The following is a 72,089-nucleotide window of genomic DNA, read 5'->3' as shown; positions in this document are numbered from 1 at the left end:
GGTGAATCTAATGAAAATGTTGCCGAAAGGGTTTAGCATCTGGGTAAGTCTTGATCTCATGAACAACAATCGCGGGATCAATTCCTGGCATTTCCTCATAGGACCAGGCAAACACGTCACAGAATTCTTGAAATAGGGCCTTATATAGTTGAATTTCATCATCTATACACGAGGCACCTATATGAATGTTCTCAACAATTTCGGGCTTAACCGAAATGTCAATAGGAATAGTTCGAGAGATGTTTCCCAAATTTAACTCTGAATCAGGATGTTTCATTGGATCCTGAGGTTCCTTGACATATTCAGTCGTAAAAATTGATGAGAAATCATTTTCAAAATGATCATTCTCGGGTAAAAACGAAGATCTATGATGGAGATATTCCCATGGTAAATCATCTACACATATGATTTCACGAATTTGCTCATCAGAGTGAAAAAGTTCAGAAAACGTGATTAAATCCGAGGTTGATGTGAAAAGTGATTCCTCACGGACCACATTCATGAAGTCAATTTCGGTTGAAGATGGGTCGGTAAACGATTGCACGACCTCATACGCAATTTCATATGGACTCAAAGGCATGACATCACCAAATGAGTCTATCTCAGATTCAGAAGGAATGATCCAAGGATCATCATAAACAATGGTGTCTGATGTAATCATATGAATTGTTGCAAATGAAGACGATGCGTTGATCGAAGGAAAAGGAAAAGTTCCTAGTAAACCGGCATCTTTAACTAGTCCTACTCCAACATCCTTATATGGGATAGTCATTTTACCGACATGCTGAATACTTTTAGAAGAGGCTGGGTTGGATGAAAAGTAAGCCAGCTGGTCTATTGTTACGATCTTTCCATTATGTGGAAACTTTACTACTCGAAAGACCGATGAAACGACCACTGTCATAGCATAAGACCAACTTCGACCCAAGAGAAGGTTGTAATCTAGAGGGGCATTAACCACCTCCACATCTAGACTAACGTTTTTTCCTTCAACCCCTATAGGCAGATCCTGTAGAATGCCAAAAGGATGAAACCCACGGCCATCAAAGGCCTTTAGAATCGTCGGGGATTGATTTAGTGAAGGAGAACCAAGTGATCTCCAACACTGTATCGACATAATACATGTTGAGGCTCCCTCATCAATTACAGTTTGATGAATAGGCCTGTTTTTGACTATCACTGGAATCTGGAAAGCCATTTGATGAGGAAAATGTGGTGTACTATTTTCTAGATAGAAAATTATTAGGTTCGAGTCCTGAACGTCAATAGATTCTATAGCCGACAAAAGTAATTTACGTTGTGCTGGACATGATTGCAGCACTTCCAAAGCCGACATTGCTGAGGGTGAAACAGCTAAATCCTCAACAATGTTATAGTTCTGAGCCACTCTCGCATGTGGATTGAAAGCTGACTTTCGAAGTATACCCTTGGCAGGCGGTTTGATTACCAAGTCTGGATTAGGTTTCTCGATCTGTAGTGGATCAGAACTGGGAGCTGAGGTTGATGGATTAGAATGAGAAGATTTTGCTTCTTTACCATCAACAAGACTTTTACTACCACAATCTTGCGATCGAGTCGCAATCCTAACATGGGACATCATCAGTATGGGTTCTTCATTGGCACTCGAGGACGAACCTATCATCTTACTGTCTTGAGCTGGAAAAGGATCCTTCAAAACAGCAGGAGTTTGGGAACCTTTGACAGTCTTCGTAACCTCTGCACGATGAGGGGAGTCTCTTGTAAAATGTTCATCGTCACAAATGAGACAAGGATAACGCGGTTTGTGATTTTCATCATTGGATTCCGATTTTTCAGGTTTCTCCTTTGGATTTTTGTCTGTTTTATTCTTCTTCTTTCCTTTCTTCTTCCCACTGGATTTTGATTTGGCTGTAGATGACTCTACAACGTGAATATCGGCGGAAATATCTACAGAAGAATCTCTTGTTGGGGAATCAGGCAAGGTTATGATAGGAGAAGAATTCTTGGAAGACTTCTTCTTACTTTTAGTGTTAACCATACCAATCATACCATCGGCAGCATGAGATCCCGAAGGAGCTGCAACAATTTGATTTTTCTTGGGAAGATCGGGGATTTCTCGTGTAACGTACCTGACTGAGTATAGACCAAGTTAAGGTATTGTGCTTGAGCAATTACTTGCTCCTCAGTAACAACTCCGGCTTTAGCTACATCATCAGTGATCTTTGGCAACAAAGATTTTACAAACCACTCGGCCAAGATCTGATCCGGAATAAAAACCTTCACTAAACGTCGTCGACGTCTCCACTCATGAATATGATCTGAAATGTAAGTGGATGTCGATTGTTTTAACGAAGTTAACAATTCCGTGCCATTGTCATATCGGACTGGCAACTGAAAATGAGTTAAAAACGAGGTGGCTAACTGACTATAATTATAAAAAGTGCCTCGCGGTAACTCAATGTACCACTTCGCCACGAGACCAATTAGAGTGCACTGGAAAAGTCTAAGAAGGATTGAATCATCTGAAATGGAGTTAGACGCACACCAGAGGTGGTAAGTCATCACATGGTTCGACGGGTCCTCTCCTGATTTACCTTCGAACTTAGGAATGTCACTGGGCAACTTATTCGGCATTAGCGGCCAAAACGGAAGATAATTAATGGGATCGGTCGTTAGGCGCGACAAGTCAGGTAAGTCCAAAGTTGCGATAAACGGTAACTGACGATCAGGGTCCCTAAAACTCTAGGTCATCAGACCAGCCCTAGGGGGAGGATATCCAGGATAACTAGGAATAGGAATTGCGTTTGGGATATTGTATCCTCCCGGAAAACCAGGATTAACCAGACCGTACTGGGGTTGTTGAGGTTGTTGATAAGTGTACCTAGGGTACGGTTGATACTGATAGACTGGCTGCTGCACAGTAGGACCGAATTAGTATTGTCCCTGGTAAGGTTGATAAGTAAATTGTGGTTGACTTGTGACAACTGTACTTGAACCAGGTTGTTCTACAGGCATCTGAACTGAAGTTTGAATCGTGGATCCAGACGGTGGTAAAGATGTCTGAGGAGTAGATACAGGAATAGTAGAAACCGGAGCTGTCGATACTCCAGAAGTAGGTGGGGTAGATTGAACAGATGTTGCGGCAGTTGTAGCAGTCGTTTGAGGCGGAGTACGAGGTGTACTAGGCCCAGACTGAGAAACTACCGAAGGTACAGAACTTTGAATGTTAGACTGGACTGGTTGCTGGGGTGTACCAGAAACTAAGGGTTGTCCAGTTTGAGATGACAACTGTATATTTCGCTGCAACACCTGTTGAGTTTTCGATGGATCCCAGACTATATTCATTCTGGGGTACTGACCCATAACAGGTTGAGAATATTGAGGACCATAACCGGGTTGAGGGTAGGATTGATAATTTAAAGGTACATTTCCCGTTCCTTGAACATACGTTTGACCGAAGGGTGGTTGGAAATCTTGGTTTGAGTACTGACCTTGGGGTTGATACCCTTGAGGCACGCACTGATACTGGGGTTGACCTTGAGGTATAAATTGATACTGGGGTTGACCTTGGGGTACATATTGAGTCTGGGGTTGACCTTGAGGAACGTACTATCCCGTAGGTATGAATTGTCCTTGAGGTTGCCCCCCAAATGCAAATTGTGTACCTTGAGGTTTCCCCCCAGGCGATAATTGAGGCTGCCCCCCAAGCAGTAACTGGCCACCTTGAGGTTGAGGATTGGGAATAGAAACTGACATCATGAGAATGTCTTCTACGCTCAACGGCTTAGTACCATTGCTTCCAGTTAATAACCCTTGCTCAATGCGTTGAGGAGATGCTCCCGAAAAAGTACCAGAAAGTGACTGATACCCAGAGGGAACAGAAGGACCACCGTACAAAAAGGATTCGGGCGATTAAGTAAACATGGACGACTGATTTGACATATTTAATGGAGGATAATAACCTCTAGGTGTTGGGTGATAAGGAGCGCGAGGTGGTGAAAAGCTTAACCCTGGGTTGTTTAAGAAATTATTCAAAGAAAGATACCAAGTACTGCTCCTAGGTGGACTACAAAAAATTGATTCACACTCCCTTAACTCAATAACAGGTTGATTTTCAGGGATAGGGATGCCTACTTCTTCTTCGGGAGTAGCGAGTTCTTCAATAGCAATAAGTCCAGAAGGAAGATCTTGGGTGATTACTCTTTCTACCCTAGGTGAAGCAGGACCACTAGAAGCTGGAGAAACAAACCCCGATGTCGGAGTAGCAGCAAATTCACTTTCAGGCTCAGATATTTCAGGTTCCTCAACTATATCACTAGTAGAAGAAAAGCTACCAGTAACTTCGGAAACAGACACTGACTGTGGATTATAATCTTCCACTAACATTTGAAAATCAGGATGTACTATCAAAGAAGATTCTCCTTCTTCAGGTGACCCAACTCTACTATCTCTAGGAGTTACGAGGACTTTCAAGCCTTCAAGCTGGCTCGGGACTTCGTCAGGAGGTTTGCCCCGAAGTCTACGGGACTTCCTCAGTAATTCAGCCACGTTTAAAAACTCAGGAGGTTGGCCCTGAAGTCTACGGGACTTCCTTGGTAATTAGCCACGGTTAAAAACTTTTAACTACTTCACACGCAAACAAAGTAAAATCTCAATGAAAACCACCTAAAGTCTCTAAAGAACCAAACAAATTTGAATCACACGCCTAAAGAATATAGGAGATCAAACACACACAAACAGTAACTTTCCGTACTAAAAACACTAGTTGGTGATGAAATCCAACGTCGCAGAGTTCAATACAGAAATGGCAGTTGGAACAGTTACCCCGACAACCTACTTAATGAATAGACTGGCACAAGTTCCTCCACTTAACCGTCTCGAGTGAAGAGAACCCCCCAGAAAATCCAAGTGAGTCTAGCCGACGTCTGCTCCAGGTACAGTGGGATCTTCCCACCACTGTCACCTTAGGAAGAATCCTAAAGAATATGGCCACTAAGGTTACCAACTGAAACAAATATACCTGGGGGAACAGTCTATGATCCGATACGCACGCAAGGGCAGAGTAGCATGCTCAATCCCCTTGAAGGCTCCTTGACATAATCCAAGGTTTACCAACAAGTGACCCCCAGGCTCCTCGACAATGGTTAATCTGAGGTTTACCGTTTTTAATACGTGAATATCTGGCGTCGTTCCCAATGAGGAAGGATTGATTCCCACATTGGTTCGGACACGATCTCGTGCTTCTCCTTTAAGAGGAGCTTTCCCAGAGCATAAATGCAACAATTGGATTTCTTCCCTACCACAAGATACAGCTACTTTTTGTTTTTACTGTCTTGGAGAGTTAATTACTCTCCTACTCCAAGACACTAGCCTAAGCTAAGTTGGTGTATCAGAGCCCTAGAAATAAAAATGTTACTAGATGAATTTTACTTTAAGCGTTATTTTTATTGGTTTTTGTTTAAGTCAAAAGGTGCAGAGATGAAACTCGTGGTATGAAGACTCGATTCAAAATCACTAAAAATGCACCTAAGATGATTTGAACAATCTTTTTCTCTTCAATGAACTTCTAAACTAAGAAAGAGTTTGAGAATGCAAACACTTTGTAAACACAAATCCTTCTTAAGAAACAAATTAAAACAAGAGCTTTTGTCCTTTCCAATTCACTCAAAACGAGACAACTAGTTGTTTCACAAAAATTTCCCTTTTTCGTTTCAAAGCACTCAACCACTACAAAAAACAAACCTTTTTCAAAAGAGATTTTTTATATTTTTTTATAAAACACTCAAAACTATGGAAATGACTAACTTTGAGATCTATAAATTATAAAAACCTATTTGAAGTCAAAACCTACTAGATGTCTTTTTTAAGGATGTTTTACTTAGCTAGATGTAAGCTAAGGACCAATTTATGCAGAATCACAAATCAGTCAAGAACAACCAATTTTGTTTTCTTTTTGAAAATGAAAATCCAAACTTTTAAACACAAGCTTTTCGAAGTTTTGTAAAGAGAAAACAAGCGGATTCCTCAACAAGGGGAGATTTCATAAATGGTCAGACTCATAAGAAGGCTGGTAGACACTAAGGTGATCTGAAGTCCCTACAGCTTCTAAACTCAGAGCCACTACACAACCAAAATGAAAAACAAACCCAACAAGCAAAACTCCTAGGAATTTCACCTAAAACCCTAACACTAATGAAATCAACCTAAGGAAAGCTTCTGACAGGTTATATGCAGGTCTGGGCAGCGGATAACAATTTCTAAACAAAAACTAAGCTGACTAACAGAGGAAATCTTATGTTTTTCAAAATTTTGACAGGGTCCGCAGGCCCACAGTTGACACAGGTGCGGTCCCGCTCTGTGCTAAAAGCAAAGGTGCGGATAGGTACGCACTGTGTCAAAGGGTTATTGTGTGGTCCTCTCCCAAATCTATGAAAAGCAAAAAATAACCCTGGATCTACAAACTCTACCCAATTTTACACACAACAAGCAAAAAACAGAAACAAAAACACAGTTTCTCAGGTCAAAGTAAAAAAAAGGAAAACAATCAAGTCCCCAGAGGAGTCGCCATTTTTTCACACGGAATAAGTCGATCTTGCGAACAAGATAGACCTTCCTAGAATCTAAAGAAGACCTAATGACAAGCAAACTAACCAGACACTATCTTTCTCTAAATATGCTTTTATAAACAATGGCAAACAAGTGTTTTTAGGGCCTACCTTAGGTCCAACGCAAGTTTGTGGATGCCCTCACTCCTTCGATCCAAATGAGCTCCTTTGTCGCGAATCTGCAAACACAAACAAGGCAAACAAATTAAATAGCACCTGAAAAGCCAATATCATAAAACATATTTAACATGAAAGTCAAGGAGTCCATGAAACAAATAACATGAGATACTTGTTGAGAAAAATGAGTTTGATTGTATTAATTCAAAAGAAGAAGAACTTTACAACCTGTGCCTTGACGCTGTACAAGCTCCTCCCAGGGTCCAGCAAGAAGTCTCTTCTACTTTGACAAGTTTCACTCACTCCCCAATGGAGCCAAAAAAGGTATGTGATCTCTCCTCTTAAGCTCAACTAGGAAGTCTTGATTTCACCAGCATTTACCCTCAAAAATGTTCAGCTTCTAACCTCTCCAGCAACCAACCCAATGCCTGAATTTATAGTGCAATGGAGGGAGGTTACTAGGTCCTCCTTCAAAGGGATAAAGCCCTCCTTCAAAGGGATAGCTCCTCTCATCAAGGGATTATCTCTTTCTCTTTTGGGATGCATGAACCACCTCAGAGCGAACAATCCATGTCAAAATTCCTTCTAGAATCCTCTAGAATTAACCCAAAGTGAGTTTTTTAAGATAAAACTTGTGCCTTTTGACTTTCACAGGGGTCTGCACCCACAACTTTAGGGACAGAGTGGATAGGTCTGCAGTTTTTGTAAACAGAAGGTGCAGGACCGCAAGTGACAGTGAGAGAAAGTGCGGAACCAGAGTTTCATTGATTTTTAATGTCTTTCTCTCATTTTCAAAGCTTGACTTGAAGAGCTGAGGTCTGAGACTTGCTTGGGAGGATAGTACAAGTGATGATAGACCCATACTGACTGCAAATAATCATGGTGACAATATTTTTGTGTAACAACCATGTTATTTATTTGGTCTTGTATGTGGATGATATGTTTCTGTTTGGAAATGACAAAGAAATTATCCAGGATTTGAAGATCCAATTTTCCTCCAAATTCGACATGAGAGATCTTGCTGCTGCAAACTATATTTTGGGCATGGAAATTAAAAGAGATTGGGCAAAGAGGAAGCTTTGGTTAAACCAGAGGAAGTATGTCGATATAATACTGCAGAGGTTTAATATACAGGATAGTAAACCGGTGAAGGTTCCTATTCCTGTAGGTGTGAGGTTATCTGCTGAACAGTGTCCGAAGACACAAGAAGAGGAAGAGGACATGTCCCGTGTTCCATATGCAAGTGCAGTCAGTAGCCTGATGTATGCAATGGTCTGTACTAGACCAGACATTGCACATGCAGTGGGAGTATTGAACAGGTTTATGTCAAAACCAGGAAGGGAGCATTGGACAACAGTGAAGTGGGTTTTCAAGTATTTTTGTGGCACTAGTGATTATGGTTTGTGCTACCAAGGAAGACCAGGATTGGACAAAGTGTTGGATATTCATGGCTTTGTTGGTGCAGACTGGGCTGGAGATCTAGATCAGAGAAGATCTACAAGTGGGTATCTATTTAACCTATTTGGAGGTGCAGTTAGTTGGATGAGTAAGAAACAATCTGTAGTGGCACTATCAACTACAGAGGTAGAATACATGGCAGCCACTCATGCAAGCAAGGAAGCAGTTTGGTTGCAGAGATTGTGTTCAAGTATGGGGTTAGTACAGGAAGATATAAGGATAGACTGTGGCAGCCAAAGTGCAATTTTCTTGGTAAAGAACCCCACATATCATTCAAAGATAAAGCACATTTATGTTCAATATCACTTTGTGAGGGATATGATAGAAGACAAAAAGGTGTTGCTGGTAAAGGTGGACACTTTGAAGAATACTGCAGATGCATTGACAAAATCTATGAGCTCTGAGAAGTTCTCTTGGTGTAGAGAAACAATTGGCGTTGCAAGGATGGATAAATGACTAAGCTCGCTTGTGGCCCCCTATGGAAAGAAAACAACAAGTGGGAGAATGTTGGGTTGTGTTATATTCTTTCCATGACTAGCCCACGTATTTAACCGGCGGTCAAAGGGGGGGACGTCACAGTGGGTTTGAGGGGTACCCGTAACCCCACTTTATGGGGTCTGGGGCAGTGCCCTGGAAAATTTTGGTTTTGGACCCTATGTTAGGCTGGGCGGACCCACCTATGGTTTTGTGCATGATTTTAGCACATGTTTTTTGGACGCAATGGTTTTTGGTCCATGGTATTGGACACGATGGTTTTCGATCCATGGTATTGGATGCTTCAGCATGTATAAATATGTATTATAACATTGAAAGGAACATAATGAAAAATCAAGCTGGTAGTCTCGGTTTTGGGATCCAGGGGAAATCTTTGTGTATATGTGTTATGCTCTCACATTGTTTATTTTCTATGTTTTAGAATTCGTATGAAGGTAATTTCAGTATGGGGTTAAAACATACACTTTTGCTATTAGTTCTGGAAGTATTGGTTGTAATATTTTTACCATTATGGTGGCTAGAATTTTATAAATTACATTGCATAGGGCTATTGGTCTGAAGCCATGAGGTTCATCAGCCTTTTCTACCTTTGGTATTAATGCTAGAAAAGTTGCATTCCATGCTGGGTGCATTCTTTTATTACATCTTGATTCTTCCACTGCATTTACAATGTCTTGTTCATAAAGCTCCATGTTGCTTGGAAGAACTCTGCTGTAAATCCATCCGGGCCTGGGGCTTTATTCTTGGCCATTGTCTTCACTGTATCCTCTACCTCTTTCTCAGTGATTACCCTTAGGAGGGCCATGTTTTTCTCCCTGTTTACCTTTTTAGGAATGTATTGACTTATTTTTTCTATCTCCTCTTCTCTATTGCTTTGCGTCTCCGTCAATATGCCTTTGAAGTGTTGTATCAGTAGTTTTTCCATTTCCTCTTTCTGAGTTACCCTGTTGCCTTAGGTATTTTTAGGGAGAAAATTTTGTTCTACCGCCTGTGTTTCTACATGGCTCTGTGGAAGAATTTTGTGTTCCTTTCCCCCTCTTTCAGCCATTGTACTCTTGACTTTTGTCTCCATAGAATTTCCTCCTGTTTTCTTCTTTCCTCCAATCTGGTTAGCACCCCTCCTGCTTCTTGTGCTAGCTCCTCTGTTCTCCCTTCTTCTCTTATTTTTTGTTGTATCCTTTTCATGTCTGTTTGCAACTTTTCTTGGTCCTTTTGAATGTTACCAAATTCTTCTATGTTCCAGTTCTTAATTTTGCCTTTTAACTCCTTTAATCTTAATTGGAGTGTGTGCATCTTGTTCTTTCCTTTTATTTCCTCTTCACTGCTCTACCACCAGTTTTCCATTTTTTCTATGAGGGTTGGGTCTCGCAACCAAAAGGCTTCAAACCTAAACGGTTTGTTCTGGTTTTGATTATTCATGGCAATTTTGAGTTTTATCGGCCAGTGGTCTGATCCTTGGCATGGTAGGATAGTTGCTTCATAGGATATATCTTTCCCAAGAAAGTGTTCCATTGCTAGGAACCTATCCAATCTGGAGGCTATCTGCCTGCTGCCTCCTCTTCTGTTATTCCAGGTATATTTTCCATTAATGGTGTTTATATCAATCATTTTTAGGGCTGCCTGGGTTTCCCTGAATCTTTCCATGTCTTCATCCTCCCGTTGCAGTCTTCCCTTCTTTTCCTCAATAGAAGTGATCATATTGAAATCTCCCACTATCACCCAAAGTTTTTCTATGTGCAAGTTTCCCAACCATTACAGATGTGTTAGGAAGGCCTCTCTTTCCACTCATATATGAGGCCCATAAACAGCCGATACTAAGAACCACTCTCTATGTCCTATCATTCTGAATCTCCCTAAGAGGATCCTCTTCATTCCTATCCAATGGTCTACAATAACTTCTGCAGGGTTCCAAAATATTGCAATACCCCCTTGCACTCCCTTTTTCATTAAGCATCATGCATTCATAAGTGGTCTTGATTTTTTTAAGAATCTCCTCCATTTTCCCCCGCATTATTTTTGTTTCTTGAAGCAACATGATTTGGGGTTTTTCTCTTTTAATCCTTTTTTCCAGGTACCTTTTCTTACCCTTGCTGTTAAGCCCCCTAAAATTCCATGATGTAATTATCATTGAGAAGGTGGGGTGGTTTGGAAAGACCGTTGAGAGAGGTACTACTCTTCTCATATTAACTAGCATTTCTCCCATTACTTGTATTGACTCCTGGAGATTCTTTCTTCCTCTTTTTTTCCCTCCTCTTCCTTTACTTTGTTGTTCTTGGCTGTTGTCAGGTTGTATTCCTAACTGCTCATTCATGCCTGTGGTTCCTTGCTCCTATTTTTCTTTATATTTTTGGAAGATTTCCTTGTATAATTTTTTATCCTCTTCTGGGATAAACCTCTCATCCAGATTCCTCCACTTGTCCAGTAGTTTCCTCAAAATTTTTTCTTCTGTTGTTGGGTCTTCCCATTTACTGATATCTATTTTCATTACTTCAATATCCTGTTTATCCTCCTTTTATTTTCTTCCCTTTTCCCCTGTTTCTCTTTGGGATTTCTGTTTAGTGCTGTTTGTTTCTTGATTTATTTTTCCTTCCTGTTCTTTTTCCTCTTGGTAGTCCATGAATCGGGTTTCTTCATCTTCTTCTTCTACCTACAGGATTTCAAACCTATTCACCTCATTTGCTTTAGCTAGCTATTCTTTTCTTCCTTCCTTAGGGGTTTCCTTTGCAGGTCTTTTCCTGGTTTTGATCTCTTGAAACCCTTCATTATCTTCTGTGTTTTTCCTCTGTTTCTTAGTCTTTCTTTCTTCCTCCTCAGCATTTAAGGGGCATTCCTTGTAGAGGTGCCCATATTCGTGGCATTTTTTGCATCTAAATGGTATGTGTTTGTAATCCAAATCATGCTGCCACACCTCTTCATGGTATTCTAGTTCTACTGCTCCTAGTATGGGTTTCGCAATGTTCATGTATATGCATATTCTTGCATAGGAGGTATATATTCCTTTCTTAGTTGATTCCGCTATTTTAACAAAGCTACCTATGGTGTTCCTTATTCCTTCTAGGATCTCTGGGTCCCAAGAATCCATGGGTAGTCCAAATAGTCTGACCCATACGGGCGCTGCTAGGAATTTCTCTTTATTTGGGTTGTAGCATTCCTCCCAATACCTCATAAATAAACCTGCATTATTATGGAAATATGGGCCATTTTCAAATACTTTTTCTTTGTCTTGCAGGTTTGAGAAGATTACCATAAAGAATCCGTGTGTGCCTAGCTTCAGCTCTATGTGGCCGCGTGGCTGCCATTTCTGTTGGATCCATCTTGTCAGGTCTTTCTCAGACAGCCAGACACCAATAAACTTGCATATTAATGCATGGTCTTTCATGTAACTTCTGTAATGCTCGAGTTTGTTCATAGGGATAACAAATCTCGGTCTTTCTGTTGCACATGGTAGGCATTTTCCTTTGCTCCCTGCCTGCCATCTTGCTCCAAGGACTGGTCCTGGTGTCCTTTTCTCATCCTCCAGTTTGCTATTACTTGTTCCCTCGCCCACCGTTGCATCTCTGTAGGAGGGGATCTCTCCCCTCCTGGCTTCCTCTATCATTTCTGTGCCTCCTGTCCACTTCGTTTTCTGTGCCTGTCTGCTTGTTTTCGAGGTTTTTCGCGCTGCCTACCTCATGGTCGCGAGGTCATTAGGGTTGCAGAGATCCAAGAATCCCTGATCGCTTTCAACTCATAATTATAATGTATGTTATAATTATACTATAATAACAATATAATATTAATATAATATATGTTACATTAATAAAACAATCCATATGAATAAAACAAGTTAAGTGAGGCGTGAGGGAGTAGTGGAGTTATAAGTGGAGGTGAGTTATGGATGGATAAGGAGTGAGTGGAGAGTGAGGTGGAGGGATAAGGGGTGAGGTGGAGGGTGAGCGTGACATAAGCTTGGGAGTTATAAGGAGTGAACAAACAAAAACTTTATATTAAAATTTTTAGCCTCTCGCATAATTTCAAAATCGTACATTGCAAATTTTCAAATGAATGCGCAATTAAATTTGTGATATGCGATATATCACATCGTACTTTTCATTTCGGCATTTTTAAATTGTTTTTTTAATGTCGAGATTGGTTGGAAGGGAGGATCTGATGAGAAGTTGGGCCCATGTAGAATTAACAATTCTACAAATTGAACTACAGCCACTTTGCAATTTTGAGATTTTGGGTTTGGCAATTTGTTTTAAAATAATAAGTTGGAGTAAATTAACAAGATCCTGAAACACATTTTTTAACTTATTTATAATTTGGTTAGTTCATTTTGTAGGACCATTAATGAAAAATGAAAAGTTCGTAAATATTAACTAAGAGTTAATATTTACAATGAATGACTATTGAACTTAATTAGTTACAAAAAATTGAAATATTGTACATTTATCTACAATTTTAGTCCAGGCAAGAAAATGATCAAACTTCAAAGTAGTGTCATTTACAAACTGGTTGACCAAATGAGGCGAAGCAAGTATCGATGGAAAGCTTGTGAAAATACGAATTCAATGAAATAATCAAAATAGAATTTCAATGAAACTTAAAAAAAAGGCAATTTTAAGGATACTTACCTTAATGAAAATCATAAAAGGTGTTTTGCCAAAAGTTAATAGAAAGGGTCCCCATTATTTGAAATAATGGGGGGTGTTGGGTTTTCCCTACAATAGTACCCCCAAATGGGAACTCAATAACCCATGAGCACTGGTATGAGGACATTCATAGAAGGCCACATCATCTTCATTATAATAATCGTTATGGCAGAAGAAGGGAAAGAGAGCATATACCATAGGAGTTTAGAAAGGTAGAGCCTCCTACTTTTTATGGTGAAATAAGGAAAGTAGAGGATGTTGAAACTTGACTATTGGGAATGAATAATTTCTTCTGAATCTGTGATTATTCTGAAATCATGAACGAAAAGGTAGCTACTTTTAGATTAAAATGAAAGGTTGATATGTGATGGGAAGATATGAAAAATGAAAAGGGCATAGAGGAAGAATAATTGTTGTTGGGCATGGAATCCCCCCAAGACATGTTTTGGGGCTTAAAGCCCAAGTTTTGACCAAGTCCATTGTAAAGGCTCCGCAATTTGTGGTCGCGGAGTGCAAAGTCATAACAGGGTCACAGGGTTGTCCGCCCTTGTTTTTGTAATGTAATGTCACCTTGATAGACCTACCCATGGTCTGCGGACCATGGCATTGTATAAATAGAGTGAGGCTCTAAGTGTAGAAGATAGCGAAGGAATGAATAGACCAGAAGCATGATGAGTCTAAGAGATTGAGTCGAAGTGTAAACTATGTCTTAGGTCGTAGAGTAGGAGAAGGCTCTGTAGCTGAGTGCATAGAGGCCTAGTAGTCCGCAGCTGAGTGCACAGACCCCTGTAGCTAAGTGCGCAGGGCAGGTCGAGTCTGTAATTGTTGGAAAAATCAATAAAGAGAAGTTTTATCATATTTCAATGTATCGTTTCCTATTTTATGTATTCTTGGGTATGAATTACAAGTTTACTGTGTATTTGATGCACGAAATCATATGAATGTGCTGTATAAGCAAATATAACCTAAGGCATCCATTTACGTGAAGATAACTAACCGGGGTAGGAAGATAAGTAAGATCTCAGGTGTGACTTAGGGACATAGTGCAGAGCGCTTCTCCAGCAACGTGGAAGCCCCATAGCCCCTGGTTAGGGCTGCGCAAAGGCAAGTATATCAGGGCACAAGGGACAGGGAAGTGTGCGAAGGGATCAAAAGATGGACCAAATCAACCTCTGAGACATCTCAAGGGTGCGGAAACTTGGTTCCATCACCCCCCCATACTACTTCGGATGAGACGTCAGTCCGCGCTCCGCAGACTGTTGCCGAAAGGTCTAGTAGTATAGGAATTTGTTTGGCTAATTAACTCCAAACCTGGGTCAGGCTCCAACAAGCCAACAATTGGTTCTGTTGCCAGGACCGAGATCTGAATAGAGATGTCTGATGTCATATCACTGGAATCCAACTAAGAAATGAATTGAGGATTGGTTGGATAGGAAGATTCACGAGTTCATGGTGCAAGAGAATAGGAATCCATGACTATCAAAGGAAGAGTGGTTAGACTGCTACTTATACACAAAGATCCATGAAATTTTCTTTGCATCCTTCCCTAGTGAGCTATACGAGTGGATCGCAAAGCTAGCAAATAGCCAAGGAAGGTGCAAGCTCAACAGATCTATTGTGTGGACTCCAGAGTTGGTGTGCATATTGGAAGCATTAGAGGATAAGCTCGTGCACAGTGCTGATCACTGGCTTGATCGAATTATAGGAGGATTCATCACTGAGTTCGCGGTAGATACTTCAATCAGCTATAGTGAAAAAGAGCGACGATTCCTTAAAGGACAACGAGGTAAGCAAGTTAAGTCTTTGAACACTTGGATTAAAATGATACTGTGTGAAAAGTGGGTTATGTGAATAAATTGATGTTTGGGGCTACGCAAAGTGGGAGAATCTATAGAAACAAAGGTAGTGCGGAACTAGAAACTAGCCCCTTGATTTCACCCCCACGAGGGAATGAGGAAGAGCTCGCGAAGGTCTCACCAAGAAGTGTGATCAATTTAATAAGACAGAGGATTCCGTGCATACCACCCCCATCCACACCATCGTCAGCTTCACTGTCTTCACCCCCATCTTCGCCCATACCACCTCTGCCACCATCGCCAGTCAATATGGTGAGCGCGATAAAGTTGCCAATGTTCAAGGGAGTAGGGAATGAAGATCCAGACCAATTTTGGTTCGTGATAAAAGTTGTATCGGAAGTGCAAGGAGTTATGGATGACAATATAAAGAAAGAGACATTGGTCAGTGCTCTGTAGGATCGCGCGCTGACCTGGTACATTAAGCATTCCAACAAAAATCTAAATGCAGGGATCGTGGATATCCAAACTGCACTAAACAAAGAATTTAGCACGCCAAAGTTAGAGGCACAGTCAATCATTGGGTTCAAGGAAATCACAATGCTACAAGGCGAGACTCCTTGGGAGTTGGATCAGAGACTGAAGTAAACAATTCACGAAGCTAACATGATGTTGAAGGATGGGTAACACCCCGACTGGTTTGTAGCATCGTTAACGCCGCATCTAAGGAACGCGCTGTCATAACAGAGGCTAAAAACTCAGGCCGAGGCCTTGGAGGTCGTGATGAGACTACACGAGACCCCGATGTAGGATCCCAACCTGGGAGTTCAACAGATTCACGTGCAGTTGAAAAACTTGTGTCTTGAGATGCAAAGTCTGAAGCAAGACAGGACAACTTGCCCAGAAGTGCACGACAAGGTATGGTGCATAAAGTGCAAGGGTCAGGGACACGACAAGGACCACTGCCCGGTGTTCATGAATTACCTCGTGGGAGGAGGACAAATTCCATTGAGACCGAAGGCACAAGCAGGACCGAGCATGGCACCTGCATTATGGTGCACGATTTTTCAGATAGGAGGAAAGCATGCTACAGATAACTGCCATTTATTACAAAAGTACACGTAGAATTCACAGCAGTTGTTCTGTAATTTCTGTAGATCAGTGGGACATGATGAGCGCACCTGTAGAAGTTATGAGATGATGATGGAATGGACTCCTACCTACAAAGTTCAGGTCGAAACATGGTGCCTTGACCAGAACACAGGGATGGCATGAACCAGATTTTAGGGGCGTGGACAAGGCTGAGGTGGAGGGACTTGGAAGAGGTCTCAAACATCTGATATGTTACAATTGCAGAGGTCCAGGACATTATGCCCGCGATTGTACAAATACAACGTGGCCATCATGATTGTATTGTACATTGTTTGATCACGAGATGGAGGATTGTCCCACACTAATAGCGAAACTGCGTGATAAAGGAGCGCTCCAACATCCCCCAACTCAAAACCTACAAATGATGAGGTAAGAGTCACGCTAGGAAGGCCCTAATGTGAATATTGTGCTCCTAAGTGGAATTACAACAGGGGATGACAAAGGCAAGCAGTCTGAAGAAAGTACTTGGGTTTGCAAGGCTCCAACAAAGGAACCAGGGTTTGATTTGGAGTGCACTAAGGGAATCTTCATGGAAACCAGGAAGAGCTTTGCTAATGCCTCCACTTCAGGAAGTAAAGACAGACCGGAGCCGAGAATGGACCCATCGATGCTCACAATGTTCCTGGAAACATGCATGAAGCTGTTGCGCTTCAACAAGGCTGTAAAGGGGCTGTAGGAACCCATAAATCGATGCGTTGGGACCGTGCTAGGTGAATCGTGAGTAGGCCAGAAGCTCGGAAAGCACACAATGAGGACGGGAAGGGAGATGAGATTGACTGCGCAGATTGGAGAATATGAGATGGACCAAGTGATTTCGGATCTAGGATCAGACGTGAACATTCTGCCGAAGCAGACATGGGAGTGCATGGGAAGGCCTACGCTGCAATGGTTTCCTATCCAACTACGAATGGTGAACCAACAAAAGATCCTACCTATGGGGAGATTGGAGGGAATCACAGTGGATATCGAAGGAGAAAGCGTGCTAGCAGACTTCAAAGTAATAGAGATTGTTGACGACAACAATCCCTACCCTGCGCTATTAGAAATAGATTGGGCCACACACATGAATGGGGTAATAAATTTGAAGAAGCACAAGATGATTTTTGAGAAAAATTCTCTGCGCGTAGTTGTACCTTTGGACCCTACAGAAGGATCGCGCTACATGGAACCAATGCGCAACTACGACAGCGATGATGATTTGGACTGCATCTACAAGATAACTGTATGAGAACAAGACTGGGTGAATCCAACCGCGGATAGATGAATCTCATGGGAGCACGAAAGCTCCTACACCTCGAATTCTTACGAGGAAATAGAACGATGGCAGAACCAGTTACATGAGGTAGCCACGCTGAACTGTAACATGATGACAATGTCGCTGCACTGTGTATCAATGGAGGTAAGGGATCTTCCTACGTATGATGGGTTAAGTGATGTGGATGACTTCTTGAACAGATTTGAAAGAGAAGTGCCGTAACAGCAACATTTGGAAGATTTGAAATGGGTACTGTGCACTACGCCCGCGAGGTGGTGGGGTACGCACCAAAGAAGCCTTGAGGACTGGCACGAATTCGGGAGGATGATGCGCATGTGGTTTGGGAAACCTCAAATGTGATTAATAGACAAGATTGTTGGACGAAACGGTCTACGCACCCACCTGTCCAGATGGATACAGACATATGCTACGAAATATGTGCATATGCACATAGTCTTCGCGTTAGGAGACACAGTCAGTAAGCATGTGCGGGCAAGGAAATGGCATGAAAGACCCTTCCAGTTGGAACCACGGGGTATGGAAAGACCAAGTGCACAGAAGGTTATCCACATAGAAGCCTTTAATGAAGTATGCGAAGCACTGAATAAGATACATAATGTGTAGCGGACTGATTGAGACCTGCCTGTACTAGAAGTTCTATGGGCTTATAGGACCACGTGCAAGAAACTAACGGCGCAGGTGCCTCGGAGGCTGGAGTATGGAGTGAATGTTGTAATCCCCATAGAGCATAAAATGCCTAGTCAACGCATGGCAACACCGACAGATATGACGGTTCGGGGAGCCTTGGAAGAAGGGATCGCATAGCTGAGCGAAGCAGAAGGCTTGGGACTTGAGGAAGAAATCTGACAGCGTAATTTTAGGCTCCAAGAACTTGGGAAAGAAAGAGTGCGATTAAGGGAGAAAAGTGCTCTGGTGGAAGTAGAAGCCAAGAGGCTAGAGGACAGGATCAAGAATGATTTTCTCGATAAAGAGACCAGGGTGATAAAGCAGGGTGCGCACGATCACATTGACAAATATGGGGACTATCACCGCAAATTGATCCACTTGATGCCTTGGCTTGGACCACATATTACTAAATGGATCAACCATGGTGGCACACTATAGATGATAAGATGTGCGACAAAGCCAATAACGATAAAAAGTGGGTATGTTCTAGGAAAAGTGATGGATGACCAAATGAAACCCTATATAGGTGGCACGGCCACCTCACTAACCATAGGAGGTATAGTCTTAGTGCTCGAGTCAATTGAAAGGAGGCGTGGGACTATAAATTAATCTGCCCTAGAGCTGCGCGATGTTGGAGCTATGTGCAGGAGCAAAGTGTCACAAGGTCGGCGACCGCGTAAGGGGGATTGCGTCGCCATGCGGGTTGGCTGGAAAGTGACTGTTGGAGTCACGTTTCATGATGTGATGCTCAACTTGAGACCAAATGGAGAGGTCGGCAGGAATTTAAGACATGATTTATGGGCAAGATTTGGGAAAATCTACAGCTAAGGGAGCATTAATGAAGCAGATTTGGGGGGAATGGTCGAATTCAAATTCAAAAGACGCTATAAATTACAAAGGGCTGCCCAGAAAACAACACTTGGTCATTTGCAAATTGAGTTGTTGTATGCCCCACGTAATCTGAGCTGAAATCTGTTTGCCTTGTGCAGAGCATTGATTGAGCCCCTGATTATGTGATTGAAAGATTCCTGGACTAGCAAGATGGTAGCGTCACAAGAAGTTAGGGAAATTGTAGAGATGATCGTTGAAGAAGTCGCGCAGGCCCTAACTATGGGGGATGCCCCTAGAGGCACCACGATTGTGGCGAATATCCTTAAATCATCGTGCATGCCGAGGCCGAAGAAAGACAAACAATGGATGATTCATGTGCATATGTCCCCGCGAAACCCACTGTGCACCAGGTTAATGATGGAGGAGAAAGGGAAAGTTGTTAACTTGGAAACCAATGAGGAAAAGGACGACCAAGAGGACCTTATCATTGAAGAAGATGAGGATGAAGGCATGGAGGAAGAAATTGAGCCTACGCACCCTCCAACAAAGCTGCCCGCTTATATTCCCCCATGTAAGGGGAAGGTAAAAGTGCCCAAGGATCTCAACGAGAGCAAGAGCTCTCTCCAGAATCTGCTCCTCCCAGATGACATCATCTTTGAGGGCACGCACCTGGGACGGGTGCCTAGCTTGAAATTTGAGGATTGGGATCTCGCTGACCACGAGAAGTTCCCTCATCTAGAAACCATGTAGCTCATGAAGCCCAAGCAACACCAAAGGGGCGGGGGTTATCAAATTTGAGCCACGAAAGTGGTTACGCGGAGTGGAAAAGGCAGGGTTACTAAACCTGCTCTGGGTGCCACATTTCCACCGTACCTCGAGAACAATATTCATCATCAAGCAGTTGCTCTGCCTGGTGCATGGTGGGTGTTTGTGGCTGGAGGAGCCCATCCCCATCATGGACCACTTAATCCACCGCATTACCTGACTCCCATGCAAAGGAGAGGACCCCGCAGACATCTCGGAGGGGAAGAGAAGTGACTTGGACATCGTAGAGGCCATGAAGAAGAAGTACAAGTTGGAGAAGAAGAAAAGGGGCTATGCCATATCCAGCATCAACAACAAAGCAGTTAAAGTGGTGACCAAAATACTGGCGAGTAAAGTTATGCGCAAGTGCCGCGCAGACGAGGTACCCACGTCGGTGGTGGCACTTGTTGAGTAGTGCACGGAGGGGCTCCAATTTAACTAGTCTGAGTTCCTCTGCATGGAGTTCGTGGAAAATTGTCGTGAGGCTCAGGAACAAGGCAAAACATTCCACTATGCATGGCTTCTACTGTCCATAGTTCTCATGGCAAGGGAATTGCCGGAGGACTGTCAGTTCCCCATAATTGATAGGAATCTACTGGAGGCCGCGAAGTATGCTTCGCTCTGGGCCATGAAGGATGCAACCTGAATTTGTGACCATAAGATATTCTGGGTGTTCATGGAAATGAACATAAAAATGGGGATCAACCACAAGCTGTGGTTATCACCCACTGTCTACAACAGTCTGCAAAGATTTGTAGAAGTTAAAGTGGACCTCCACAACATCTATATTAGAGCGCGCAAGGACCCGACTAAGAAATGGAGAGAGCTACCCTTTGTAGCCACAGATGACGTAATATTTGATGTACTGGAAACATGGCCACCAGAGTGGCGTGCCCCAGACATCGTGACAATGGAGAAGTCTGCAGTGCAGAAGAAGAAAGAAGAGGCCAAACTACGCATGGTGCAGTTGGCAGAGAAGAGAAGGCAAGAAACAGCAGCAGAAAAATCACAGGAGGCACGGGACACTGCACAGACAGCAGTAGAATAGAAAAAGGCTACAGCAGCATAGGAGGTAGCCGAGAAGGCGCGCGAGGGCCATAAGTCGCCTTCACATGGGTAGGAAACAAAGGAAGAGGAGGGTGGCATGGACCCAAAAACCACGTCAACACAACTAAAGTGCCAGCACCTGAGCGAGCGGACGGGGCTGCGCAAGAAGGTCAAGGCATCAAAGTTGTCTATTGGCCTGATCACCCTTACTGAGGGTGATCTGCACGACATTAGCAAGATGGTAAGCGATGTCACCTCCAAGGCCCTCCAAAACTTTGTGGAAGAGAACCAGAGTGTGTTGGGGGGCCTCAGAGCGTAGCTGCAGGAGTTGTAGGTGTGCACTCCTCAGGCTAGTACCCTTTCGACCAGACTCGCAGTAGGAACAACTGCAGCAGAGCAGATGCTACGCACTCAGACAAAAAATACAAGAGTGCTATCGTAAGGGGTACTGGTGATCAACATGGCTACACTCCCACAAGAGACGCTATACGTTCTGCAGGATGGGATTGCTACAGAACTGCGGGCTAAGGAGAGCCGCATGCTATAAGTACTAAGCGAGAAAAAGATAAACATGGAGCGATTGAGCTTGCAGCATGACGAAGTGGTGTCGCAAATCAGGTAGCTGGTACAGGTACTCGAAGAAGCATGTCAAAAAATGGTCCCTGAGCTGGCCATCCTAGCAGACACACTAGCAGAGGCACGCATCCACAGGCTAGCATCAGGGGTACGTGAGGCGTGAGAAGAAATACTAAGGTTCATCTGGAGCTGAACCTTCAGATAGAAGAGCTACGGTTGAAGGTGTAGCTATCCACCCCTCCAGAAGTAGGAGAACAGCACGCCAGTGCTATTGCATCAAGGCTGGAAGAGATCGACAGTGCAGTAAGAGATTGCATGAGAATGTTGGAGGAGTCATTTGAGGTCCTCAGGAATCTACAGGAGGACCCCAACATACAATGCTTAGAGACAGAGGCATGTGAGCTCCAACAACAGTACGATAACATCAAAGGGACCGTGCAGACAGTGGCCATCACTTAGAGGCTCGTGCAAATGCAACAAGCCAAAGTGCTAAAAGAACAGGTGGGCGCAACACAGCATAAAGAATCAGTCCTGAAGGCACACATTCAACCTTGGATCAATGAGGCCTTCACCATCATAGCAACAATTGAAGGCAAGCTCACATAGTTCTAGGGAAGTAGTTCCAAAACCATGATCTCAAAACAGCGGGTACAAGAGATCCAGCAGGCAACTGCTCAGTGCGTTTCTGACCTTGCAGCAGTTCAAATAGAGTTGGAGGGACTCCACGTGAAGATCTCTGCACTGACAAAGTGACTCGAGGGTGAGTCACGATGTTTGTGTTGGGGGCCTGTTGGGCATGGAATCTCTCCAAGGCATGTTTTGGGGCTTAAAGCCCAAGTTTTTACCAATTCCATTGTAAAGGCTCCACGATTTGTGGCCACGAAGCACGAAGTCATAATAGAGTCACAGGGTTGTTCGCCCTTGTTTTTGTAATGTAATGTCGCCTTGATAGACCTACCCATGGTCCGTGGACCATGGGATTGTATAAATAGAGCGAGGTTCTAAGTGTAGAAGATAGCGAAGGAATGAATAGAATAGAATCATGATGAGTCTAAGAGATTGAGTCGAAGTGTAGAGTGTGTCTTGGGTCATAGAGTAGGAGAAGGCTCTGCAGCTAAGTGCACAGACCCCTGCAGCCGAGTGCGCACGGCAGGTCAAGTCTGTAACCATTGGAAACATCAATAAAGAGAAGTTTTATCATATTTCTATGTATATTTTCCTGTTTTATGTATTATTGGGTATGAATTACAAGTTTACTATGTATTTGTTGCACGAACTCATATGAATGTGTTGTATAAATAAATATAACATAAGGCATCCATTTACGTGAAGATAACTAACTGGGGTAGGAAGATAAGTAATATCTCAGGTGTGACTTAGGGACATAGTGCAGAGCGCTGCTCCAGTAGTGTGGAAGCCCCACAACCCCTGGTTAGGGCTGCGCGAAGGCAAGTATATCAGGGTGCGAGGGACAAAGAAGTGCGCGAAGTAACCTACACGAAGGGATTAACAGTTGGACCAAATCAACCTCTCAAACATCTCAAGGGTGTACAAACCTGGTTCCAGCACCCCCCCATACTACTTTGGGTGAGACCTCAGTCTATGCTCCATGGACTGTGCCAAAGGGCCAATAGTATAGGGATTTGTTTGGCTAATTAACTCTGAACTTGGGTCATGCCCTAACAAACTAACAATTGTCTTAGAAGGAATTTAAGCATTTCAGGAGAAAATATTTATCTAAGAGATACTTTGATAACAAGGCTAAGGAGTTCTATGAGCTCATATTGGGACAAATGATAGATGATGAGTACACCACCAAATTCCTATAATTTCTAAGGTGTGTTCCCTACCTTAAGGAAGAGAAAGAAAAGTTCACAGGTATGCCATCAGACCACCACATCCTTTCAAGGATAGAATTGAGTTTGATGAGCCCAAGTCACTAAAGGATGAAATCTATAAATTGAAGCACTGCTATGAGCAGTCTAGGTGCAGGTGTGAATATAAATTAGATTGGAAATTCAAATAAAATGTCGAGTTTAAAGGGAAAATGAAAGAGGAAATCAAGGGAGCTAGTGCAACCATGTTAACCAATAAAACCAACATAAGTTCAACATTGCCAGAAGAGGTCATTATACTCAAGATGAGTCCAAAATTTATGAGAAAGGTCCATATAAGTGCTAGAATTGTGGAGGAAATCACCTAAGGAAATATTTCCCATAGCACAAGTAAGTTGACCCAAGACTATGTAATGTGCAAGAGTTACAGATTGTTTAGGATGTGGCTGAAAATGTGCCTATAATTTATGCAGCAGTGAATAATCACCAATATGATCTAGGAAGCGATTATAGAGATGGAAGGTATGCTACATGACCAAAAAATTTCAATTTTGATTGACCCTGGTTTAAATTTTAACTACATTAGCCTCTCTATTGTTGAGAAATGCACACTAAATAAGGAAGCACATGATGGTTCTTGGATAGTTCAACTAGTCATAGGGACAAAAAGAAGTGTGGAGTATTGGGTGAAGTCTTGCCCAATCAAATTAAATGGGATTCCAACACTGGAAAACCTCAATTTCCTTCCATTAGGAGATATAATATATTGTTGAGCATGGATTGGTTATATGTTCATCGAACGAAGGTAGATGCTTTGAGAACACCATCAAATTCCTGGATGAAGTTGGAAAGCATAGGATATTGCATGAAAATTAAAAACCGACATCAATGAGATTAATTTCATCCATGCAAGCAAAGAGAAGTCACAAGAAGTGATGTATTTTTTTTTGTGCAAATATCCAACAACGTTGAAGCTAATTGTAGAACTGAGAATGATGGTATTGATATCCTAAGTAATTACCCTATTTTAGAACATTTTTCATATGTAATTCCTAAAGAATTTCATATTTTATCTCCTCACTTAGAAGTGGACATTTCCATCTAATTAGTGCTAGGGATAGCACCAACATCCAAAGCTTTTTATAAAATGAGCACTCCAAAATATGTTGAGCTGAAGCTACAACTCAAGGATATGTTGGACAAGGGCTACGTAAGGCTAAGTGTGTCTCCATGGGGAGCACCAGTTCTATTTGTTAATAAAAAACATGGCACACTTTGGTTGTGCATTGATAATAGGCAACTAAAAAAGGTGACCATCAAGAACAAGAATCAATTTCCATGGACTGATTGTTTATTAGATCAACTAAGAGGAGAAACAATCTTCTATGAAATTGATATGAGATCAGGTTATCATCAGGTGCATGTAAAGGATAAGGACACCCATAAAAGAAACTTCAGAAGGAGATGTGTACATTATAAATTTGCTATAGTTCCCTTTGGACTTACCAATGTGCTTTCAACTTTTATGTGCCTTATGAACAATGTGTTGTGCCCTTATTTGGATAAGTTTTTCATAGTCTTCATTCATGACATTTTGGTCTATTCATATGACAAGGAGGAGCATGAAGAGCATCCAATTGTTGTAATATAATTCGTAAGAAAGAATAAGATTTATGCAAACCTTAGTAAGTGAAATTTATTTCAATCACAGATCCATTACTTGGGACACATTGTCTCAAGAGAGGGAGTACTAGTTGATCCCGAGATGGGACTAGCTAGCTATTACAGGAGATTTATTAAAAAATCTCCAATATTGGTTGTCCAATTATTGCTTTGCAAAAGAAACAAAAGAAGTTCAAATGGATAGTTGATTGTGCTGCAAGATTCAATTAGCCTAAGTAGTTGATAACTAATTCACAGGTGCTAAGAATAGTAGGTCCTAAAAAGGATTAAATAGTGCGCATGGATGCCTGGAAGGAGGAACTTGTTGGAGACTTATGTAAATCATGATCTAGAATTGGCTACCATCTTTCATGCCCTGAAAACCGGAGACACTACCTCCTTGGTAGAAATTTACTATAATGACTAATCATGGAGGGGTGAAATATTTGTTTGAACAACCTAAGCTAAATGAAAGGAAAGCTAGATGGGTTGCCATGCTTCGTGAATTTGACTTTGATATAAAATATATAAAATGTAATGAGATCAGAGAAATTTCATCAATATTTCATCAATATTTTGAAAGCACAGAAAGTAGGTAGCAAGCCTTACTGAAAGTGGGTAGATTAAATTCAAAACTATAATTTATGTGCTCTCCCCTCTACCATGTCATATAAATATCTTCTTTAAAAATGTCTCAACTATTGGCCTAGTTTTTACCAATAAGCTCAGGAGGGATAGCATTGGTTATATATATATATATATAGATTTTCAGTAGTATGCAAGGCAATGGGACTTATAAAAATATACTTGTTCCAGGCTAATTTGGGAATAAAACCATTACAATCAAGACTCGAAATAATGGATGCAAAAGGAAAGGTCCCTTGAAAAACCATCGAGTTCAAGCTATGCATATAGAGCGAGTGGGAGTTGATCCAAAGTACTTTTAGGGCTTGAGCTCTAAACCACAACAAATTATATATAATATAATCACTATTATTAAGCCCAAGGGTTGGAAGATAACTCCAAAGCATTCACATTCCATTCATGTCATTGTCAAGATTGACGTCAGAGGAGCCATGAGGTTGGACCTCATAAACCATGTAATCAGGGGTTTTCACCTTAGGCAAAGAAGAAAAATTATGAGTCATAGATTGGTAGGTTCTTATGGTCATCAGATGACTCCAGAGGAATTTTCATTGAGCTCTCAGATGGAGCAAGGTTGAAATATTCTAGGGTATTATCCCCAGGATGATGTGGCATGGTGGGCCTCAAAGTGGGCACATAAAGTGGTGAAAACCATTCAATCTCACATAACAGGGAAGCCATGAATAATTGGGGGCTCGAAAGTTACATGGGACCCCTTCCACGAGGGCAGAGTGACGAAGGATGACGAAACCATATACCTTGAACCGTGAAGGTTTTGAATGGAACATGGTAAAAAAATTCAGCGATATTATTCCTAGGTTGATGTGGCATAGTGGAACCCAGCGCTATAGCTAAAAATTAGAGCGCGAGCATATGGTTAGATGAGCCATGCTAAAGTGTTAATTTGCATGGAAAGTTCCACATAATCTCGTAAGGGTTATCCCCAGAAGGAATGGCGAGGAGTGAAAAGAGTTAATTGTGCGGAGAGTGTTTCCAGGGTTATGTTTCTTTTCAGGGGCCCACATCCGCAATACCCCTCATAGTGCATATATGTATGTATTGGGTCACGCCCACTGCATAATGGGTTATTAGGTGACAAAGAGGAATGACTCAACAATTATAATAACATTTCCATGTGTATTGAGAGGTTGACTGGTATTGCCATGTGTTTGCCACATGGGGACCACACTGGCACCACATGGCAGGTTAGTAAGGTGGTGTTAATTAAATGGGTAATATTTGGATGGCCATATATTTGGATTGAGAAGTTGGATTGGAGAAATATTTATATCATTGGAATCATCTCGACAAGACAAATATAATGATGCCATCCATTTTTTGTTTTGAGATGATTGGAGAAAGTATAAAAATTTGTACCCCATTTCCATAATTGGACCATGGAGATTGGGTCAACCTAGAAACTACCTCCTTATACCCTTGATTTGGGCTAGGGTCATTGGGCATATGTTACTGTTGATGCCCCGAAAATCGTTGCAACAACATTGGGGAAACCACCCGGTCCGGACCTTAGTACAACTCCTTTTCCGTTTGGAATAGTGGCTCCGACTGGGGATAATGGGACCAGTTTCCCAAGAATTATAAGCAAACGGGATGGACAAGTGACTTATGATATATGGTGGTGATAAGCGAACAACTAAAACTATTGGCGAAATATACTAACTATAATCTAATCCCGGGACTTATCAATTTTTAAAGCGTAGCGTTTGATAATCTGTGCTTTAAGGCAGGCATATAGATGACTCTAATGCTAAAGCATAGATGTTTAAACCATTTAAGATTGCTCTGCATAATTAGTTATGCAGAGCGATAATAGCGAATTACTACACTTTGTCATTCATATCATTGCTACATGCATGATTAAAAGAGAGGGCATATCACAAAACATCCAATAGTGGAACGAAATGAAGATTTGCTGTTACAGCGCATACATGTATTCAACAATAGCAAAAATAATAACACAGCAATTCATATAAGAGGAAAGAACACAGATGCAGATAAAAGTACCATGTAAGCTGCTTAACAATCCAGTATATTAATCGCTATGTCGCAGTCCTTCCTTCAAACCAGAAAGAATTCCAAACAAGAGATAATAGTGCGCAATTGTATAAAACAACCTTCTCGTTAAATTAAGAACTATCGGTCGAGTTTCACAAAAGAATATAGGCTGAAGCACAGTAGTGAAAACTTCAGCATTTAAGTCTATTACAAAATTTTACGACCCTTTCCAAAACAATGAAAGGGTCTATAAATACTAAGCTAATCTAAATATCTAAGAAACTGAAAAGCTATTAAATTGGCATCAATAAATATTTTCCATCTTCCTTGGCGATCTGGCAGTCGGCAGCAATGCTTCATTAGGTGGGCTCTTTGCCTTTAAACCTTAGCTGACATATCGCCAGCATTGGCTCTACTTCTGGTGGAGTGTTGAGACGCGAAGTGAGTTGGGCATCATATGTGGCATCCTGAATGTCGGAGATCAGGCATCCGAGAGCATCTGTTAAACATTTAAGGGCCGACCTTTGAGTGTGTGGCTTGATTAGAAAGAGCCAATATGCCTCGGAGGTTAAAGTATTTACTCCAGCGATTAACCTTCTCTTTTCTTCCAATTCATGATAACTTGTTTGTTCAATCATGTTTGCTGTTGTTATGCTTCCAGGTGTGCACTGTGAAATCATGTTTGCCAAATAGAGTGTGTTGTTGACTAAATCAATCATATTGCTGGCAATCATTTTACACCTTGAAGCTGCCCTTTCCGCTTTCATCACCTGAGTGTTCCATTCCGTGAAGAGTATGTCTTTGTATGTCTCATAGATTCTAGGCAAGTTCGCTGCCTTCCCCACATCAGTATCTTGCCAATCAAGATATCCGGTTATGGTTTCTTCGGCCTGATCTAGCTCATTTCTGGCTTTCTCTATCTGCTGACATACTGCTGTAGATATTTCTCATAATGGCTCAGCCTCTGTAAGTTGCTGGCATAGGAGTCTAATCTGAGATATTAATGCGCCATTCATTTGAGCTGCTTCTTCTCTGAAATCCTCCACTTTCTGGGTGCCCTTGATGTCTTCAAGCTGCACTAATAGTCGAGCTATTTGCTCGTCTTTTGATTTCATCATCAGCTCATTCGCCTCTCTCAACTGTGCCAATGCCTCTGACAATTCTTTTTGCTTCTGGATTGCGCTCTGGTCGATTCTCTGTTTTTCAGTCTGCAGTTGCTGGGTTAATATATTGTTTTGTTGCTATTGTGCCAGCAACTGCTCTTCTACCTGCGCTGCCTTGTTTTTCGCCTCGGTTACTTCTGCCTGTAATGTACAAATCTCCTGGTCTTTAGTCTTCAATAGAAGACTTACCTCCGAGGCTTTGTCAATAGTCGTTGCGGAATAAGCTCCCGCATACTGCGACAACTTTGTTAGATCATCGGAGGGATCCAATTCCTCCTTCCAGACTACATTGCTCGTGATTGTTTGCTCATGAAAGATAGAAGGTTGATCAAGCCTTCGTCTCTTCCTTGAGCGCTTAACAACGGCTTTATACTTTGGGCTATAGAAAACATCCAGGGGAGGAATATCTTCCACCTGGAGAACAATTTGATCGGAAGGGTCTATAGTAATTACTTCAACATCCTTTGAAATGGGTGGGCCGCTGGTTCCGCTTAGAACCTGAGAAGAAGTGGTATCTGGCGCATCGCTTGTCTTAGAGGTGTCTGTATCTTTGGAGCCTTCCTTTCCACTGATAATGGAATCGAATTGGTTCCATTGTTTAAGCAATTCAGGATCAATGGAGGTCTGTTTATGTTGCTCTGTCTGGGATTTGCTCCGCTCTTTTTCTTGTTCTAACCTCTGCTGCTCTTCTAACTCTTTTCACTACTGCTCCTCTAGTTCTTTTCTTTGTCTCTCTTCTTGCTCCCTTTTCTGCCTATCTGCCAGTTCTTTCTTTTGTTTCTCTTCTTCTTCTTTCTTCCTCTGTTCCTCTATCTCTTTCTGCTTTCCCTGTTCTTGATCCTTCTGCGCCTTTTGCTGTTTTTCTATCTGCTCCTTTTTCTGCCTCTCAGCTTGCTCTTTTCTTTGCTTTTCTGCCTGCAGCTTCTTTTGCCTTTCCTCCTGTTGTTTCTTTTGATCATTAGTTGTAACAGGAGGTTGGCTCATCTGTTGCCGACCAGGCTCGCTTGAGGAAGACGCTGGGGTTGTTGTCAATAAATCTAGAGGCAGAGTTTGCAACCTCTGCTCTCTAAGTTTATTGAACTCAGTTAACGTCTCATCATTATATCTCATTCTAGCAAGCTGTTTAGCCTGGCCTATTGTATCGACGGCGACAAACAGGTCATCAAACATATCCTCTTGATGGTCAACTTTTGTTAATTTGGCCTGTTCTAGGGCAGTATAGACAGTTTTACGTGGATCATAGAGTCTGCTTGGGATAGTGGCCAGGGATAAAGCTTGCATCTTTGTTGCCTCTTTTTCTGCATGCTTGAGACCATGTAGAGTAAAAATACCAATTCTCAAGGGAAAAGAGGGCCAGCCCCTCTTCTTTTCTTTCTTGAGAGTTTGTGTGACACTCTCGGCCATAATCTGGTAGGAGATTTCTTGGGCCAACAATTTGTCTGGAACATATAAAGGGAGAAAATGCGGCTTGTCCTGGCTCCCATAAACCCTAATATAGGTAAAATTCTCTTCTCCAAACCAACCTGCTACAGCTGGTAAGTCGAAGGAAGCTAGATAGGAGATTTTGGGAATAGGCCGATCAAAAATGGAATAATGAATAGGAACCATAAAACCATTGCAAATTTGATACAGATGGTCCTTGTAAGAGGACTTCCACAATTTCTGATGGTACAAATGAATGGGTGAGGGGTCTTGGGTGGTCCACCTCCAACCGAGGATGGGAAACTCAGAGTTAAAACACAAAGTATCCATAATGTAAGCACTATAATAAAATGGCGGGATTTTCCTTTCGGTAACTCTGGATTTGGCTCTAAAGTCACGAACAGCTACGGCCAACTTATCAGAAAGAATGGTGGCCCAATCCATGATTATACTATTAACAGCTGCTTCCATTAGAGGAACCATTTCTATGTCGAAATTAGCAGAGTCATGTAACCCCCATAGCCTACACATCATAATCCCCGCATAGCAATAGGGAGAAGCCAAAGAATTGACAGAGTACTTACCCGAGCTTTCGTGCTTGTGTTTGGCCGGATTCTGCCTCCAATCCCGGATGGGTTCAGATTGTACTTCATTCTCGGCTGCAAATTTCTCCACGAAGGCTTTGTTATAGATTTTCTCTGGCTCGGGCAAATGATACATTTGCCTTAGGTGCTCTGGCTTGAACGACCCGAAAATCCTTCCATCACTTGTGTGAAACATTCTATCGATGATTGGAATTTCCTCGATTGCCCAATGCACTACATCAGTGTAGGGAAGGACCTGCTCTCTGGCTGCTATCCTGTGGAGGAAGGAATCGGCCAAGTCTTTGAGAGTAGCATCGGACTTCTTCAGTACATCCACACTAGCTTCTGTCACTATTACTTTCGGTTGCTCAGCCTCTAATAGATTATATGTGCCCTGCCATGAAGTCCTAGTGAGACCAGTGCACGTAGTGTCTGAAATTAGGCCTTTCTTCTTATCTGCGGCAGCTTGTCCTGCAATAGATGTAGCAGCGGAGCCCGCGGTCCTCTTGGATTTCTTCCCCATCATGCTTAGGCTTCTCTCAACAGATGAATTCTACACAAATGCAAGAGAAATCGTAACAAGGAAATAACGATGACAATCCATAAAGGGAAAGATATATCATTTGAAGCGTGGTGAGATTAATTCTCAAAAGTGGCTGTGGATCCAATCACTGGAAAGATATTGCAGATGCATTAATGGTGATTTAAGGCCTGCTACCCATTAAATGAGTATCACACCGTTATCCGGCTGAATGACCCCCTTAAGCGTGCAACAGATATTTTGGCGGTTAAACGCAAGTGTTCGTTAATCGAAGGGGCAAAGTTTTAAATACACATGCATTACCTTATCCCTGCATTTAACGGTATTTTGAAACTTGCGCTTTATCAACTGGATATCAATATAACTTTAAGGCTTCAAGCGATGACTTTTTGAGAATGCCGACCGCCGATGAGCGATATCGCATCGCATCGAGGAATAGATGCTACACAATCATTAGAAAAAGATCCTGCCGAGTGCCGATTGCGAAATCGCATCGGACTAGCGCATGGAAACATTACAAAGTGCATATAAAGTGATTTGCCGATTTCCGATTGCGATATCGCATCGCATCGGGGTAAGACCCGAGCGCCTTATCAAAGTGCATGGGATTCTGTCGACGGCCGATAGCGATATCGCATCGGGTCGGGCGTATAACTTAAAGGGTTTCTTCCTACATGAGGGAGCGCCGATAGCCGATCGCCGATATTGCGTCGCGTCGGGGCATGAGTTATGTGCCCTTATTAGGTGTGCGTGGAATATCGCCGATCGCCGACAGTGATATCGCATCGGCGGAGAACAAGGTGCTGTTTTTGATGTGTTTCTCATGTCATTGCGATATGCGATCTTGCGATCGCTTTATCGCAATAACAAAAGATTGTTTTATTATTGGAACACTATTATTCAAAAAGGCTTAAATACATAAACTCATTTGATTATCATACCTTTTTGAACACAAAAGCATTGATGCCAATTAAATTTTAAAAGGGACCCATTCCATATGTTAATTTTTTGTGTGAATGAAAATGTTATGAAATGGGGGGTTGTTGTAGAGCACAACAATTGGTGATTCGCTGGAAGAACCAGTTATCTCTGAAACTAATACAAACACTTAAGCTTTTCGAAAATAGAAACTCAATCAGAAGGGAAAACTTCTAATTTAACTGGATATTCATGCGTTCTGAACAAAGTGAACTTATTCTGTTAACTTCTTCTCATTTAGTTTCAAGAAAATAAATACATTCTAAGTTTTTAAAATAGGCCTTTATTGGTTTATAATGATAAAACAGAAAGCTTTCCCAAATCGGCTTTATAATTAACTCCTCTGTCATAGGTAGAGCCTCTGTTGCCAGCAAACGTTTATAGTCTCGACAGGGATACCTTTCAACCATAGTATTGTTGACTTTTCCATTCACATAAGAGTGTAGTTAACAGAATGAAGCTAAAACATGTTCTCATATTTTATTTTTCATCTGTTTTTTCTTCTTTGTCATTGATAAGATAAAAAGCCATTGTCCTGGTTTGGTGGCCAGCTATTGACAATGCCATTCACTGGTAATAATTTAACTAAACAAGCTGGCTCGTGATGAGACCTCTTGTCTTGAAATTTCAAGCCATTACCCTGTTTTGGTGGGCAGTATTGGTAATGTCAGTCAAACTATTTTCCTATGAACATGGTAAGCAGGCTTGTAATAAGACCTCTTATCTTTAATCTTTTATATTTTAGAATTACACTCTGAGTAACCGTAAACTTTAGTGAATGGGGTGAACAATCTTCTCCTTAAGAGAAAATGGATGACAGGTGAAGAGTTGAAGATGTCGAAAATGGGTTAGTTTCTATCTTAAAATGGATAACCTTTGGAGATCAGTTTTGAAAACAGAAAATGATTCACAGAACTTTTACATCTTGAGAAGAGTCTTCAAAAGTTAGATTGTAGTTTCAGAACACAAGGATATCTAATTTCCTAAAAATTATTCCTTTTGATTGAGGGTTCTACTATCTAAAAGCAAATATTCTTATTATTTTTTTGTGAGACAGCTTCTTCAAACACAGAAAAAGGTCAATGGGGATACTCTACAGTTTTATTTCCTACCGATCCTACAAACTACGCAAATCTACAAAGAGGAGAAGGGATTACCTTCTCAATTAAAGAATTTCTTCAAGATCAGGCCATTAACAGGGAGAGAATCTCTCAACCCTGATAAGTCTTGCAATATAAAGGTTGAATGGCCTATCTTCTCACAGATCTGAAATGGTCCAAGCCACATTCTCTGAAATTTGGTATGCTTACCTTTATCTTCATGGGCCTTGTCCCATTTGAGAACTAAGTCACCAACTTTAAACTGTTTGGAACCGGATGAGGCTGAATCAAAGGATGCTTTGATGACTTGTTGATGTTTGGCATGAGTGATTCTGGCTTTTTCCCTTTCTTCTTGTAATTTAAGAATTTGGTCATGTCTAAATTGGATGGAAGAAGAAGGAGTCTCTTCAATGTACTGTACTAGGGCTAAAGAGGGTAGAACAAGATTCGTAGGCAATACTGCTTCTTTTCCATATACCAGATTAAATGGAGAGGAACCTATAGAAGCCTTTTGTGTTATTCTATCAGCCCATAATGCAAACACTAAAGATTTGTGCCAGTTTCTATGATTCTATTCAACATTTCGCTTAATGATTTTGATGAGATTCTTATTAGTAGATTCGGCTAAACCATTTCCCTGGGGATAATAATTAGCAGAATACTTCAGTTTAAATCCCCTTTTAATAGCGAAATCATATATAGCATTTCCTGAGAAATAGGAAGCATTATCAAAAACGAGAGCGTTTGGGACACCAAACCTGGTAATGATGAATTGGTCTATGAACTCGATGATTGCCTCTGAATTTGCTGCCTTCAAAGGAATAGCCTCCACCCATTTGGTAAAATAATCGGTAGCAGTGAGGATATACCTATGTTGTTTGGAAGATGGTGGAGTAATTTCCCCAATGATATCTAATCCCCATTGTTCAAATGGTTGTTCAATGTTGACAGGTTGCAGAGGGAAAGCTGATTTCCGTTGTCTTCCACTTGAAGTTTGGCAATTGAAACATTTTCTTACGTATTCATGAGCATCTCTAAACAGGGTAGGCCAATAATATCCAGCATGAATAACTTTGTGAGCTGTTGTGTCTGCTCCAAAATGTCCTCCTGCTGGTCCATCATGTAGCTCCTGCAAAACCTTTTGAGCTTCAGGTTTCTCAAGACATCTTAACAGGATAGAATCATAATTTTGTCTAAAAAGCACATCATCAATAAGAGTGAAATTTTTTGCTTTTAACCTAATGGCCCTTTTATTTTTGTAAGATAAATTTGGAGGAGCATAACCGTTCTTCAAATAAAATATTAAATCTGCATATTGAGATTCAGAATCAGTGACACTTATCTGATTGATTGATTCCGTCTGATCCATATCGCTAGATTCAGGAATGTTTGATGCTCCTGCCAATATCCTGCAAAAACCTTAGCCACTAACAATCTTTGCTGGCTTTATTTCTAAGTCATACTCTTGAAGCGCTGTGACCCAATTGGCCCTTTTTTCACCCAGTTCTTTTTGAATTAATAGTTGCCTTACCGCTGGGAAAGGGACTATTACTTTTGTGTGAGTTTTCAAAAGGAAGGGTCTGTAATGTTTGACTGCTTTGAATACAGCAAAGGCTTGTTTCTCCACATTGGAATAATTTAATTCGGCACCCTGAAGGTTTGAGCTAAAAAATGAAATGAGTGCTTCTAAATTGTTGTCATTCGGTTGTGTGAGTACAGCAGCATATGAAGAGTTGGATGTGATAGTATACAATGTAAAATGATTAGAAAAATTAGGAGTATTCAAGGCTGGGGCATTGATTATTGATTGCTTGATATCATCAAAAGCTTGCTTTTCTTCTGATCCCCACTTGAAGATTGAATTCTTCTTGATCATCGTCTGAAGTGGTAATACAATTTGAGAAAAATCTGGAACAAATCGTTTGACAAAATTAATCTGACCCAAAAATGACTGCATCGATTTTTTATTGTGTGGGAAAGGGATTTCAGAAATTTCCTTAATCCGATCAGGATCAATATAAATGCCATCTTTGGATAATATAAAGCCTAAGAGTTTTCCTTGATCAAGAGCAAAAAAAGACTTCTTTGGGTTCAGAGAAATGCCGTATCTTTTGCATCGCTGAAAGATTTGATTTAAATCGTGCAAATGATTAGATCTCTCTTTAGAGAATACAGTTATGTCGTCTAGATAGACCACCACTGTTCTATTAATTAACCCTCTAAAAGCTGTATCCATAGCTCTTTGGAAAGTCGCTCCTGCATTTATTAGTCCAAAAGGCATTTTCTGATATGCATAGGTTCCCCATTTTGTTCTGAATGTGGTTTTAAGTTGGTCGTCAGGATGAACCAGAACTTGATTGTACCCTAAAAAACCATCTAGAAAGGACATCAATTCAGAGCCTACCACTGATTGGAGAATTTGCTCCATAGTAGGCAATGGGAAATTGTCTTTTAAGCTCGCTTTATTCAAGTTCCTGAAATCAATCCAAATTTGAATGTCGCCATTTTTCTTTCTGACTGGCACCATATTAGAGACCCAGTTTGAATGTTGGACCGGAAAAATAATCTTGGCTTTCAAGAGCTTGTTAAGCTCCGACTTTATCTGGCTCTCCAAATTTGGATGTATTTTTCTTAACTTTTGCTGAATCGGTTTCTGATCAGGAAGCATAGGAATGGTATGCTGGATACTAGATGTATCATATGTCTTCAAGTCGTCATATTTCCAAGCAAAGACCTGTTTGTTTTTTCTTAATAGTTTAATAAATGCTTCCTTTTCTTCCTGGGAAAGTCCTATTCCTAAGTTGATGTTTTGAGGAGCATCGTTAGTGCCTAGATTTATCAATTCAAACCTAAGGGTAGAACTTTGAAGCTTTGCATTAATTACAGGTTTAAACCTGTCTTTGATATCATAAAGGTCTTCAAGATTTACCACTGGTTTAGGGATTGAATTTTCTTGAGGCGTTTCTTTCATCTGTAGATCATGATCATCTTCCTCAATAACTTGATTGTTATAGGATTTTTCCGAAGTTAGAAACTGCAAGATATTGTCGTCATGGTTAAATACTCTCCAATTAGTGAGATTGTCAGGAATTGAAGGCCTAAAAAGTAATTCTACAGAAAATCTATCAAGGCTGTAGTCTTCAGAAGGTAGAAGCTTAGAAGCTACATTGGCTAGTAGGTCTGCTGCCGAATTTTGGGATCGAGGAATGGAAGAAATATTGAATGCTGAAAAATGTGAGGTAAGATCCTGTACTAGCGATTGATAATGTTTAAGGTGAGTCGAAAGGCAATGAATTGCATTTCTAACCTGTTTGACAATGATTTCTGAATCGCCGAATACTTTTAGATATCGCACTTCAAGGCTGATTGCTTTATATAATCCCTGGACTAAAGCTTCATATTCGGCTGTGTTATTAGTGCACTCAAATTCTAACCTACAAGACAGCATTGTCTTTTCTCCTTGCGGACTGACCAAAATGCAACCTGCTCCTGAGCCTTCACTGGACTTAGAGCCATCAAAATATAAAGACCAAAATAACGGAGTATTAACAAAAATATCTACATTTTTCTCAGCATCATTAAAACATCTGGACTTATCAGTTTGTGAAAAATTTTCAATCTGAGATGTAAAATGATTGACTGAAAAAGGAGATGGTTGGGCAACAAAGTTGCCAAAGAATGATTCTGACGAATAGTTCCCCAAAATGTTGTTGTTGAATGCCATAGGTTGGTTTTCTTGCTCAAATTCAGTAACTGTGTGTGTCATATGCTTCTCTCGATCGATCCTTATTTGATTTGGCTTTCCCTTGTAGGGAAGCCACATATGTGACCAATCTATGGAAATATACCCATGCAGTTTTTCGAACCAATCTCTGCTCAAAATTAAACCATAAAATTCAGGTATGTCGGCAGTTAAGATGTCAATCCTCTGTACAATCCTGGGGTCGGCAGACAACCTGATGGTTACAGAATTAATTTCTCCCACAACCTGCACTTTAGTCCTATCCAATTGTACAATATGAATGGCAGACTTCTGGGGTTCAATGTTCAGTTTAGAGCAAACTGAAGCTGGCATTATATTAGATGAGGCCCCCGAATCAATTAAACAGTTGTGCAGGTTTCTATTATAAATCTCATAAGTCAGCAGGAAGGGTGGAGTGTGAGAATTTGATTTATCTCCAATTAGAACTGAATCGGTAGCTTCAACCATACCTGCAGGAGGCTGGCCTGAATCGTTGGCAACTCTTGCACTGGGAAGGGGAGTAGAGGGAACAACATTAAATTCTTTAAGAAGTAATTTTTGTTGATGCTTTAATTTGCTAAGCTCAAACATGGTTATATTTGCCTTAGTTTTCTTCATGTCATCAACAATGTTATATTCCATTGAATCGGATACCACTAATGTCTTGGATGTTGAAGGAGAATTAGAAGTTGAAGGCTGGTTTTGGGGAACTACTACAGGCGAGCTCCTTGGGGGGACTTTTTCCTTTGCTGTAGCAGCACCTGCGCTCCTCTTCTTTGAAGTTGCCTGGGCGGGTTCAGAAGTGCTTTTACTTCTTGTAGTAACCGGAAAGGCTTCTTCTTCATTCTCGGTATCAGAGTTTGGGAGTATAAAATCCCACATTCCGTGGCATTCAGCGATTTCTTCTTCATCATTGGTTTGTGAAGTTGTTTCCTCTTCCTCTTCTTCTTGCTCTAAATCTGCGTTAGATATAACATTGGGGGGCTTTGATTCAGTTTTCTTATAAGTTCTAAATGGTCTTTTGTTTGAGGTTTCGGCCACCTGTTTCTTTATCTCAACCATTTCGTTAGACAATGTTTTAAGGACCTTTTGTAAACCTTCCATGTCATACGGGTCCTTTGGGGTTTTCTTCTTGGAATCTTCTTTAAACGAGACTTTTTTAGCTTTTCTATCTTCCAAAGCAGCTTTCTTTTCTAGAGCATTGATGTGCTTTTCAACAGCAAGTGCTTCTCTCATGTTTTCAGCTAAGGTAGGTTTCCCAGCCCTGTCTACAAAAATAGCTATGTTGGCAGGTAGGGCTGTAATATACCATTCGCTTCGGATTTGTTCACTTGGTTTAGAAGCGGTAGGGATTTTATTCAGGAGTTTATTAAATCTGGCATTAAACTCCTTTATTGGTTCCCTGTGCTCTATTCTTAGATTGGAGAGGTCGTTTATTAAAGTAGCTAAGGACCTATCGTCTCCATATTTGGTAAGAAACTGCTCTTGGCATGTGTTCCAACTGGTAATTGAACCAGAAGGTAGGGAAAAATACCACGATCCTGCTGATCCTTGTAAGGTGTAAGGGAAGAGTCTTACAACAACATCTTGCTCTGTCACTCCTTTTAAGTTAACTGCTAACATAAAATTGTTGATGTGTTCTTCAGCCTGGGTCCCGTCATCTGGATTAAATTTGGGCAGCCATTTTTCGGGAGCATCGGGTAGATCATGCAATGGTGCAGGCATGTTGACTGCTCCTGGCCTAGTCCATGGGTCTGCCATTATGATAGCGATAGTGGTTGACACTACTGTTTGGATTCCAGATGTATGGGAAGGGATCAAAGATGAGGAGTGAATAGGTTGGGATATTGAGGCTTCTGATACCTGATGGGCGACAATTTGTAATGGGGGAGTGGATGGTTGACCTCGCAGAGGAGAAAATGCAATGGAGGACGTGGATGAAAGCTCTTCACTATCAGATCCTTCAGTAATTTTCTTCGCCCTTTTCCTTTTAGGTAAAGGAAACTCAGTGGGTTCAATACAGATTTTTTCGCTCTGAAGTCTGGTGAGAGGGTGAGTGAGGTTGAATTGCGAAGTCGCACTGCTTTCTGATACCTCAGATTTCTGTGGTGAAATCGAGAAGCTCTGAAGTTTATGGATTAGAGACTGGACTTCAGGTGATTCAAGACCTAATTGTTCTGTGGTATGATGGGTTTGAGCAGTGGTAGTTGATTCCCCTTCTCCTTGTTTGGATATTGGCGAACCAGTATGCAAATGGGAAGGTCGAGGGGATTCGGAGGGGGAAATACTCTTGGAATGGCTTATAGGTTTGGACTTATGTGCCATTCACAGTTGATGCCCTCCTTCTAGCGCCAAAAATGTTGATGCCCCGAAAATCGTTGCAACAACATTGGGGAAACCACCCGGTCCGGACCTTAGTACAACTCCTTTTCCGTTTGGAATAGTGGCTCCGACTGGGGATAATGGGACCAATTTCCCAAGAATTATAAGTAAACGGGATGGACGAGTGACTTATGATATATGGTGGTGATAAGCGAACAACTAAAACTATTGGCGAAATATACTAACTATAATCTAATCCCGGGACTTATCAATTTTTAAAGCGTAGCGTTTGATAATCTGTGCTTTAAGGTAGGCATATAGATGACTCTAATGCTAAAGCATAGATGTTTAAACCATTTAAGATTGCTCTGCATAATTAGTTATGCAGAGCGATAATAGCGAATTACTACACTTTGTTGAATTCATATCATTGCTACATGCATGATTAAAAGAGAGGGCATATCACAAAACATCCAATAGTGGAACGAAATGAAGATTTGTTGTTACAATGCATACATGTATTCAACAATAGCAAAAATAATAGCACAATAATTCATATAAGAGGAAAGAACACAGATGCAGATAAAAGTACCATGTAAGCTGCTTAACAATCCAGTATATTAATCGCTATGTCGCAATCCTTCCTTCAAACCAGAAAGCATTCCAAACAAGAGACAATAGTGCGCAATTGTATAAAACAGCCTTCTCGTTAAATTAAGAACTATCGGTCGAGTTTCACAAAAGAATATAGGTTGAAGCACAGTAGTGCAAACTTCAGCCTTTAAGTCTATTACAAAATTTTACGACCCTTTCCAAAACAATGAAAGGGTCTATAAATACTAAGCTAATCTAAATATATAAGAAACTGAAAAGCTATTAAATTGGCATCAATAAATATTTTCCATCTTCCTTGGCAATCTGGTAGTCGGCAGCAATGCTTCATTAGGTGGGCTCTTTTCCTTTAAACCTTAGCTGACATCTCGCCAGCATTGGCTCTACTTCTGGTGGAGTGTTGAGACGTGAAGTGAGTTGGGCATCATATGTGGCATCCTGAATGTCGGAGATCAGGCATCCGAGAGCATCTGTTAAACATTTAAGGGCCGAACTTTGAGTGTGTGGCTTGATTAGAAAGAGCCAATATGCCTCGGAGGTTAAAGTATTTACTCCAGCGATTAACCTTATCTTTTCTTCCAATTCATGATAACTTGTTTGTTCAACCATGTTTGCTTTTGTTATGCTTCCAGGTGTGCACTGTGAAATCATGTTTGCCAAATAGAGTGTGTTGTTGACTAAATCAATCATATTGCTGGCAATCATTTTACACCTTGAAGCTGCCCTTTCCGCTTTCATCACCTGAGTGTTCCATTCCGTGAAGATTATGTCTTTGTATGTCTCACAGATTCTAGGCAAGTTCGCTGCCTTCCCCACATCAGTATCTTGCCAATCAAGATATCCGGTTATGGTTTCTTCGGCCTGATCTAGCTCATTTCTGGCTTTCTCTATCTGCTGACATACTGCTGTAGATATTTCGCATAATGGCTCAGCCTCTGTAAGTTGCTGGCATAGGAGTCTAATCTGAGATATTAATGCGCCATTTATTTGAGCTGCTTCTGCTCTGAAATCCTCCACTTTCTGGGTGCCCTTGATGTCTTCAAGCTGCGCTAATAGTCGAGCTATTTGCTTGTCTTTTGATTTCATCATTAGCTCATTCACCTCTCTCAACTGTGCCAATGCCTCTGACAATTCTTTCTGCTTCTGGATTGCGCTCTGGTCGATTCTCTGTTTTTCAGTCTGCAGTTGCTGGGTTAATATATTGTTTTGTTGCTGTTGTGCCAGCAACTGCTCTTCTACCTGCGCTGCCTTGTTTTTCGCCTCGGTTACTTCTGCCTGTAATGTACAAATCTCCTGGTCTTTAGTCTTCAATAGAAGACTTACCTCCGATGCTTTGTCAATAGTCGCTGCAGAATAAGCTCCCGCATACTGCGACAGCTTTGTTAGATCATCGGAGGGATCCAATTCCTCCTTCCAGACTACATTGCCCGTGATTGTTTGCTCAGGAAAGATAGAAGGTTGATCAAGCCTTCGTCTCTTCCTTGAGCGCTTAACAACGGCTTTATACTTTGGGCTATAGAAAACATCCAGGGGAGGAATATCTTCCACCTGGAGAACAATTTGATCGGAAGGGTCTATAGTAATTACTTCAACATCCTTTGAAATGGGTGGGCCACTGGTTCCGCTTAGAACCTGAGAAGAAGTGGTATCTGGCGCATCGCTTGTCTTAGAGGTGTCTGTATCTTTGGAGCCTTCCTTTCCACTGATAATGGAATCGAATTGGTTCCATTGTTTAAGCAATTCAGGATCAATGGAGGTCTGTTTATGTTGCTCTGTCTGGGATTTGCTCCGCTCTTTTTCTTGTTCTAACCTCTGCTGCTCTTCTAACTCTTTTCGCTGCTGCTCCTCTAGTTCTTTTCTTTGTCTCTCTTCTTGCTCCCTTTTCTGCCTATCTGCCAGTTCTTTATTTTGTTTCTCTTCTTCTTCTTTCTTCCTCTGTTCCTCTATCTCTTTCTGCTTTCTCTGTTCTTGATCCTTCTGCGCCTTTTGTTGTTTTTCTATCTGCTCCTTTTTCTGCCTCTCAGCTTGCTCTTTTCTTTGCTTTTCTGCCTACAGCTTCTTTTGCCTTTCCTCCTGTTGTTTCTTTTGATCATTAGTTGTAACAGGAGGTTGGCTCGTCTGTTGCCGACCAGGCTCGCTTGAGGAAGACGCTGGGGTTGTTGTCAATAAATCTAGAGGCAGAGTTTGCAACCTCTGCTCTCTAAGTTTATTGAAATCAGTTAATGTCTCATCATTATATCTCATTCTAGCAAGCTGTTTAGCCTGGCCTATTTTATCGGCGGCGACGAACAGGTCATCAAACATATCCTCTTGATGGTCAACTTTTGTTAATTTGGCCTGTTCTAGGGCAGTATAGACAGTTTTACGTGGATCATATAGTCTGCTTGGGATAGTGGCCAGGGATAAAGCTTGCATCTTTGTTGCCTCATTTTCTGCATGCTTGAGATCATGCAGAGTAAAAACACCAATTCTCAAGGGAAAAGAGGGCCAACCCCTCTTCTTTTCTTTCTTGAGAGTTTGTGTGACACTCTTGGCCATAATCTGGTAGGAGATTTCTCGGGCCAACAATTTGTCTGTAACATATAAAGGGAGAACATGCGGCTTGGCCTGGCTCCCATAAACCCTAATATAGGTAAAATGCTCTTCTCCAAACCAACCTGCTACAGCTGGTAAGTCGAAGGAAGCTAGATAGGAGATTTTGGGAATAGGCCGATCAAAAATGGAATAATGAATAGGAACCATAAAACCATTGCAAATTTGATACAGATGGTCCTTGTAAGAGGACTTCCACAATTTCTGATGGTACAAATGAATGGGTGAGGGGTCTTGGGTGGTCCACCTCCAACCGAGGATGGGAAACTCAGAGTTAAAACACAAAGTATCCATAATGTAAGCACTATAATAAAATGGCGGGATTTTCCTTTCGATAACTCTGGATTTGGCTCTAAAGTCACGAACAACTACGGCCAACTTATCAGAAAGAATGGTGGCCCAATCCATGATTATACTATTAACAGCTGCTTCCATCAGAGGAACCATTTCTATGTCGAAATTAGCAGAGTCATGTAACCCCCATAGCCTACACATCATAATCCCCGCATAGCAATAGGGAGAAGCCAAAGAATCGACGGAGTACTTACCCGAGCTTTCGTGCTTGTGTTTGGCCGGATTCTGCCTCCAATCCCGGATGGGTTCAGATTGTACTTCATTCTCGGCTGCAAATTTCTCCACGGAGGCTTTGTTATAGATTTTCTCTGGCTCGGGCAAATGATACATTTGCCTTAGGTGCTCTGGCTTGAACGACCCGAAAATCCTTCCATCCCTTGTGTGAAACGTTCTATCGATGATTGGAATTTCCTCGATTTCCCAGCGCACTACATCAGTGTAGGGAAGGACCTGCTCTCTGGCTGCTATCCTGTGGAGGAAGGAATCGGCAAAGTCTTTGAGAGTAGCATCGGACTTCTTCAGTACATCCACACTAGCTTCTGTCACTATTACTTTCGGTTGCTCAACCTCTAATAGATTATATGTGCCCTGCCATGAAGTCCTAGTGAGACCAGTGCACGTAGTGTCTGAAATTAGGCCTTTCTTCTTATCTGCGGCAGCTTGTCCTACAACAGATGTAGCAGCGGAGCCCGCGGTCCTCTTGGATTTCTTCCCCATCATGCTTAGGCTTCTCTCAACAGATGAATTCTACACAAATGCAAGAGAAATCGTAACAAGGAAATAACGATGACAATCCATAAAGGGAAAGATATATCATTTGAAGCGTGGTGAGATTAATTCTCAAAAGTGGCTGCGGATCCAATCACTGGAAAGATATTGCAGATGCATTAATGGTGATTTAAGGCCTGCTACCCATTAAATGAGTATCACACCGTTATCCGGCTAAATGACCCCCTTAAGCGTGCAACAGATATTTTGGCGGTTAAACGCAAGTGTTCGTTAATCGAAGGGGAAAAGTTTTAAATACACATGCATTACCTTATCCCTGCATTTAACGGTATTTTTAAACTTGCGCTTTATCAACTGGATATCAATATAACTTTAAGGCTTCAAGCGATGACTTTTTGAGAATGCCGACCGCCGATGAGCGATATCGCATCGCATCGAGGAATAGATGCTACACAATCATTAGAAAAAGATCCTGCCGAGTGCCGATTGCGACATCGCATCGGACTAGCGCATGGAAACATTACAAAGTGCATATAAAGTGATTTGCCAATTTCTGATTGCGATATCGCATCGCATCGGGGTAAGACCCGAGCGCCTTATCAAAGTGCATGGGATTCTGCCGACGGCCGATAGCGATATCGCATCGGGTCGGGCGTATAACTTAAAGGGTTTCTTCCCACATGAGGGAGAGCCGATAGCCGATCGCCGATATTGCGTCGCGTCGGGGCGTGAGTTATGTGCCCTTATTAGGTGTGCGTGGAATATCGCCGATCGCCGACAGTGATATCGCATCAGCAGAGAACAAGGTGTTGTTTTTGATGTGTTTCTCATGTCATTGCGATATGCAATCTTGCGATCGCTTTATCGCAATAACAAAAGATTGTTTTATTATTGGAACACTATTATTCAAAAAGGCTTAAATACATAAACTCATTTGATTATCATACCTTTTTGAACACAAAAGCATTGATGCCAATTAAATTTTAAAAGGGACCCATTCCATATGTTATTTTTTTTTGTGTGAATGAAAATGTTATGAAATGGGGGGTTGTTGTAGAGCACAACAGTTACACGTGATCCTTTTGAATGAGCTCTCTCCAGTGTATAAGCTCCACTCCTCTTCTCTTGTGATGGCTCCACTTTTCTCTACTCACATCATGGAAAAATCAAATAATTCCCTGCTCTCCTTATGCCCAATCATTCCTTGTTCATGCTCCTCCACATATTCCTCCATTGCATAAGATCCACTCCTCTTCTCTTACAATGGATCCAATTTTTTCCATTCACATTGTGGGAAATTCCTCTCTCTCCTTCTACCCAATAATTCCTTGTCCATGCTCCCTTGTGTCTTCCTCCTACTAATAACTACCTTCTCCACATCCTTTTCTTATGTGGTTATTTTCTTAATAGATCCCATAACATCAAGGATAATATGGGAATTTCCTTTTTCGTAGGCTTCTCATACACACTTCAATTCCTACACCAGTACACCATTTAATTTGCTAAGGATATGTGTATGTAAACTAAGTGAAGTGGCTTGGTTTTTGGTTTAAACTTTGCACAAGAAACCCCTCCTCCTTAGTCTGTGAATATGTGTCCACTCCTCTAGCTCAACCATATCCTAAATTTTCCATATTATTACATGAATTATAGTTCATAAGGAAATTTACAAGAGGGTAGAAAAAGTGATGTTACAAACCCCACCCCCTTAGAGGAACACCATCCTCTTTGTCCTTATACCCATAACACAAATTTTTAACAACGAAATTTATATACATGAATCTTTTTACATTTACTTTACATTTCCGTACACAACAAAAAAAGTGGGTAAGATACCTGATCTAATTAGCTATCTTTTGAGTGGCCCATCTAGTCCATAATGTTTCCATTATGCCTTGTCTTGCTTGATCACTTGTTCTAGAGCATGATCCACTTCCAATGTCCAACCATGCTATCCACTATCCTTAATATTTTCATAGGAACAAAATTGTCTCATTTCCTCCACAATGTATGCTTCGCGGAGTGAGGATTTCCTGGAATCCTTCACACACTTCACCCCTTCTTTAGCTTGCAAGGTCCAATTCCATCTCTGAATGCCAAAATTAGAACTTGCACAGTCAGATAACACAAGCCAAGAAACTACGAGATATATGCAGTATCATCTAGATACTTCATTCAATAGATCAACATGGTATTGAAATATATGAAAAAACAACATCACATATAGGAAAACAATGAATTATTTGCATTAATAAAAATGGAAGGAGATCACAACCATAAGTAGCAGTTGAACTTGTAGAAGATCTCCTCCAAGTTGTTGACTTTCTCCTTCCTTGTAACAATATGCACCTCCAATCAACCTAAATGCATGAGATAATAAACACTCACTACATCAGCATAAGGGCAGAATCACTCTCCAAAAGCCAACCCCTAACCATAAAGAAGGATGGTAATATATAGAGAAGTAGGTTGAGTTGGGAGTTCTTATCCAATTACCAATCTAGGGTTTGAGATGCACCTTTGATGGAGGGATAGGATCAAAGGATAAGTGGTGAAAAATCCAAAGTAGGGTAGGATAGGATCTGAATGTTTTATCAAAGGTAAGTAGTTAAAACAACTTTTGGAAACTCCTAGAAGGGGAAGCTTCTGGAATCTCCATCATTCTCCCAACTTTCTATAACTAATGCAGCTGCAATTGGGAGCAACCTATTGGTGACTAATGCAGGTCATAATGGAGCAATGTGTAGGTGATCACACCCCACTAGGCATACGTGGAGCGTTGGTCCTAAAACTGGCTAAGATGATGTAGTTTAAGGCTTAAATTCTAGGGTATGAAGGGAACATTCTTAGGGATTTGTGTAAGATGGTGACAAGGGGGAATAGGATGTTGATTGATCACATTAGGAGGATCACTAATTGGATGTGAAAAAATGGTATATAACACTCACGTTTTCACAAAGGACTTTTTCTATGCCCATCGTGCCTCATCTTGGTTCTCATTCTTCAAAATGCATTATGGTTTGTGGAGTTGCTACTTCATTCATACACCTTTAAGCTTTATAGTACCATATTATGCACTGAAATCTATAGGCATGAATCTTGTGTTGTATGAGTGAAAATTACATCCATGCTTTACTTTCGTTTTGTTGATAGTGTTAGATACCACCAACATACATGGGGTCTCCTCGATGTGAAGTCCCAATTAGACCTCACAATGTTTGGAGTCGGAGCCCCATCTAAAGTATCAACCTCGCCACCATAACTTAAGGTTTTCCTTGGTTTCAATCGATAACATAAGAGATTATATACATAACCTTTGAACAAACAATTAGGTTGACATTGTGGAACACTAATTGAATTGTGGAGAAGGAGACCTTCATGAGAGAGAGACAAGAGTGAGCCTCTAGAAGGAAATTAAAATTACTAACCTAAGAGAGGCACACGAGAGAAAAAATAGATTCATTAGTTATCTAGAGAAAGAGTTTACATAGACACAATCATCATTAAATCAAATACAACACACCTTCAACAACATAAGTATTGAATCCTATGAAGTATTTCAATTATTTTAGTACATATGAGAATAACATATATTGCAAACATTCAAAGAATAGTCTTACAATATTAATGATACATGCCTGAAAATGTGTTAGCTCAGTGAGCTTCTAATTACTAGGTGAATGATCCAAGTACAACGTTACAATGGTGAGACACTAGCTCCAGTACTGGAACATTAAGTCACTTCTTGCTTCTCCAAGGAATGATCCTCTCGTATTCCAAGCTAAAGAAGCCAAGGCTAGCTCTCCAAAGTCTAAACCTCCAAAGCCCTTTGCTTGAGTTATGAGGTTTCTTTTATAACAAGAAGAATGAATTTTCATATTCCCATGACTCTTGAACTACCCCCATGACTCTTGAACTTCTAATGTGACTCTTGGGCTTCCATAAGACCTTTGGACTTATATTTGACTCATTTGTATACATGTGACTTTTCATATTCCACATGTGACTCTTGGACTCCCACACATTACGTGTTGTCATTTTCCATTTGATAATTACATCATTACATCTGAAAATGATATGGTAAGACACATGGACAAAAATGAAATTATGATGTTAGTGTTGCAAGTCACAACTTGACAATTGACAATGATGGCATGGAGCTCCATGATGATGTGGCAATTCCAAGATGATCTTTTTACTACTATGTCTATGAAACCTTCATGATAGATCTGATTAGTTCTTCATCTTTATGAAATATTTTCTTTGTTCTTCATCTTCACCCTCCAAAGGGTCATGGGTTCGCATCAAGGCTTTTTGAGTGATCATGAAATGTCTTCAGTATATCTTGGTTTAGGATATCTTCATGTCTTCATGATGATTATTCTATGTTCTCCTTCTCTACAAGTGCTTGTTTGTGTCTTCTCCTTGACATATTCCTTGAAAATCACCTTGCCATGTTGAGGAGGTATACTTTCCAATGAATTTCACACATGGAAAGGCAATATCAGTCTAAAAATCCATCTATTATATGCCTACTTTTCTCATGGAAGAAGATGCTCATGATATGCCTGTATGAGAATTGAAAAAGTTAAGGCTTGATGGGGAGGCATAGTTGAGCTAAACAGTGGCTTAATATAGCACCCCTATTCACTATGACTGCACCATGCACTATGAGGGGGGGATATTTAGGGTTCAACACAATAGGAAAGTACAAGGAACAATGTGATGAGATTGATGACTAAGATTGTGCCATGTGCTAGACTCAAGGGTGTATGAGACAACTAGGGCACAATTTCACTTAATAGTGACTAAGAGGAGGCATCATTGTGCTCTAATACTATGGAGTGCACTGAAGGAAAGAGGTAGGACAAGTCTTGGATCAAAAGAGGAGACACAATCAACAGTAGGAGAACGACTAAGTATTATTACTATGTCGTGCACTAGGAAGAGAGGAAAGCTCAAGGGAAAGAAAAAATTTCCTCAATAATGTCCCACCGTTCATTAGGAATTCACTATGCACCCTAGAATATCACAAAGGGGACTTTTAGTGACCAAAGGTTGAGTGATTGTTGCCTTGAATTTTTTCTCTGGAACAAACAACATTAAAGTCCCTGTTTTCAAGAGAACACCATAAAAAAATCCAAAAAAGAAGCACTCAAATACAACTATGACTAAGTTACAGATGAGAGTGTTGGTTTTTGTGAGTGATCCAAGAGAGCTTGACCAAATAAATAAAAGAAAGTGTTGAAAATATTGCAATTGGTGTAGAAAGTGCAGGGTTTGGGGATATATTTCTTGGAAATTGTTAGACTCATACATATATTAACAATCATTAAGTCCAAATTAAGTATTGATTAAGTATTTATTAAAGGAATTATGAAGGAATAATAAAATATGAAATTATTCATAATGAAAGTAAACTTACTCTAGAATTCTACGTATGACCAAAGATTAGAATAATGAGATAAGTTAGGGATGGAAATCACGAAAAGTCAGCTAAGATATCTATTGAGATATTCATGGAGATATTGTGGAGAAAGTTGTGGAGGAGGTTCAACCAATTAGCCAAATTGGTAGTTTTTTATGAGAACCCCATTTCTATAATACGATGCCTCATGTGTGTGAATATTGTATCATCATTATTTGTGAAAATACAATTAGCCTTGAAAGCCTTTTCTCCCAATTTTCTATCTCATGTTTATGATATTTTTTATTTATTAATTACTTCAATTGGTATCATAGCAAGGTGATGCTCTTTGGGGAGTTTCATTGTGAGTATTTTCGTTTGTGAGTCTTGTGCTTAAGAGGGAAAGAGGTTTTCTCTATCACTGAGCATGCATCATTGAACCTAAAGGTCGAGAGGTGGTTTGATTGTTTGAGGAGAGTATTTTGTTAGACAAATTTTTGGGCAGCTTGATACAGTGCTACCAAGTGCCTTGCAGATCATAAATATCCATGCATTGAAACTCGACGAGTTGGATCAACAATTAGAATCAATCCCTGGAACATAATTTCACCGGTATTGTTTGTTTCAGCAGGTATATTTCGTATGTCCTAAGTTTTTCATAAAGCCTGGAAGATAATCTAGAATGAGACTTTAACAATCATCGTGATTCCTCAATAGTTTGTTAGACGATTGCCGCAAAATATGCTCAGAATCAACTCAGAGGTCAGAGGATTCATTTTTTGCATGGTAGATAGCCTTACTTCAGGATTAGATGAATTTATTTTTTCAGTCTGGAGTATAATTGAGCATGGAATACATAGAAACATGTGAAGAATAATGATCTAGTGAAGATTCGTCCAAATTGCTGATGGAGCCATGAAGTAAAACCATTTTTATCTGACATGCAACTTTGAATTATTGGATAAGCTATATAGATTTCGTTGGCCTTGCTGGTTATAATGATCTCCCATCAATTCTCAGATGACTTCAAGCACTGATAACATTAATCATGAAATGTGCCATGTTTTTTTTACAGATAGATGTGTTTCAACATGAATTCCATCTTTGTCTTCTTGTCTATTTTCCATTAATTATTCGAGCAATCTTTCTGTTTAGAATAATCATGTGTTAATAAAGGAGTTGAGTGACCATTATTATCAAATGGAAAGTAGAAATGGCATCTCAAGCAGTATTCCCATACATTTCTAATGATGCAATTAATTGCGCTAATAATAACTTCGCATGAGATATATCCATAGAAATATCCCAATAAAAGCATTCGGAAAACTTGCACTTCCCAATTTCAGTTTTGTGATATATCCCTCCAAAACAATAGATTGTTAGACCTTGTTGAAGCAAATCTGATGAGATAATGGCTCTATGCATCTGCATTATGTAGAAAATCATTGCCATACCAAGGATATCTCAGCTTGAAAAGATTTCGATGTATTTGTGACACCTCTTCATGTTGCATGATTCCCAAGGTCATGTTAGCGAAAGACCTGATGAGAACCTCTGTGGAGGCCAACAAAGATGGCCTAGTTTTTACAAAATTTATGTGTGAAACTTCAAAGCTTTGAAAGTATGGTAAAACAAATAAACAAATTATATTAACCAAATAAGACAAAAATGAAAAGTTGTTGAAATTTGTGCTTTAATATTTTTATGGAAATGGGAGGTGAACGTATCATGGTATGGTGTGGAATAAAAATTTATGTAACATTGGAGTGATAAGGAGTTTTGGAGTGATAAAGTTGATTTTTTGTTATATTTGGAGTAATAAGTGATTTTTGTAATTTTGGAGTGATAAGGTGCGAGTCAAAAATATCTTGGAGTCAATTCAAAGTTCCATGAAATCAAATTTGAAACATTTTCTTTGAAGTACCCATCAATAGTAAGTCAATTGAGAAAGAGTCAAAGTGTATTTGAGGGTCATTAATGTTAGGAAATATTTTTTTGATTGAATGAGTCAAAAATCAAATTTAAGTAAAGTAAAAGCTCAAAATGATGAATTTTTCATTGTCATTCTGTAACAACAAGGGTGCATTCTCGGTTAAAACCAACAACCAAGATAGTTGTTAAGTTAAATTGATAGGGGGTTGAGTTCTTTAAAAGTCATAAGAAATCATTTGAAATTTTCATTTACTTGTTGTAAAAATCATTAACTCGAGTGCATTTTCGGTAGTACTCGATACCCTAAGGTGACATAAAAATCAAGTGAGTGTGATAATAAAGTGAGCGAGTACAAAAGAAAGTGTAAAATACCAAAATGGGTAAAGGAGGAAAGTGCCTACAAAATGCATCTTATGAAATTAAATAATTATAAGAGTGCAATCATGAATTGCACAACAAAATCGAAGTACTTGAGTGGAAGATAAAGAAATATCAAAACATAATTAATCATATGAATAACACATTAGATGCAACAAAAGATCTTCAAAATCAACTATATATGAAAGAAAAACTCATTAATATATTAAAGATAAAATTGAGGGAAAAACAAGATCTAATTGATGCAATATGCACAAAAAATATAGATTTGGTATGTGACACAGAAGACCTCATTTAAATAAAAAATGCAATTTTTGAAATAGATAACCTCATTTGGCATGTTGATGAAAGTTGTGACACAAATGATCTAATCTACCAGGTAGATGAAAGTTGTGACACATATGATCTCATCCAGCAAGTTGTGCTACTAAATAAAAGTGACGAAACTAGTTGTACTGAAGATCTAATTGAAAAGTTTGATGCAGCATGCGATACAGATGAATTATTAATGGAGATGATTGATGCTCAGTGTGATACAAATGAATTAATTAATCAAGCACAAAATATCAGTAGTAGTAGCAGGTATGAAGAAAAACAAGAAAATGGTATTTCCATGATGGTGATCATATCTTGGGAAGAAATTTCATTCAACAAAGATCAAAAGGGCTTGGGATACACCAAATAAAATAGTTTTTATATTCTAGGTTTCTCAAAACCAGTTCAGTTTGTAAGTGCATGTTTTCTAGAAAATACCCAGAATCTTGTTAAGTGTCACCATTGTAAACGAAATGGTCATATGGAGAGTAAATTTTGTGACCTCCATCCTTATCTTCATTGTGGGAATACATCTATAAGAGAAATGTCAAATTCCAAAGAAGGATAAAATGACAGTTAATTATGGATGGATAAATCCCTAGAGATGAAATCAAGAAGTAAGAAGTTGCATAAGTCCTACAATCTACTCAAGAAAAGGGTAAAGATAAATTTGACTAAATATTTGAACAAAATTAAAAATATAAACTCTCCTACACCTTAAGGAGGGAGTTAAAAAACAAAATGATTAGTGGTCAAACAAAAACCACCTGTTGTCTCTCCTTTCAGCTGACAAAGGGGAGAAATGATGATGGAATTGAATATGGTTGTCAAACTAAAAGTTTAAAAAACTCAACAAATTTTCCACTGTGCATCATCAAATACACCAGTGAGCATCATCAAATCTGCTAGTGGACCTCAACAAATATTCTTGTGGGCAACATCAAATTTTTCAGATGGGCAAGAAAACTTTCAATTTTCAACATCCAGTTTTAGTGATTTTTCAAGTAATTCTTCAGTAGCACAACACGAGAGTTTTTTTTGTAGCTAAACACATAGGAGAATCAAAATAAATAATTGGATATGGTACTAAGATATTACTCTAGACTTATCATCATTATTTGTGAAAATACAATTAGGCTTGAAAGTCTTTTGTCCCAATTATTTGTCTCATGCTTTTGATATTTTGTTTTTATTAATTACTTCAGAAAGGATTCACATGTTGTTTTGGATTCATTTGATAAGTTTTTTTGCTGGTGATGCTTTTTTTATTCTCACTTGCATGGATGTGCTCTGGGACCTGCTTTACCTGGTGAAAATAGCCACAATGGAGTAATTCCAAATAAGACAACAAACCCCAGGTGGAATTCATGGTTACCTAATAACACTTATGTATAAATAAGTTAATAAATGTGGAAAATATTTGATCACAAGGACTCTTCATTGATCAGTTTGTCCTCAACACATATCGAAAAGGAGGGAAACCTAAGTTTTCCAATCATGCACCAAATCCAAATTGTTATCATGGTTTTCTAGACCATAGAGTGCGTAGTTTTGTTTTGCAAAGGAATGTATCACATTTAGAAGTGAAACTACATTATTCTTTAGCTAACCCACTATAATAAAACCATTTCTATCAAATGGGTTTGGGAACAGATATGGTAGAACACTGAATAACTACATTACCTAAACAAAATTATTACTCATATCCTACAAGAGAAATGTCACTACTCGACGATGACAAAATACTAATCATTACATAGGTTGTAGTGTTCACTAAGAATTGGAATCTCTTGTCCTTACTCAGAATCATAGAATGCAATAACATTAAGATTTGGGTGGTTATTCCTATCTTTACATAATTCTAATACCTAAACCTAAAACCTATGCCCAGCTATCCATTATGTAGTCTAATGCTCCCTTTATGCTCCATGCCCTATTTTTGAATAGTCGACCAAAACAATGATCATAGATAGATTGGCTACATATAATTCATGCTTATGGGGAAAGACAGGTGCAACAACTTGAAGCATGGAACACGATATGGTCTTTACAGAATTTGAGAGTGAATGTGAAGCCATATTTTAGGTACACTCGTCATTGATAGACAATGTGGTTGCTACAATCATCAAATATGTTGGGAGATAAATGGAGGGTTTAAGTGTTGTACAAACCAATCTCTCAACTTTTCTTCATCTGTTATGAAACCAGCTCAAGAAAAGATAGAAAAGATAGATCAACGCCTTAGAATTCAGCCTCTTCGAGGGGGAAACCTCCTTTACATTACATAAATGAACAATTCTTGGATGATACAAATGACAAAACCTCCTTTCTATATATAGGAGTCTAAGGAGTCACAATATAATCTAGCCGACCTAACAATAATAATATAAAGCCACAAAAATAACAATAGAGGGATTCTATGGGGCACAGAAATAACAATATGGGGGTAATAGGGGCACAACAATATAAATAAGGGGTATAACTACAATAGTAATGGGGTAATCACTAGTATTATAGGGACCCAACATGCCCCTCTCCTTCAAAAAAGTGTTGTCCTCAACGCTTGAGTAGTTCTGGATACTTCTGCATAAAATTCTCATCCTCCCATGTGGAATCTTCAGCGGATAAGTTCTTCCACTTGATAAGATACTCTGAAATTGATCGATTTCGTAGCTGTCGAGTTCTTGTTTCTGTGACTGCTTCCGGTTCCAATATAATTTTTCCTTCCTCGTCAAGTTCTGGCAATATTGTTTGAACTGGGAGCTTGTCGCCTATAACCTTCTTTAAACATGAAACATGGAAAACTGGGTGCAATCGAGAAGCTGCAGGAAGCTCCAATTTGTATGCCATAGTACCAATCTTTTCCAACACCTTGTACGGACCATAATACTTTGGTGATAATTTATTATCCTTCTTAGCTTGCTTTAGGGACATTTTCTTATATGGTTGTAGCCGTAGGAATACCCAATCACCTACATCAAAACTTCTTTCACTGCGATGTTGATCTGCCTGTTGTTTCATTCTATTTTGTGCCAACACGAGGTTATCCTTTAAGAGTTGGAGGACTTGTTGTTGATGTTCGATGTGATGTTCCACTGCTTGAACCTTAGAATTTTCTCTTAAATATGATGTGATGGATGGTGGTTGATACCCATAAAGTGCCATAAATGGGGTCATTTTTGTTGCTGTATGGAAGGAAGTGTTATACCACCATTCAGCCAGAGGCAACCATTTGACCCATTGTGTCTGTTTATCAGATACAAAGCAACGAAGATATCCTTCCAAACATTTGTTTACTATCTCAGTTTTCCCATCAGATTGAGGATGATAAGATGAGCTATGAGCTAACTGAGTACCAAGACAAGAAAATAATTTTGTCCAAAAATTTCCAGTGAAAATGGGATCTCTGTCACTTACAATAATCTTTGGGTTTCCATGTAGCTTTTGAACTGTTTCCATAAATGCAGTAGAAACTGTACTGGCTTTAAATGGATGTGATAATGCACAAAAGTGTGCATACTTGGTAAGTCTGTCAACTACCACCATGATGACACTCTTTCCCTCAGACTTGGGTAAACCTGTGATAAAATCCATTGAAACCTCCTCCCAACGTTGGCTTGGAATGGATAAAGGTTGTAATAGACCCGGTGTCTTAATTGTTTCAACTTTATTTTGTTGGCAAACCAAACATTCCGCCACAAACTTTTGAATATCTGATTTAAGGCCATCCCAAAAAAATCCTTCTTAACCCTGTGGTAAGTTTTTAAAAATCCTGAGTGCCCTCCTAAGGGAGAAGTGTGCAATTCCATAAGAATCTTTTGTTTTAGCTGGGAATTCTTACAGAGGTATAAGCGATCTTTGTACCATAACGAATCATTTTGCCAGCTAAATGTATCAGAAGTACTGGAATCTTGTTGTAGCTTTCGAATAAGTGTCGACACTTCTTCGTCATTCTTACATTCCTCCTTTGCTTCGTTTATCCAATCTGGTTGGATAATAGAAATGGCACACAACAATGTTTCCACATCCTCATCCTTTCTTGAGAGTGCATCTGCCACCACATTTTGCTTCCCTTTTTTGTAGATGATTTCAAAGTCATAACCCAACATCTTTGTGACCCACTTTTGTTGCTCTTCAGAGGATAATCTTTGTTCTAAAAAGTATTTAAGGCTATCATGATCCGTTTTTACCTTGAAGTGTCTTCCCATTAGGTAGGGTCGCCATTTCTTAAGTGCATGGAGTATTGCCAACATTTCCTTCTCATAAATAGCTTTGCTTAAAAACTTTCCCTTGATTGGACGACTTTCAAAAGCAATGGGTCTTTCATCTTGCATTAGAACAGCACCAATTCCATTTCCTGAAGCATCACATTCCACAATAAAGGTTTTTGTGAAGTCCGGTGTAGCTAAGACCGGTGCTTGGCACATTGCCTCTTTAAGATGTTTAAAGGCCTTTGTTGCTTCCGGAGTCCATGAAAATGAATCTTTCTTCAATAATGTTGTTAGAGGTGCTGCTATTCTCCCATAATTCTTAACAAACTTGCGATAATACCCTGTCAACCCAAGAAATCCTCGCAGATGCTTTATGGATGTGGGGATTTTCCATTCCTTAATGGCTTTAATTTTGCTAGGGTCTACCTTAACTCCTTCATGAGATACAATATGACCCAAATATTCCACCTCCTGGACTCCAAAGAAACATTTGGATCTTTTTGCATATAATTGTTTCTCCTCCAATAGTTGTAGCACCTTGTCAACATGTTCAACATGATCCTTCCAAGACTTGCTGTAGATTAGTATATCATCAAAAAATACTAACACAAATTTTCTAAGGAATGGTTTGAAAATTGAATTCATCAAACCTTGAAATGTTGAAGGTGCATTGGTAAGGCCAAAAGGCATGACCAAAAATTCATAATGACCCTCATGAGTTCTAAATGTCGTTTTCGGAATGTCTTCAATCTTCATTCTGATTTGATGATATCCCGAACGAAGATCCAACTTGGTGAAGTAAATTGATCCATGCAATTCATCCAGTAATTCATCAATGACAGGAATGGGGAACTTATCTTTAATAGTGAGCTTGTTGAGCTCCCTATAATCTGGACACATGCGCCATGATCCATCCTTCTTGTGCACCAATACTACTGGAGCTGAGAAAGAACTTTGACTCGGTTGAATTATACCAGCCTCTAGCATTTCTGCAACCATACGTTCAATTTCACTTTTTTGGACATATGGATATCTGTACGGCCTGATGTTTGGAGGAACACTTCCTGGAATCAGATGAATAGCATGATCATGATCACGCATAGGTGGGAGACCTTTGGGAGTCTCAAATACCTTGGAATGATTGTCCAGGACTTTTTGGAGATCTGGAGAAATAGATGATTCCAATGTGGAAACATCTAGCGAACATAATTGTGCAATTACACCTCTTTGCTCCTTTTTTAGAAGCTTTGTCATGCCATTAGAGCTGATTATCTTTCCTGGTTTCCCTGCAATACCCCTTAATTCAACTTCCTTTCCTTCCACAAAAAATTTCATGAAAAGTTCTTGAAAATTAAAAGCTATTGTACCCAAGGATTGTAGCCATTGGACTCCTAGTACAACATCAGCACCTCCCATTGGAATGGAAAGCATTGGGCTAGTCAATACATATTCTCCCATGGATAGCTTGATATTATGGCACTTTCCAGAACAATTTATTGTTCCTCCATTTGCAATCATCACTTGACACTCTGGTGCTGGATATAGGAAGCAATTCAATTCTTTTGCTACCCTACAATGAATAAAATTGTGGGTGCTTCCTGAATCAATCAACACTATTACCTTTTTCTTCTTGATTTGTCCTTCTATCTTGATGGTTTGAGGAGTGGTAATTCCCACCAATGCATTACAAGATATGGTCGGATTTATTTGTTCTTCATCTAGGCTTTGTTCCTGGAATATATTCTCTTCTTTTGACCTTTCTTGCTCCTTTTCTTCTTCCTCTTCACAATCTATGTAGAATAATTTCTTCTCAGCACACTTATGACCTTTTGTGTATTTGCTATCACAATTGTAACAAAGCCCTTTTGCTCTTTTTTCTTCCAATTGTTGTGGTGTCAACCTTGTAGGTTGTGGAAGACTATGGGCAACAACACTTCCGTCTTTATAGTTGTGAATGGTATGCTTCCTAGTTGCCATAATTTTGCTTTCCATTTTTCTTGCTAACCTGAATGCCTTCTCTAATGAATCAGGTTCCCAAAGGCGCACATCATGTTGGATATTATCCTTTAAAGACCCTATGAACACATCAATCCTATGCTCCTCTGGAATATCTTTTACCCTTATGTTCAATTTTTGGAACTCCTCAATGTGCTCCATTATTGAACCCTTTTGTTTGAGACTTATCAATTGGCTAAAAAAAGTGTTGCTTTTTGTATCCTCATAATGTGCTATCAATTCTTCCGTAAAAATTGCCCAAGTGATAAATTGTTTACGAGAACAAAGCCATTGATACCATACAAACTGATTTGGTTCCAAATATAAAGTTGCCATACGTACCTTTTGTGTGTTTTGCACATTATTGAGATCGAAGAATTGCTCCATCTGTAATATCCATGTGGCGGGATCCTTGCCATCAAACTTCCTCATATCGATTTTTGGAATATGGTGATTCTTCGATCCAACATTAGCATCTATGGAATCATGATTAACATTTCTTTTGTTCTCATCATGAGTTTCCTTTACTACCTTTTCACCATTAGTAAGTATTTCTTGTAGAAAATTAGTCAAATCTGTCTTCAAATTTGCCATGCCTGTCTTCAAATTTGTGTTCAAATCTATCTTCAAATTTTCCATCTTAGCTTCCATGCCATTCATCTTAGCTTCCACACAATTTATCTTAGCTTCCACGCCATTTTTCTTAGCATCTGTTAACTTTTGTGAGCGTGACATTTGTTGCACTTGTTCTTGTAATTTTGATATATCATGTAGCATTTCTTCCTCTTCTTCATGAGTCATGCTAGAGCTTTCAGGTTCCTTACTAGGTGTTTGCATTTTCTTTCCTCGGGGCATCAGTTACCGATAATAATGCTCTACTATGCCCTTTGAATTCCTTCAAAATAAATTTTCAAACCAAACTTAAGAAAAAATTTAAAAAATCTACACACCTTTTTTCACTTTGTAGGAGCTCGATATTGCCTCTGATATATGTCTGTACTTTCCAGTCATCTAGTTCTGAACTTGTGACCTGTAGCAGCTCTCTATGTCCTCTTTCCAATGCCACACATCTGACCCAAATTGGATTCTCCAAGGAAGAGTTATGCGAAATCTCCCACAGTGACTTGATTATAGACTAGTTCAGTAGAGCTAACTTGTACGACGTGCCGTGAGTCACTGTTTTGACCTTTGGATCTAAAAAACACCCACAAGAAACTACAGTCCGTCCCCTTTCTATGCCTTTTTAAGAAATTTCAATCCGATCCTCGGAGCGAAAGTTATGACAATTTTCCCCAGGTCACCTGTTTTGAATGTAATTCAAGAGTCTGCAAAAAGACCAACTTCCTCAGATCATATCTCCGACAATATCATGCGAAAAGCTCTGCAATTCAGACCCAAGGTTCAACGTCAATTCTTCTCAAATGGGTTTTTGTTTCAACTTCTGAAACATCACAGAAAAAAAGTTATAGCGAAAATTCCACGCGACCTGTTTGGAGCAGCGAAACCCTAGAATCCAAAGCTCTGATACCAAATGTTATGAAACCAGCTCAAGAAAAGATAGAAAAGATAGATCAACGCCTTATAATTCAGCCTCTTCGAGGGGGCAACCTCCTTTACATTACATAAATGAACAATTCTTGGATGATACAAATGACAAAACCTCCTTTCTATATATAGGAGTCTAAGGAGTCACAATATAATCCAGCCGACCTAACAATAATAATATAAAGCCACAAAAATAACAATAGAGGGATTTTATGGGGCACAGAAATAATAATATGGGGGTAATAGGGGCACAACAATATAAATAAGGGGTATAACTACAATAGTAATGGGGTAATCACTAGTATTATAGGGACCCAACATCATCATTCTAAAACTTATGATTTACAATAGGGATTCCTTGAGATTCTAAATTATCTTATTTTATGATATAGTAAGGAATTTCATGTAATGAAGTTAGCTATTTTTACCATAGAATTTGCAATTGGACTTAAAAAATTCTTAATGGACTGTCTCCCTATCTGTCTTTGAAATTAAAGGAAAAATTTGTTATTTTCTCTCCCAAACCAAGGATTCTTATTGAAGGTAAGGTGAACAAGGTTGAAAAGGACTACATTGGAGTTATTGAATTGGGAATATTCAATGAAACCATCACATGCATAGATATACATAAATAATTCTTTTATCAAGAAAATATTGATGGTATTCCCATATGGTCAAGCACATCAGATAACAACATGATAAGACTTGGGAGAAAGATAAAAATTTATGTGAAAAGTGTGTAATAAGAATCCTTCTGGATATATGTGCATGCCTAGCCAAGAAATTCTTTCTAATAAATATCATGAAAGAGAGAAAAATCATAGATAAAAAAGGAAAGGAAATGATAGAAATGTAGGTGGTGAATTTGCATGATAACATTGTTTATAACCTATTGTTGATCTATTATTTACTACATTTCTATCTCTAGAAACTCATTATGAAGAAAATCCAGAAATATGACAACCTATTATTTAGTTATCAGTATCCTGTAATTATTTTTTAAATACTTTGGAAAGTTCATGATAGTATTCATGGGCTTATTATGCAAAGTGAAATGACATTATTTTCTTAAGTGGTGGCAAAAATATATTTAACCTTAGACTAGAAAGACACATTAAATACATTCCTTATTAGGTAAAAAACACTAGTGAAGGGTAAATTGAAGCATAGGCTGAGAGTGAAGTCAAAATAATGAAATTGATTGATCAACTTTGATATCAAATTGAAACTAACATTTCAGGGTTGTAAACTCCTTCAAATCTTTCACCATTGATTTGAGTAATCTCATTCATGATGTACAGAAATATACGTGTTCCACATTTTCTTATTTGATTATAGTGAATTGCTCCCATATTTCATTCTAATTACTGGCCATGTACTTGCAAGATTGAAGCTATTGGGATGGTTGTTGGTTGTGAAAATTTACAGACTGCAACCTCAAATTCCATTACCTCTTTGTTATCATATTGTAGTATTTTTGCCTTATTTATGAGAATAATTAATGATAAGGTTCATCCAAAAGTCATTTTTAATATGAAAAGTCATAGGGGTTGAATGGTCCATGCTATAATTACGCCGTAAGGCGTTCCCTCTGAGAAAAACATCCCTAAAATGTGACGTGTTCGATCCTAAGCCATTGATTATGTGTGTTAGATGATTGGAGTGTTTTCTGCCGTTCGTTTAATCTATTTTTTTCATAGAAAAATGGTTTTTTTCCCATGGTAATGGGCCATGAAAAGCCAGGACTGGCCTGCTGGCGATGAGACTCTTCTGCTGGCGATGAGACTCTTCGCAGAGACTGCCTGCTGGCGATGAGACTCTTCTGCTAGCGATGAGACTCTTCACAGAGACTCTTCATGTCTTTCTTCCCTGCATGCGTAGCCTTGTGCTGTTATATCAATAGAAACCCTGTGCGCATGGAAAAAAAATGACCTGTCTTGAGTTTGACAGAAACTTGGCCCGCCGTTTTCCAGGCTCATCCAGATCATTCAAATTATATAATTCGGACAATTACGTTGCAAATCGTCTTTAAAAAGTTTTATATTCAAGCACTATTATTTGCTAAGCGAAACAATTTTGTTCTTTCTTCATACGATTTTAAGGCGATTTCAATTCTTGTTCTTGGCAACTATTTCCATTCCTAGAGTTGGCCAGCCTGAGGGTATTACAGAGGTATTTATGGTCTAAACTTGTCAATTTACGAATCAGAATTTATTTGTCTTCTGTAAATGTAACTTGGTTAACTATACGCTGTCTGAATTAATCTGGGTTTCTTAAGACATTGGGTTAATCACCACTCTATTTTGTTAATCATCAACTAATATGCTCAAGATTCTTTAATGAAGAGATTCGTTTTGGTTTGTACTTTTATCTTGAAATTTAAATTCATTAACCTTTGACTCACAACGTGTCACCGTAGATTATAATTGTAATCACAATGTATGTTGAATGTACATTAATATTTTAAATGGAGTTTCCTTGACAATATGAAACCCCATCTAATCTGATACGGCGCTCACAAGAATAAGCATCTTGAGATTTTGCTTTTGTTTAGACATATTCTAGATTTTTTTTAATTACTGTAATTTGGATATAATTTTTATGCTATTTATTTTATAGCTTCTTTAATTCCTGTAATTTGGGTGTATTCTTCATTCTAGGTAATTAATTACTGTACTTTATATATTCTTTAATTACTGTAACTGGTTATAGTTTCTATCTTGTCCTTGTTCTATTTTTTTTCTTTTATAATCTTGGATGTATAATCATTTCTTAATTTTCCTATGTATCAATTTTCTTCGATCTTGTATTTTATTTGGTTGATTTTCATTTTTCCTATGTTTCAATTTTCTTTGATTTTTTTAATTTTCGTTGTTCCAATTTTCTTTGATCTTGTGTTTCATTTGGTTGATTTTCATTTTATCCTGTGTGTTTTCTATTTTTATATCAATTGTTTGTAGTTGTATGATTGAAATTTGATTGTAATATATGCTGGTGAAGGTTTCTTTTGATTGTGCTTTTTCTTTCACATGAATGGATGAGAAGTAATTTTCACAATGCATATACAAATTGTGCATTGTTGTGCTGGACTGCTATGTTATGGATATATTTAAAATCTATTGATCCGTACTCTTGGAAATTTGATTGTAATATATGCTGGTGAAGGTTTCTTTTGATCGTGCTTTTTCTTTCACATGAATGGATGAGAAGTAATTTTCATAATGTATATACAAATTGTGCATTGTTGTGTTGGAATGCTATGTTATGGATATATTTAAAATCTACTGATCCGTACTCTTGGACCTTGGCTATAGGGTGGAAAAATAATAATCGCAAATGTTTGCTGAGAGGAGATATGTTGAAAAATGAAAGGCAATTTGGTAAAGCTTTTCATCCGGCAAGTTACTATGTTATGTTATTTTTGTTGTTGTTGTTAAATCTGATTTTTGTGTTATCTTTCAGATGGACAGAAGAGACTTAATTTTTGTTGTTGATATATAAATTATTGGTGGCTGCGTTTTCTGTTCAGGAGAATTGAGAGTGATATTGTTTCTGAGGAGGAGCATTGCATGTAACTGTGAGTGGTTTTTTGAATGTTACTTGTTTGATTGAACTATGTTTTATAGCCTGTGAAAATGAAAGCCTGTTTTAGATGGTGTTCTTTTTTCTTAAGTTCCGAAAAGTTAATTCAATTGAAATTTGCCCAGAAGTGTTACTTCGAATGATTATTATTGAAATATAATTTATCACTTCTGATCTTTGGTGATCAATTCTGTTTTGTTTGAAGTACTTTTATGAATAAATAAATATTAATTCGATTAGAACAGTAAGGGCCAGGTGACTTCCACAAGAAAATGTTTGCATGGGTCATTGGGAGACTCTGCTGGTACGGACATCCGAAAAAGCGGGTCCCGGGTGTGCATTCAGCTAACAAGAGAGTCCTTCTTAGGATATGTTTGATAGCCACTCACAATGAGCGATGGCAACACCAAAATAAGAGCCCTATGCACATTGATGATGTACCCCAAGTTGCAGATGTGGAGAGGGCAGGTCAGATATACCATAAATTCAGAGATCAGCTAGAGGCCAAATGTCATACTGGTCATTAGCAAAAGGCTCATTAGAAAACGGGAGCTCATACAATTTACACAAATTTTGGGTCAATTAAATAATCAGCACAAATGAATTCAAAACAAGAGGGCTCTGCTGATTCAGAGAATTCAAGATTAGCAGTTCAGTGAGGTTAAGAAGTGAATTTATACAATGTTCCTTGAGGTTGAAATTAAACGTGAATTCTGCTATGTGATGAACTAGGATTTGGTGCCTATTATATTGATGAAATTTTTGTGTTGAGGGTTACTTTTATTTCAGATCTTCTTTTTCCAGGTTTTTTATTAGGCAAAATGTTTGTTCTTTTAATGTTTGTTCTTTTAAAGATTGTTATTCACATTTGTAATAACCTAAGATGGTCCTCATCTTATCTGGTAATCTAACTCAAAATAGTTGGTATCCCTCTCTAAGATAGCTGAGGAAAATGACATTTAAAAGGCTGCAAAGAAGAAGAAACAAAAATTCCTGTGTTTTATAGAACTTATCAAACTTTCTCTAGTGCCCCCTTCATGTTCTGATATTTGTATTATATCAGCATTACCTTTGACAACTCCACAGAGAATAATTCTAATTCCAGTTTCATATTGTTCAAGTTCCTTTGCAGACGATGGTGAAAATGTTCTCAGATTGTTATTCACATTTGTAATAACCTAAGATGGTCCTCGTCTTATCTGGTAATCTAACTCAAAATAGTTGGTATCCCTCTCTAAGATAGCTGAGGCAAATGAAATTTAAAAGGCCACAAAGAAGAAGAAACCTTGATGAAGATCAAGCCTGCTAAGTTGCATGTGAAAAAACAACTGTTTAAGATCTTAAGCTGGAACTAATGTACAGACACTTGAGTGACAACTAGAAACATGGAATCTAGCTCAATATCCTTCTCTAGGATAGCATGAGGCAAAGGAATGTTTCAAGACATCTGGAAGTTGGAACCTTAGTTTTTTATATCAGAAAGGTGACAAAGAAAAGGAAGAACCTTGATGAATATTAAACCTGCTAAGTTGTATATGAGAAAAACATGGGGTGGACCATGGGGTGGATCTGGAGGAATTTCGTCCCATCCATATAATCAAGACTGTAGATAATAACCTTATCCAAACTCTCCATCGTTCTTGTACTGAAGCATGTTAAAGGACAGAAAATGGGAGCTCATACAATTTACACAAATTTTGGGTCAATTAAATAGTCAGCACAAATGAATTCAAAACAAGAGGGCTCTGCTGATTCCGAGAATTCAAGATTAGCAGTTCAGTGAGGTTAAGAAGTGAATTTATACAATGTTCCTTGAGGTTGAAATTAAACGTGAATTCTGCTATGTGATGAACTAGGATTTGGTGCCTATTATATTGATGAAATTTTTGTGTTGAGGGTTACTTTTATTTCAGATCTTCCTTTTCCAGGTTTTTTATTAGGAAAAATGTTTGTTTATTTAATTAATGGAAAGACCTGTGAGCAAGAGGAATTTAGTCTTAGAAGAATTGTTTAGAGTTTAGCTTCAATAACAAAGTTCGAAGTCATTAGAATACAGCTCATCACATCACTTAAAATAATTGAACTTGGATGAGTCCTTTGCATGTTGTTGGTTATAAGAGCCCTATGCACATTGATGATGTAGCCCAAGTTGTAGATGTGGAGAGGCCAGGTCAGATATACCATAAATTCAGAGATCAGCCAGAGGCGCAAAATGCTGTTCTTTTAATGTTTGTTCTTTTAAAGATTGTTATTCACATTTGTAATAACCTAAGATGGTCCTCATCTTATCTGGTAATCTAACTCAAAATAGTTGGTATCCCTATCTAAGATAGATGAGGCAAATTAAATTTAAAAGGCCGCAAAGAAGAAGAAACCTTGATGAAGATCAAGGCTCCTAAGTTGCATGTGAAAAAACAACTATTTAAGATCTTAAGCTGGAACTAATGTACAGACACTTGAGTGACAACTAGAAACATGGAATCTAGCTCAATATCCTTCTCTAGGATAGCATGAGGCAAAGGAATGTTTCAAGACATCTGGAAGTTGGAACCTTAGATTTTTATATTAGAAAGGTGACAAAGAAAAGGAAGAACCTTGATGAATATTAAACCTGCTAAGTTGTATATGAGAAAAACATGGGTTGGACCATGGGGTGGATCTGGAGGAATTTCGTCCCATCCATATAATCAAGACTATAGATAATAACCTTATCCAAACTCTCCATCGTTCTTGTACTGAAGCATGTTAAAGGACAGAAAACAGGAGCTCATACAATTTACACAAATATTGGGTCAATTAAATAGTCAACACAAATGAATTCAAAACAAGAGGGCTCTGTTGATTCAGAGAATTCAATATTAGCAGTTCATTGAGGTTAAGAAGTGAATTTATACAATGTTCCTTGAGGTTGAAATTAAACGTGAATTCTGCTATGTGATGAACTAGGACTTGGTGCCTATTATATTGATGAAATTTTTGTGTTGAGGGTTACTTTTATTTCAGATCTTCTTGTTCCAGGTTTTTTATTAGGAAAAATGTTTGTTCTTTTAAAGTAGAAATATCATTATACTAAGAGGAATTTAGTCTTAGAATAATTGTTTAGAGTTTAGCTTCAATAACAAAGTTCGAAGTCATTAGAATAGAGCTCATCACATCACTTAAAATAATTGAACTTGGATGAGTCCTTTGCATGTTCTTGGTTATAAGAGCCCTATGCACATTGATGATGTACCCCAAGTTGTAGATGTGGAGAGGCCAGGTCAGATATACCATAAATTCAGAGATCGGCCAAAGGCCAAATGTCATACTGGTCATTAGCAAAAGGCTTATTCCTATCTCTCTAGAAGGAAGTACTTTTGACTGCATCCTTAGTAGCACTGGAAACTTGTGGATCATATGTAGGTCCATATTTTATAAGTGCCTTTATTCTGTTTCTAGATGGAAAGAAACAATTTGAAAGTCAAGGCTATGTGCTAGTTTGCGAATTTCTTGTAGCATAGGGTCTTCATCAATCTCAAATTTGAATTTTAGAAGTATCCATTTACTAACAAAGTTCCATTCAGTAAACGCAGGGCTAACACTCACACTCAGATATATTCTTTTCTTAGGAGACCAAGAAGATCAACTTCTTTTATTTCTTCACTTCTTATGTTAAATCTATTGTTTGCTGCAACTTTGTGATTGATATCAAGCAGGGGACAAATCTTGTGAGGTGTGTTTGCACTGAATGCTGGCTGATGTACTGCTTTCCATCATTTTTTATGTATCTTGGGTTGAACCTCCAGTAACGATTCTTGTTATATTTCTCTCTAGTACAATTTCTAAATTTAATGATATCATATTGTACTAAATTTAATGATATCATGTTTGTGACTAAAGAACATCAGGAAGGTTGCTAGTGCTCAGAAACAGGCTTTGCTTTTATTTTTAATGTGTCAAAATTTTCTTGGGCAGAATTTGGCAAAAGAAATTGTAGGATTGAGGCAAGCTATTCAGCGCCTTTATGAGAACAGGGCACAGCTAAATTCGATATCTACACACCTTGGAGAAAGTGGTGGTAATTTTTTCTTTACTACTTGTTCTCGGATCATCTTGCATGCAGTTTAATCTCTCTTCTGTTATTGAATTTGCAATTGTTTCTCCCTACCTTTATCTGACAATAGCCATTTTTTACTATATATCAAGCAGTTGCAAGCTAAATATGATATTAACTAATTTGTAGTTGTTGTTCAACTTTTAGCGTTGAAGGACATTTCTGGACGTTCTCTGTATTGCTTCATCTCCGGTAACAACCCTAATCTCCTTTCCGAGTTTTTGCTTCATTTCTATTTCATCCATGGACCATGATAGAAAATCCTCTTCCATCAATTGTACATTAGCCACTGAGCAGCTACAGAGTCTTATAAATTTGATTCAAAATTATTTCCCGATTGAAATGATTCAATTATATATATGCTTTCTTGATAATTTAAATTTTATTCCTTTGTGTTAAACTAATGCAAATTGGTGCCATCGTGACTCTCTTGTTTCTAATGAACAGACTCTAGAAAATCTTAGATACAAACTTCAATAGCTTTGCTTATGTCTGTCGGAATTCTGGACTAGTCATATCCCTGTATTGATATTATATTCCACTTGGCATTTTTTTTGTCATCCACACATTAAGAAAGCGGAAAACAAATACATGCATGTACATTTACATTTAGAATGCATGCGGAAATTGATTTAGGACTTAGTGTGTGCTCTCTGCTCTATGTTGAAACAATTTCACTTCTCTTTCCTTAGTAGCTAGGATTTTCACTGCAAAAAAGAAAGTAAACGACTGTTTATCATCTTATATTGCATATTTAGGAATTGTATATGTACATCATGCGATCAACCTTAAAGGCAAACTTCTTAAGAAAGATCAACTGTAAAATACGTTTCAATAAACATAAAAACGCTTTGGAACCTAACGCACACCATTTAGAAGTCTAGGCTAGAGACGTGTTCTGGCGTAGTAAAGCCTGGTAACTATCACTTTCATCGTAGGTTGGGTGATTCCTCCTCTTTGAAACGACAAGTGCCAGTACGGACTTGTGCTCCCATGTACCATCGAGTATATATTGGGAGACCACAGTAGGCTATATCCTTTATCCTTAGGAAGCCGTGTCTGCCGCCCTATCGATCGCAATGCACTGAACACTGCATTCGAGAAGATTGACTGCCGTACCATAAAAAGTATTCTGCAGTTTTGCGATTGGTTTGGTAATCCCCCTGTCTAGATATCCAGAGTAGTCACTTTCATTCCTTTTCGGACTCCTTAAAAGAAAAGGACCATCTGAGCACTTGTCACTTTAGGCTCGTTAAAAATTGAAGGCGACTAGAGTCATCTTTAGCTTTTTCTCGACTCTTAAAAATTGAAAAAGCAAATTGTGTCAAAGTGTCATAAAATTTATTTAAATCGGAATAAACTCATTGTTCCCTCGTTGGTCTTAGGGTGAGAAAATGGAGTCCACCAATCAAGGATTTCCCCTTGGAGGAATCCTGCTCCCTTTTCCTCTAGGGGAGATGTTGGTGCACCTCATATGGCTACATTGTCCCTTCCAGGGCTTGCAATTGGCCTGCCAGTATGCTTTTTCTCGACCTCTGCCGTTCAAAACACCGTGATTCTTGAACAATCAACTCAACAACCAGATGATACTAGAGTTACCCAAATCGAAGGCGACTAGAATCATCTTTAGCTTTTTCTCGACTCTTAAAAATTGAAAAATCAAGTTGTGTCAAAGTGTCATAAAATTTATTCAAATCGGAATAACATCACTGCTCCCTCATTGGTCTCAGTTTGACAAAATGGAGTCCAAGTTCTGAACAGTGCTATGTGAATTTTTTTATAGTGCACTGTTTGAATAGAGCTCATCACATCACTTAAAATAATTGAACTTGGATGAGTCCATTGCATGTTGTTGGTTATAAGAGCCCATTCAAACAACTGAGACTTTCAAAAACATTTCTCAAATAAAAAATTTCACATAGCAATGTTCAGAACTTAGATTTTTTTCCCTTCTTTCACTTTCGCTTGCATTTTTTACCCTTCTTTCGCTTTCATACAATAACATGGTTGTTTTCTCCAAATAACATTCTTCTTTTCCCCTCTCTTGCTTATAGGTACCATAAATTTTGCGAATGGCTTCTTCTTCTAATAATGAACGTGCTCGAAGATACTATGCAACAAATAAAGAACGAATAAATGCACGGCGCCGTGAGCTTTACCAAGCAAAAAAAAACATCATAGAATGTCAAAAACACAAAAAACAAAAGGGTGACCAACCTTCCTCGTCTAAAATGGCCCACCCTGAAAACAATCCTCCCTTGCAATTATCAGACTCTTTATCTTCTCAGCAAACCTCTCAAACAAATACATCCATGCCTCATTGCCCTAACCCCTCCTTCGCACATGCTTTCAACAACGTTTATACTGATCAAGCACATCGAGATTTCCGTTCAAAGATTGATAAACTTCCACCTAAATGCCCATGCTCCATTTGTATTGAATCATATCTTGGAATACATATCCACAATTCCAACCACATGTATTGCTGCTCCAGATGCGTCTCTGAAACAAAGGGTCATCGCTTCTCATTATCAAACAACATGGACCCTGGCCCTCAACCAGCTACCCTTACGTCTCTTTCTCGAATAGAAGAAATGCTCATTGCTAGAGTTAACCCTATACTGCAGGTAACACATGCACTTGTGGCCAGTATAAATACAGTGGCCACACAATTTGTTTTCCTCAAGACATTACAAAATTCGCAAACATGTTGCCACGACTTGTTGAACACTTGGACATCCTAATTGTCACGCGTCATAGTAATGACCATAACGCTTATGGTTTCATTGTTAGTAGACATCGCATTCTCGCTGCATTGGAATATGTTGGCTAGTTGAATTGTTTATTGATTAACAATCAAGTACCACATTAAATTGTCAACCTGGGAAAGTCTTTTATTTCAAAGGCTACCGCGTACTGTATGTACTTAACTCTAAAAGAATCAAAAAGCTGTAGTATACATGATTCTCACGCTATGTCGTAACAGTGTATTGCGAAAATAAAATGAAAGCAGTTAACTAAGATTACAAATCGGAAATGTGATGGATGCTCTGTTAGCAGAGGATCAGGACCCTATCCTCCAAGTAAGGACATTCAGCACCTGCCCCTGTAACCAGATTGCTAATAAACACTGCAATTCTAATTCAGTGGTGAAGTACAGTTTCAAACGATTAACAAAACAGAGTGCCAGCAAAAAGGAAATTATCAGAGGTAATGCTACAGAATCCAAAACAGAGTATCAGCAGAAAGAAATTACCAAACACACTTACACACTTGACAGAAAAGTAAATGGGTGAATCTTGTGAGGAAGGTGGGCCCGGTCCCTCTCACAAGATTCCCCAGAACACAATTGCTAGATTAGGTGCTCAGAACAATCTTCTATTCATCTGCCAAAAGATCCAGTTACAATAAAAGTTCAGACTTTGCTGTTGTCTTTCAAAATTCCCCTTACAAAACTATTTTTCTCCCCCCCTTCTCTAATGTAGATGTCTCCTCTTTATAGAGGAGACATCTATTACAATAGACTATCACAGTTCATTCAGTTAGACCCTTTTGTCAAAAATAAGAGTTACAGGATGCTGTTACAACAGTGTGACAATGTATTCTTTCTTGGGTTTCTTGCTGTTACACAGCTGGTGATCGAACTTCGACCGTCTTCTTGGGATCCTCGCACTATCCTTTGCCGTTTCCCCATGGTTGCTGATTTAGTAAACCCGTGCTGTTCCTGATATTTTAGCAACTGTAACTGTGTTTTGCCCTTTTTGGACAGTTGTTGATCATGCTGCGTCAGTGTGGAATCCTGGCGATCTTCAGATAGTTGCCGTTTTTTATTTCTAGTTGTTGCAAAATAGCATTCCCCTGCTTTAGATAGTTGCCATTGCTGGCTGTAGCAACTGCGTAGTTGCTGCTTCTGGTGTTGCAGCAACTGTGTAGTTGCTGTTTCTGGTGTTACAGCAGCTATGAATTATAATTCCTGCAGACTTTAGACAGTTCAACGGTTACTTGGCAACTTAGTTGGCTTTTCCAAAGATAAATATAAAGATACTCATGAATATGCAATGAACAATTAAACATATAGATATGCGGAGAGTTACTTCGTACCTTGGGGTGATTAAGTCATTATGTAATCAAAGATTTCAAATATTGAACTGAAAAAGGATAGTATTATGGCAAAAATATAAGGTCAAAAATGGTCAATTCTGAGTCCTAACATCCCCCCCAACTGAAGGGATTGCATGTCATCATACAATGGTTACTCTGAGTCTGAGTCGGAGTACTGGGATGAACAGTGTAGATTACTGAGACAATAGTTATAGGAAGTGGCATCAACCTTATTTCTGAACCCACAGACAGTCTGTATTTGCCTCCATGCTGTTGCTTCGTCCTTATTGGATAATCCAAACTGGCCCTTGTATTGTTCACCAGATAACCATAGAAGTGGAAATTTAAATCTGTAGCCAATCCAATTTTCAGCACAGTGTTGCATGCATCTAACATAGAAAGGTACCCTTGAGAGTGTTACCTGTAAATTAGGTGGATTATAAGGGTGATATTCCTGCCTCTCCTTGGGGCAGTTTTCCCAGAACAAGTTATTTGCCTTGACAGCCAAGGGTGCCTTAGTTCTCACATAGTGTTGACAGTCTCTCAGGACCACTGCTTGTAGTTGCCTGACGTGGTCCTTCATTTCAGGATCACTTATCATTCTTTGATGTTGTGCAATGAAGGTGGCTGCGTTCTGAGGTTCAACCCTAATCCACAGAAGGCAATTCTGTTCATTATGTTGAGCTGAGGTAAAAGCGTTCTGCCATGTAAGTTGGTTGGCTAAAAAGGAGATGAAAGCTCTCGGCTGTATGTCACCAACAACAGGTGGCATATTCATGTTTCTTTCTTCGGACATGGCT

At 39.3% G+C, this 72,089-nt stretch overlaps 1 pseudogene; it reads left to right on the top strand.

Annotated features, from left to right (window-relative positions):
- The first annotated feature begins 20,683 nt into the window (after positions 1-20,683).
- On the top strand, positions 20,684-60,386 carry LOC149163853 (uncharacterized; annotated as a pseudogene).
- The last annotated feature ends 11,703 nt before the right edge of the window (positions 60,387-72,089 follow it).

Source organism: Pinus tabuliformis, chromosome 5_1 (genome assembly GCF_031772625.1).
Source record: "Pinus tabuliformis cultivar Carrire ecotype Pingquan chromosome 5_1, CPIR1, whole genome shotgun sequence".
Taxonomy (NCBI): domain Eukaryota; kingdom Viridiplantae; phylum Streptophyta; class Pinopsida; order Pinales; family Pinaceae; genus Pinus; species Pinus tabuliformis.
The sequence above is the reverse complement of the archived record's forward strand: the minus strand, read 5'-3'. Positions and strand labels throughout refer to the sequence as shown.